The following is a 72,089-nucleotide window of genomic DNA, read 5'->3' on the forward strand; positions in this document are numbered from 1 at the left end:
AGTATTCAAGAGCAGTTGAATCTAGTTAGAATGGTCAATAATGAAGAGGCATGCTAGTCTTTCGTAAGAGTAGAGGAAAATCTAAACAAGAAGTTTTATAATAGGCAAAGTGGAAGAGGTCGTAGTGGAAGATCCAGTGGATGGTCTTATGGAGGAAAAAATGAAGATGAAAAAAAGAAGGAAGAAGTTAGTTGTAGTAAGAATTAGAGGAAAATAATTTCAATCTCTTCAATAATATGAGTAGTAGGGATCAAAGAGGAAGAGAAAGAGGACAAGGACCTAGAAGAGGAGGCTTTTGTAGAATATGTTTTCATTGTAGAGAAGATCATTAGGCTTATGAGTGTCCTTAATACCAAGGAAGGACAAATAAGATATTTGAAGGAAAGACACAAGTTGTACAGGTGGGTAAAGATGCCAAATCATCACATTATGAAGACACTAAAAGAGGAAAGTCCTAGTTAATAGAGGAGTCCTATTGAGTGGTGAGAATGAACCTGACCAGAGGAGGAGCTTGTTTTGCACTAGGTGAAAGTGTGAAAATAAGTATTATGATGTGATTATCAATAGTGGAAGCATTGAAAATTGGTTTCCAAGGAGATAGTAACAAAAGTAATGCTCAAGAGGTAGTATACCCACATCTATACCAGACTGCTTGGGTATAGGATGACCACAAGGTCATGATCAATGAACAATGCCTAGTAAAGTTCAAGATTAGGAGCTTCCATGATATCATATGCCATATGTTGTTGGGTAGGCCATGGCAGCTTGACATGTGTGTTTGGCATGATAGTCATGAGAATACCTACTCCCTAACAAAGGATGGAGTGAGACATAAGATAAAGCCATTGAAGGACATAGAAGAAAAAGTATGTAGTAATGCTAGAATATTTTTAGTTGATGGAAGAAAGCTTATAGGTGGTATGAGGTGATGAGAGAAAATAATGTCCTATTTTCCATCACATTTCATCCTATTCCTAATTCTAACTTTGTTCTATTTTCATATCATTTTACCATTTTAGTTGTAAAAAATTTAATATATAATTTATATTTAATTTAGGTTTGAGATTATATTATGGAAAGCAATTGTTGATTATCTTAATTAATGAGCATTATTCCTTTTGTCTTGAAATATATATTTGCACCATGCATTCTATCACATTTTATATAGGAATCTTATTGGTATTCATTTGGAGTATTATCTATTCCAACATATTGACTAAGGAATTTGTCGAGGAAAATATAATGATAATATTATATTTAATACAATTTTACAAGATAGCAAAATTTAAATATTTTCTATAGTCAATATTGTGTGGCCCTGTTTGAGAAAATGAGAAGAATATGTAATTAATTTTGAGATATGGGTTTGGACCATAATAGGCCCAAATAAGTTCTCTCACGACCAAATCATCAGAAAGTGAATGAGAAAATAATTATGAGTAGTTTGCAAAAGGCCAAAAATATTAGATGTACTATTTTGGCTAGATTTTCAGATTGTTTGTTTGTTATATTATTAGAAAATTAGTTTGCAAATGATTAGTATATTGTTAAGCAATTAGTTTATTGTGCTATAGAAAGAGTGGTCACATATTTTACAATCTTTGTTAAAAATAAAATAATAAGTTTCAGCCATAAAGACTAAACTTCCATGATCAAAATAGAATTGTTTCTTCAATATGTAAAAAGATAAGCCATCACATATTGAAGAGGCAAGGAGGAATGTATGAATAGTAATATTAGAAATATATTATTATGTTGAGCTAACTTAAGAGTTCTTTGAGCATTTTATTCAATCGATTTTTTGGGAGGAAGGATGCCCACTTTCGACTGTCAAATGTATATAAATATAGTTTATATATTTTTGTAAGTTCTACATCTTAATTGTTTACACTCTGAATAATTGCATATTGGTATTTTAGTCGATGTCATAATTATTTATGTTGAGTCTCATTTTAGATTAGTATTTTATTTATTGTTTGTAGGGTGATCCCACAATAGTGGCTGCCACTTTTTGACCAATTTTGACATTGAAATCAATATTTTTGAAAAAATCCTCACATTCGAGTGACTATATCTCTAAAACTATGAATAATTTAAAGATGATGTAAACTAGTGATTTCTAGTACTTTGTTCCTACTTTGTTACCATTTTTTTATTTTAAAAAATTATTTAAGTCAAATTTATCTTCTCCCCCCAAAAGTGGTACACATGAAAAATCAATATTTTTATAGAGTGACAGTCATTTTGACAAGCATAATTTTTTTTTTCTAGAAATGATAATGAGGAAATTCTTTTGGTGTTGGATTTATAACATCAATATCTAGATGATGCATTTGGTTTGATTCAATTTGGTTAATATTATATAGTTTATGAAGTGACATCAATCGTAATTCAAATATATGTTCATTTTGACACGGATAACTTGAACTCAATTTATCATAAATCAAATTTTCTTTTTTGAATAGAAAGCTATCTCAACAACCTATTTCCTAGATAGTTTTCAAAAAAAAATTGAACTAATTTAAAATTTTTTCCAACGTGTCAAAGTCAGTTGATGTTCAATTATTAATGAACCTATAATGAGTTAAACTCATATTTGAAAGTCTTAATGAATATAATATGTATTAAAATTATAGTCGTTGGAAAGCTTGCTCCAAGCAGCACAAATTGGTATTTTTTATTTTACATTAGGAGATCATTTGATCTCAATTTTGGGGGTCAAAACAACCAATTTCAATTATTTTTTAAGAAAACAACCCCAAAATTTTGTAAATTAATTTGTTCATGTGAACATATTAACCATGTTTGCGTAAACATGTGTTCACACAAATGCACAAAGCAAAACAGTCTAGCAACCCTAAATTTAATTTGATGAGTTTGAGCAAACATTAAAAAAAGCTTATGTTTGCGCAAACATGTCAAAAAAAAGATGTTGAGGTCACCTAGGTAGTGAGGACAAAAGTTTGAAAGTGAAGCCAAATTTTATAAAGTTATTTTGAAAGTATTATAAAGTTACTGCAAATTTTTCAAGGCAACAATTTTTTTTTGAATTTTATGTTTTTTTGATGGGAAACAAGAAAGGAAGACAAAAAAAAAAATGCAAGGAAGAGATGTCATGAAGCAGAACAAAGAAATCGTTAGAAAACTTTGGCATGTTATATTCAATTTTAACAAGGTTTGCACACACACACACACACACACACACTTTATTTTTGTAGTCTTGAATTTAATTATATATCAATCTTTTTTTTTATCTAATTTGATTTATTTATAGAATTGTTGCAAGCAATCAAGAAGGTGAAGGTCAAGAAAATGTTGAAGGAGCCTCAACAAAAGTAGATGAGGTGCATATGGGAGAAGGGTCACAATTGCTCCCTATGGAATCTCAAACAATGAATGTTGAAAAAGGTTTAAGATCACTCTCTACAGAGGTTTATGTAATAGAAGTCAGAGAAGGGTCAGAATCTTTCTTTGTAGAATCTCAAACAATGAATGTTGGAGAAGGCTCAAGATCACTCCCTATAGAAATTCTAGTAACAAAAGTCAAAGAAAGGTTGGGATGAGGTGCAGAAATTGTTAGAAAAGCTAAAGTTTCTATTGCATCAAAAGATCGTATAGTCTTATAGAACCATAGGAGGCAGTTAAGCAATGTTGTGAACCCTATGAAGGATGCTGGCTCACTACCAACAATCCCCCTTCCAGTGTCACTCACCATGGCCTGCAGGATTTGAACCTATGACCAAGCTTTGATACCAATTGTTAGAAAGGTTAGAGTTGTCGTTGCACCAAAAGATTGACCTATCAATGCTGGATACAACCAATAGTCTTATAGAACCATAGGAGGTGGTTAAGCCATGTTGTGAACCCTGTGAGGGATGCTAGCTCACTACCAATAAGAACTAGTATGGACGAACTCATAAATATCCCCCAATCTATAAAGAATGAAATTTCTCATAAAATTTTAAATCATTTGCTTAAAATGGATGTGGATAAATTGAGAACACTTACAGCTACTGCTCAACCCAATGTTATGATTGTCTAAGAAAAGGTCAATGAATAAGAAAATAAGAGAAATAATGACTACATTTGATACCATTGAAACACTTGAACAAGCATAGTTGCTTTCATTTTTGCTTATACAAAAGAAGTTGCAAGAGCCATTGAAGTTGTTAGGTGTAGACACAACATCAAAGAAGAGAAGATTTTCTAACATGTAAACTGGTGTGATTGAAAATGTTAAAGAAGGTTTGAGAAACATAGGAAAGCAGTCTCAAACTAAAGATAAGTCCATGGCAAGAAAAGTGATGTTGATGTCTATTGTAAATAAGAATACTACCCAAAATAGACAAATATCTTCAATTTCATCTGAAATAGGTTTTAGTAGGAAAACAATGAGAGAATGTGTTAAGAAAAGATTAATTATGGATGACAATACTATAGAAGGCAATTGGGAAATCATGTGTAGAGCACCTCATTTTGATAGAATTGATGAGGGATTCAAAAATTTATTCATATCATTTTGGATTGATACCACTTGTCCTTCATCAAATAGTAGAGATGTTATTAGGCATAGAATTGCATCTAGTCAATATGAACATCATACAAAACATTGGTTGGACACAACACAACAGGAGTTATATGTGTCATTTTGTAGTGAACATCCTGATGCAAAAATTGGGCAAATGTTGTTTGAAAAATTGAAGCCATACTTTGTGAGGTGAAACAAAGTGTTTGAAACATGTTGTTGTCATCATCATATTGAGTTTGATCTCCATTATCAAGTATTTCAAAAGTTTGTAGAAGACACATATGGTTAAATAAATAGATGGCAAAATAGATGATCCATTTGGTCAAATAAATTGTATCAAAGGATTATGTAAAACATGTGGTGAATTGACTCTATTTCTTTTGTAAAATTAAAATCTTGATGTAACAAAAAAATTGAATTGCAAAAGTTACAAGTATGTGAAGATTGAAACAAAGTTGGGGAAAGAGACAAAAAGGTTGGAATATGTTGAAGAGGAGTTACCTATTATAACATTTGTGGACAGATTTAAGAATTTGATTCAACCTTATATTCATCACGCATTTTTTAGAAAGTGGCAAGCAAAATAGTTTCAAACTTTGAGAGATAATTTCTCACTTGGAACAATTGTATCAATCATTGATTTTGTAGAGAACTATTCCTTTGTTCATTAGAAAGAAATTAAATCAAATTATTTCTTTTCTAAGTAGGTCACTATTATAGTACATGTTTGTTATAGACATGCACAATTATATTTGGATGGTGTTTAGAGTACACTTCAATCATGAGTCATTAAAAAAGAATATCACTTTTATATAAGTGATGATAAAGAACATGACATTCACTATGTAGAACATTGCTTCTATGTTCTTTTCTTATTTGAAAGAAAGAGACATAAATATTAATAAACATTATGTTTGGTCAGATGGATGTGTCACACAATTCAAATCATCTAGACCATTTTATGCATTATGTAGATATCATCGTAATGAGAATATAAAACACATATGAAATTTCTTCGAGAGTGGGCATGGAAAAGGTGAACATGATGGTGTTGGAGCTTGTATCAAATGTTCTATGCAATTGTATCAAATGAATTATTAGGGAGTTCATATAAATGATGTACATGATGTTTTTGAATAGTGTAAGACACATTTTGCATTAGATGAGGGCAGGACATCATCAAGAATGAGTCGATGGGTACCATATAGAGTATTTTGGGAGATAACAAGTATGAATGTGTACATTTGTTTAAATTTTATGCAATTAAGTTTTAAAATTTCATTTTTAAGTTTTATATTGATTCGTTGAAGTTTAATTTAATTTGTCCATATTTTCAATGTAATGAACTTTTAGGTGTTAATAAAAAAAACATGCATGGTTGCAAGAGGATAGAAAAGACATGTTCCTTACATTTGGTCATCAGTATAGATAATCACAATTAGATATTGAAGAAAAGAGAATGCTCATGTTTTTGTGATAGTTGCATTAAAGAAGAGTATCAAGAATGCATCAATCAAACACATAGATATACAGGTGCATGGATTTTGGTACCACTTGATGTTATCGATACATTTGATAAAGATGATGAAAATTTTCATGATATTTCATTGATTTCTCATGATTATAATCATATCTCTAGATTGGTAAAAGTGGGTAGGTATCATAAAAATTAATCTCAACTTGTTATTTAATTATCAATGAACTATCTTATATACTATACATGTATGTATACTTGTTCTATAGGAAATGTCGTTGTAGTGATTGTTGAGCTTGGAAATCATGAAGGTGTCAGTTATTATTTATTGTGATGTACTATAGAAAGGACAAAGTTATATGATCCCAAAGAAAGTGATGAAATGTTGTTCCCCATAGGTATTATAGATACATGTGCACATACATATATGGATTTATATATATCTAGGTAACTTTATATCTATCATATTTTAAAATATTTAATTTTTAGTGCAGGTTCTATTGTGATACAAGACACATATTTCAAGCAAGAAAAAATAGTCCAACATGGAATACACTTTGTTGATTATTAATCTGACAACAAGGTTTTACAATACAACCACCTAGTTGTCGCTATTGGGCTTTGTCTACATCCAATCAAATTTAAGTATGTATGTCACAAGTGGAGACTAGACAATGAAGATCATGAGAAGATATTAGATGTTATAAGTGTACATCATGGTTGAACTAACCTTTGAGATAGTAGATAATTTAACTTAAATCAAATTTTAAGACCTCTAAATGTAGACAATTAGAAGGGATGAATGTTATATTAATTTATTAATATTATCTTAACTAGATCTATTAATTCTTCTTAAGGTTTATTTTATAATAATTTGAATTAATTTAAAGTTATTTGCCTTGATATATCAAATTTTAGGACATTTAAATGTATACATTTTAATAATATTAATTACCATGGATGAAGGTTGTTAAGAATATTATATATTGTAAAAGTTTTTTAAAATAGTCTATTGGCTTACCTACTAGCATATTTTTATCCCCATAAAAATAATATGTATCTTTAGTCCTACTAATTGATTTAACAATTAGAAGGGATGAATGTTATATTAATTTAATAATATTATCTTAAATAGATATTAGTTCTTCATAAGATTTATTTTATAATAATTTGAATTAATTTAAAGTTTTTTACTTTGATAAATCAAATTCCAAAATCTTTAAATGTATACATTTTAATAATAATAATTAGCACGGATGAAGGTTTTTTTAAAATTAAAAGCAGCAAAAAACTAGGGGGCTGGCTCATTGAATAGTTAAACTAGTGAACCACTAGTAGATTACCACCAACCAAAATTACCCCCTACCACTTGTAACACAAAAAAATTGTTCAAAAACGTAGCTAAAAGAGTATCAACATGCATAACATAACTACTGCCTGTACTATAACTAAATAAGCTAAGGAAACATTAAAAAAAAGGTATAACTACCTTAAACCTATAAAATTTCAATAATCAATAGAAATAAAACATAAAAAATTAGAAGGAAAGAGCCCTAAGGCTTCTTGGCATCCTTCCTCTCTAGGAGGATATTAGCCCAGTCTTTTGCAAGGAAGTCAAACAGCATCTTGGAGTCCTCCTTTGGAAAATCACCCTCCTAGTCTTCAAGTAGGTGTAGCATCATAGCAGCAACATGTATCACCTTGATAGTAAATCTAGTCAAGAGACACATTCTTTCCTCCAGTACATGGATTCTTTCCCACATTTCATTTCCAACCATCTTTTGGACCTCCACAGTGACCTCCTACTTGTCACAATGGTAGCCATCTGATGGGGACACGACCCAAGCACAGAATGGACACAACAAGAAAGGAAAAATTGTATTAACTGTGTAAATATGCTATTACATTTAGTACAGAGAAAATAGACTTCAAGACACACCCTAATGGCTTACAACTGTATAAGTCTGGAGATAATTTCTCCTTTTAGAACCTCCTCTCAAACTCCACTTCGAACTGCCTTTTATAATGCCAAAAAAATGTTCTTAAATAGACCTCGAAGGGTTAAGGATTAGAAATACATTCTAGAAAGTGCTAGTAGGCATCCACCGACCAAATAGAAGGCTCTAGAAGTTGCATTAGAAGTCGGCGCAAAATTAGAAGAATCCAAAAATGGTAATCGAACTTTCGAGAGGCATAACTTTTGAATCGTAGCTCCGATTGACGAATTGTTTACAATTCTGAAAATCTCTCGAAGCACTCTATAGCCCTATGGACAAGCTTTGCTTGTCCCCCATTTTTTGGCCCTGTTTGAGGTCATTTAATGCCCCTAACCTGACTTTGAAGCATTCTTAGGATGTCTCTAGAAACCAAAAAATTGTGATAACTTTCAAACCGTGGGGCCTTTTGACCTTATTCTTTTTTCTGGAATGCTCTAAATTACAATTACATTCATCTAGCCAATTTACACTTTCTTGTTCACCAAAATGATGGCTCAATTAGATACTCCTATTTTTTTGGCATTTACACGTATCCTAAAGTGTTCAAATACTCTATCCTAGAACACTGATAGTGGAACTGTGAGAGTTGGAACCTTTATTTGACCCAAATGGGTATCCAGAAATGAAAACACATGAAACAAAAACTAAGTCTAAGTACATTTTTTTGGTTGACATAGGATTCCCCTTATACCTCTGGATGCTCCTGCATCAGACACCCAGGGTAGATTGAAAAGTGACCTTGTCACTTTATGAATGGTAGAGGAAATCCCAAATGGGAAACCTCAGTTGCTGAAATCCAAGTTGAGTCCTCTATTGGCTCTCCTTTCCACTTGACCAAATACTCTTCATACTGCTTATTTCTGGTACTCTTGCCCACACGATGATCTAGAATTTCTTCTATCTCCTCCTTCTTAGAAGCAGGAATTGGACATGGCTCTAACATCGGCTCCTCATCTGCACCATCATCATGATACTCTATTAAGTCTGCAATGTTGAAAATAGGAGAAATGTGAATACCATCTGGAAACTCCACCTCATATGCATTTCCTGAGTCATGTTTCTTCAAAATTTTGCAGGGGCCAAATTTTTTCATTTCCAGCTTGTTGTAAGTACCGGCTAGAAATCTTTCTTTTCGTAAGTGTACCATGACTAGATCCCCTACTTGGAATTTCTTATGTCTTCTCCTTTGATCAGCCCTAGCTTTATACTCTTGATTCATCTTGGTAATGTGTGCCTAAACCTCCCCATGTAGATGCTTGATATGTTCAGCAAATTCTTCAGCTTCAGCACTTGTCCTCTCCCCTTGCTCTATCTTCTTCAATTCTGGTGCAGTCCTTGGGCTACTTCCATATACAATTTAGAATGGTGATTTACCTATACTCCTATTTACAAAGTTATTGTAAGAAAACTCTGCTTGTGGTAGAATCAAATCCCATCCCTTGGGCTTATCCCCAACTAAACATCTCAGCAAATTTTCCAGACTTCTGTTTACCACTTCTGTTTGGCCGTCAGTTTGCGGGTGATGTGTGGAATTGAATTTCAAGTTTGTTCTCAACTTTTTCCACAATGTTCTCCAGAAATATCCCACAAATTTAGTATCTCTATCAAAAACTATACTCCTTGGAAGACCATGTAGTCTTACCACCTCTCTGAAAAACAAGTCTGCAATATGGACATGATCATGAGTTTTGTGGTATGGAATGAAATGTGCCATTTTGGAGAACCTATCAACCACCACAAATAATGATTCATTATCCCTTTGTGTCCTTGGCAATCTAAGAACAAAATCCATACTTATGTCCTCCCATGGCTTTGATGGAACAGGCAATGGCTGATATAGTCCAGTATTGTGACTAAATCCCTTTGCAACTTGACAAATCTGACAACTCTGTACAAACTTCTTCACATCCTATGAAATCTGAGGCCAAAAATAATGTTCTCTAAGAATGGCAATGGTCTTATCTCGATTAAAATGTCCTACCATCCCTCCACTGTGTTTATCCTTAATTAGATTTTCCCTCATGGAACTCCTTGGAATGCATAATTGACTACCCTTGAATAACATACCATCTTGAATCAGATAGTCTAACCACTTAGTTCTGTCTACAGCAATAGGCTCCTTACAAGCTTTCCACACTTTAGTAAAATCAGGATCCTCAGGGTACAGATTCTTAAATTCATCAAACCCAACTACTTCAACCTGCATTACTGTAAGCAACAACTATCTCCTACTTAGTGCATCTGCAACCCTATTAGATTTTCCACTTCTATGCTTCAACACAAATGTATAGCTCTGCAAGAACTCTACCCACTTCATATGCCTCTGATTCAATTTGCCTTGGCTATTTAGGTACTGTAATGCCTAATGATTAGTATACAAAACAAATTCCTTTGGCAATAAATAATGCCTCCATTTCTTTAAGGCTTGAACTATTGCATAGAACTCTTGATCATAAACAGAATACTTCCTTTTTGCATCACTCAATTTTTCACTAAAATATGCAATAGGTTTACCTTCTTGGCTTAATACAGCCCCAATAGCACTACCACTAGAATCACAATCCACCTAGAACACCTTCCTAAAATTTGGAAGTGCCAACATAGGTTGTTCTGCCACCTTCTTCTTCAGCACTTCAAAACTTCTTGCAGCTGTTGTAGTCCATTTGAACTCTTTTCTATCCCCTCTTATTGTGTCAATCAGGGGTGCACATATGCCACTGAAATTCTTAATGAACTTCCTGTTAAAACTAACCAGACCATGAAATGATCTTACCTCAATAGTAGACCTTGGAGTAGGCCATTCCAAAATGGCTTTTACCTTCTCTGGATCCATTTTAAGACCTTCAGGTGATATAACAAACCCCAAGTAGACTAATTCCCTTTTTGCAAAGATACACTTCTTTAGATTAATTAACTGTTTCTCTTCCCTTAACCTTCAAGGACACTACGAATATGCAATAAATGTTCTTCCAAAGTCTTGCTAAAAATTAAAATATCATCCAAATAGACAATAACAAATTTTCTCAAGAACTTCTTAAGTACCTCATTCATAAGCCGCATGAAGGTGCTTGGGGCGTTCGTCAATCCAAAGGGAATGACTAACCACTCATAGAAACCCTCTTTAGTCTTGAAGGCTATTTTCCACTCATCTCCTTCTCGTATCCATATCTGATGATAGCCACTCTTCAGATCTATCTTTGTGAAGTACTGAGCTCCACTTAAGCAGTCCATAAGATCATCCATTCTTGGCAAAGGAAACCGATACTTGATGGTTATCCTATTTATAGCTTGAGAGTCTGTACACATCCTCCACTCTCCATCCTTCTTTGGTGCCAGTACTGCAGGTACTGCACATGAACTTAGGCTCTCTTGAATCAATCCCTTTCCCAATAGCTCCTGCACCTATCTATTTAGCTCCTTTGTTTCAGTAGGAGTCATCCTGTGAGCAGCCTTATTAGGCAAACTAGCTCTTGGAATTAAATCTATCTAATGAGTGATTTTCCTTACCGATGGTAATCCTTCTGGAACATTATCAGAGATGATATCTCCAAATTCACCTAGTAAATCTGAAACTTCAAGTGGTATTTCACTACTACCTTCTTTATCTTTCCTAGGAATCAAAGCATAACACATACGTTGATGTTTCATTCCATCTAAAAACTTCCTTCCATCAACAAGAAAAATCCTAGCACTACTACAAACCTTTTCACCTTCCTTTTTCATGGGCTTCAGTTTGTGGTGAACTCCATCCTTTGTTAGAGAGTATGTGTTTGCATGACCATCATGTATTGCATGCCTATCAAACTGCCACGGTCTACCCAACAATAGATGGAAAACATCCATTGGAATAACATCGCAGAGAACTTCATCATGGTAACTCCCAATTTTGAATTTCACTAAACATTGTTCACTTACCAAGACCTTATGATCATCTTTCACCCAAGCAATCTGATAGGGTTGGGGGTGTTTCTCCCTCTTGAGCTTCATCTTAGAGACCATCTCCTCTGATACCAAGTTATCAGTGCTACCACCATCAATGATCACATCACAACATTTATCTTCACCCTTGCATCTGGTACGGAACAAAATCCTCCTTTGTCCTAGTTCAATCTCACCACTTAGTAGGACTCTTTCATTTACTAAAGCCTCTCCTCTTTCTACATCTTCTGAATGTGATGATTGTGCATCCTCATCCACATGAGCAACCCTAGCTTCACCTTCAGCTCTCCTATCTATCCTTCCTTTTCGTTGAGGGCATTCAAAGGCACGATGACCTTCTTCATTGCAATGGAAATAGGTACCACAGAAACCTCCTCTTCCTTGTCCACATCCTCTACCTCTTCCTCTTTGATTTCCAAAGTCTCTATCTCGGGAGCGATTGAAACCCTTGTTCCTCTGGTTCCTGCTAGTACCCACATCTTCCTTTTTCTTTTGGGTTTCATTTCGGCCTCCAGATGACCTACCACTACCCCTTCCTCCTTGACCACACCCTCTTTGTCTCCCTTCAAACCTCTTATTTAGCTTCTCTTCAACTCATAGAGAAAACCGGTATGCCTCTTCAACGCTAGTCATTCTTACCAGACTTAATTCCTCCTAGATGCTAGGTCGCAACCCACTGATATAATGAGTAGCCTTCTCCTTATTTGCTTCTGCATGCTCTGCTCTAATCAAATGTTGGTAAAACTCTTCTATATATTCCTGGAATGATTTTTTAGCTTGCTTTAACCCATGCATCTTCTTAAACAAATCAAGCTTGTAGTCCACATGAATGAACTGCTTCTTTAGTTTGTCCACCATACGATCCCACCTTGTGATCTTATCCTTTCCTCTTCTATTTCTTTCCAATTGAACCTCTTGCCACCAGATTTTTGCATGTCCTTTTAGTTTGGCTTTTGAAAACTTAACCCTATATGGGTCCCTGATATCCTCATACTCAAAGTATTCTTCCAGTTCATTGATCCAATCGATCAACTCATTTAGTTTCAAATTTCCTGAAAATACACCCACATCAATTGTAGGTCTTTTTCCAAACTTAGTAATGGCCCTAAAAAGAATTTCCTCTGCCTGATTCAGAACTTCCCCATCAAATTCCCCTTCTGGTCCAATTTCTTCTTCTTCATTGTCATCCTCACTTTCGTCGCCTGCGGCAACATTTGTTTCTCTACGGAGTTCCTCCTGCAATGCTTGTACCTGCCTTTGGAGGGCTCTAACCTCCTCAGGATTAATAGCTCCAGCCCTTTCACCATGCTCTCTTCATGGAGGCATCTTCTTAACTCAAACCCACAACCACATAGTCCTAGTGCAAATTGCCTCACAGTCGGCGCTCTGTCTACACACTCAGGAAAACCAGCCCTGATACCACTTGATGGGGACATGACCCAAGCAAAGAATGGACACAATAGGAAAGGGAAAATTGTATTAACTTTGTAAATATGCTATTACATTCAGTACAGAAAAAATAGACTTCAAGACATACCCTAAGGGCTTACAACTGTATAAGTCTGGAGATAATTTCTCCTTTTAGTACCTCCTCTCAAACTCCACTCCGAACTACCTTTTACAATGCCAAAAATGTTCTTAAATAGACCCTGAAGGGTTAAGGATTAGGAATACATTCTAGAAAGTGCTAGTAGGCATCCATCGACCAAATAGAAGGCTCTAGAAGTTGCATTAGAAGTCAACGCAAAATTAGAAGAATCCAGAAATGATAACCGAACTTTCGGGAGGCATAACTTTTGAACTGTAGCTCTAATTGACAAATCGTTTACATTTTCGGAAAGCTCTCGAAGCGCTCTATAGCCCTATGGACGAGCTTCACTCATTCCCCAATTTTTGGCCCTATTTGAGGTCATTTAATGCCCCTAACCTGACTTTGAAGCATTCTTAGGATGTCTCCAAAAACTGAAAAATTGCGATAACTTTCAAACCGTGGGGCCTTTTGACCTGATTCTTTTTTCTGAAATGCTCTAAATTACAATTACATTCATCTAGCCAATTTACACCTTCTTGTTCACCAAAATGATGGCTCAATCACATACTCCTTTTTTTTGGCATTTACACATATCCCAAGGTGTTCAAATACTCTATCCGAGAACACTAATAATGGAACTATGAGAGTTGGAATCTTTATTTGACCCAAATGGGTATCTAGAAATGAAAACACATGAAATAGAAACTAAGTCAAGTACATTTTTTTGGTTGACACAAGATTGCCCTAATACCTCTGGATGCTCCTGCATCACCATCCACCTGCTCCTTAGTGATATCCTGCACAATTGAGGGGTTAGCATTATCTTGAAACAGACCCTAATAGGAGAGGATATCATAATAGGGGAGGGCACCCTATCCATAGTTTTAGGGAAATGGCCCCAAGTTAAGTCCATACATCCCAACCTAATGGTGGAAAAAACATGCATCATTTCTTTCTTCTCTTTAATCCCACCTCCCAAGCCAAACCGCGAGCAATCAAAAACCTCCACTTCCTCATCCTCCATGTTCCACTCACAAAAATTTGAAGCCTTCTCTTTAATCTTTTGTTTAGGATGACCCATGTCCTTTGTATCTGACTTCTCCTCCTAGGAAGCCCTTGATCTTAGTTTCCTTTTAGCATTTGATTTTTCAATCCTCCTAGACCTCCTCCTACCACCCCTCCCCTCATCCTCCAAATCTTCCAGTTCCTTCTCTTTCCCTTTATCCAACTTCTCTTTTTTACCCAAGAGGTTGGGCTTCAACTCAATAGGGGACCCACTAAGTGAAGGTTGTGGGGTAGGGGCTCTAGGGCCTGTGAATCTATAGGGGACCTGTTAGGGACAAGGATTAGGGTGAGTAGGAATATCAATCTCAAGAATCCTAGGGGGGACCAAAGCAAGATGAAATTGATACAACTAAAACATCAACCCTTGATGCAAAATGGTATAATTAACACCCTTTCTCATTTTTTCTTTTACATCAGTAATCATATCTTGTAAATCATGTAACACAGAGAAAGGAATGGAAATTGATTTTTTTAAGTGATCAAAGGCAAGGATTCAAGGAGAATTTCTTGAATTATCAAGAAAAGTGTAGAAGGACAAAATGATAGATAAATTCATTGAATCTAATCAAACCCTTAAATCTACGATGATGTTTAAGTGGAAAAAGATTACATACACCTATTTAAGGAGGCATAAGAGATATTTTGTAAGGTTGGTTCGTTGTTGATTGGCAATTTTGTGGAGAAACTGTGAAGAATAGAGTAGCATAAGAAAAGTGAGAAAATTAGTGAAGTGTGATTGCTTGAAGGGTTTCCAAGCATATTAGAGAAGGAGATGTTAATGAAGTCTAATGAATGAGCCAATAAATGAGTCAAGTGGAGATCTGAATTTACAAAGTGACTTGTATCTTGATAGATTTAACCTAGTTGTTATTTTCTAACCATTGTGGCAATCAAAATCCTTTAATCAAGGTTGACCTAATAGTCATTTTGTAAATCCTTTAATCAAGGTTATACTCTAATGGAATGATCCAAAGTTCTCTAACAAGCCACTCCTAACAAGGAGATTAAATCCATTAATAGGGTCACACCTAATAGTGTGTTTTGGAACCTTTAACAAGGTTGGCTCTTAACTGAGCTCACTTCAAAAGAGTGAAAAGTGGTAGCATGTTACTTGGTGGTTTTTCATAAATTGAGTTTTCACATTAAATCTCAGTGTCATATGTGTGTAAATTTTGTATGTGTGATGTATTTTATTTATTGTTGTTTATTTTCTATTAGTCAACATATACTAAACATCAAGTTAAGGAATGAATGAATATATTAAGTTGGTGATAAGTTGCTATATGAAATGAGTGAGTTTATGAGTTTGTTTAAGTTGTTTGAAATTAGTAAAAGTTAAATTTGTACATCTATACCTAAGGATAACTGATTCACCACGCCCTCGCCCTCGCTCCCCCCCCCCCCCCCCCCCCCCCCGCCCCCTCTTAGTTATTTTATCGTTCTAACAATTGGTATCAAAGATTTGGCACTTGTAAGGAAATTTTAAAGGGACTTAAGCTAAAGATCAAGATGTACAAGAGAGAGGTACCTAAGTTGAATAAGGATAACTTTCCAACTTGGAAACTATTGGAATTTACAAGTGGGAAGAATACTTTTGAGAGGGAGGGTGAATCAAAAGTAACAAACTTGAAGCTATAAATTTTTTAAATGAAATCAATAGATGCATGTAACATATCTAATTAACATGAAAGTAAAGGCATGCATGAAAATAGACAACACAATATTTGATCACCTTGAAACCCTCTAAAATGAGAAGGTAACACTAGGGTGGGGATGACACCCACAACTTATCACTACAACAATATGTAACTTGTCAAGGTTACAAAGTTTGACCATCATCAATGGTCTGCCCTGTGAGAGGCCTACCCTATTAAAGGCTCCAACACCTTGTTAATGGTGTACCTATCTAAAGGATTTATGAACATTCACTTGGAATGTCACCTTGTGAAAGGATTTACAATATGGCTATTAAACCAACCTATCTTCATAGGATTTTCATTCTTCTAATACAATGGCTAAAAAGTATAGTAGAATGTGTTGACCTGATAACTTACAATCTTCAATTTCTGATTTTAGATCGATGTTCAATCCATTCTGATCTGATCCTCATTGATCTAATATGACTCTGTTCGAAGTGTTGATACTTTGTTCTATAAATTAATACTGCAATGTTGTCCTTCTTCTAAGTCATTTCACCCCTTTCACTTTCTTCAAACTTCACTAGTATTCTTTTCTTGCATGCATTCTCTTTTCGCATACTCTCTCTTACATTTGAATTATGGGGTTTCAATCTCCTTAAAAAGGTTTCATGACTTAGGGTTAGGTATAAATCTACGATTGAGATTCATCCAGTTTTCTCACTCAAATATTTCCATTTTTCTTATTAGTTGCATGTTGATTGCATAGGGAATGAAATAGATTTGATCTTATCTTTTAATCCTTCGAGATTCATCATATGTTGGCTCAAAAATGGTTTACATATGAGTTTGTGAGGGCACAAACTCTTATGTTGATTTTGTGTTACTTAACACTTATTGATTACTGATGCTCAACACATATAGGAGTTATGTCTTGCTTGACACATATAGAAATTTTATCTTGTTTTACACCTATAGTTTACTCAGCACATATACTGGCTTGGTATCTATTAGTCACTTGACATCTGAATGACTCAGTAATGTCTATCTATTTGGCATCTGAATAACTTGGCAACTTGATGAATTTTTGGCTCGATACATACTGCAACTTAGCATCAACTAAGAAAATTTATTAAGTGTGTTGACACTCAATTGTCAAAACCAATCTGAGGTTAACGATCTCCCCCTTTGACATGAGTGTCAAAAACACTTTACTATACATGATGAATCTAATCTTTTTGAGTATAATATACATCTGTTTGGCATATATACAAAACTTCAAAAAATTGTTCAAAATTTTGTAAAGATACCTCAAAATTTGTAACTTCCCTTGAGTTGATGTGCACTTGATGTATCCACAACTTCTTGTGCCAATTTGTCTCAAGCTGATTCTAAGACTCTTTATCTCTGCCTTGCCTTTTCTTTCTTTCTTTACCTGCCTTGTACTAACTCCCCTTTCACACATCTTCCCTTGCAAGTATTGTTTAATTTTGGCTTTTCTATTTCTCCCCCAAAATTTATCTCTCCAAAATTTTATCTTCCCCATTTCAACAAAATTCAAGAATATTATCTCACAGTTTTTTGATACTTATGTCAAAGGGATCTATACATTAACTAAGTATTTAGCCAAAAAGGATTTATTTACATCCATTACTATCCTTAGAGTAGCATCCCAATTACCTAGTGCAATTTCTAGTGATTTAAGTTGGATGGCTGAATCTGTTGCAAGGTGAACTAGGCCTTCCAATGTAGAAATATTGGGGTCTTTCTTTAACACATTTTCAACATAGGCTAGTTCTTTTTGCAAAATTTCCATGTGTGGGGTTATGGCAGATTGAATCTATATCAATTTGGCCTTTGTATTTGCCTCATCTATTGTTAACATAGCTAATTCCTTCTATGTGTGAAGTGTAGTTTGAAATACTTCTCACTCTAGGCTAGATCCTTAGGTAGCTGCATGCTTGATATCTTTTAATTCCTCTCCAAGCTCAATATTCGCTAGCTAGTTTCTTGTGTGGAAATTGATGGGTCACACAATTTTGAGTACAATGAGAATATGTTCTCAAGTACTGCTTTTACCTTTTCAATCTTCTTGGCCAGCTCAACTTGTCAAAGTGCTATTTCACTTTATATTCTTTCATTTACCTTTGTTTGAAACTTCTTTTTAGACCATTCGAATAGTTTTGTATTTTTATCAAGGTCTTCATTCTATACCTAGTCCACTATCCTAGATAATTGTTCCATAATGGGCTTATTTTCATCAGGTACTTGCAAGCTAAATGAATCTAGAAAGATGTCCTTTATCTCAATCAAAGCTTGCCTCTATTTATACTCATTTCTGAGTATCTCCTATTTCTTTCTCTTTTCCAGTGTTTCTTGCACTTTATTTATCTACTCAATGTTCATAGTTTCATAGTCATACTTGGGGATGACTATGACTTCATCTAATGTAGGTTCTCCATAGTGAAGTACCCTTATTAGCTTTGTAGAGCTTGAGACTGGTGCTTAAATTTGAAGTGGTATTGCTTCAGTGCTCGGCTTTTGAGATGTTCTAGCTGGAGTCCCTATTGTAGGAAAGTTTATCAATGTTTGTATTGCCTCTTGCTCCTTCTCCTTTGGGGTCTCCTCCTCTATTATTCCTTGATCAATTATTGTGATATATGGGGGTGCATCTTTATTCTTGTGTTGTAGAGACAAAGGTATCCATCTATCCTATTTGATCCTTTACTGGCTCTTTAATGATTGGTACTATGGAGTCAACCTTTATAGATGTGTCTTGTGCATCTTGCTCATGGTGTTGTACACTAGTAGTTTTTGGGATATGAGAAGGTGGTTCTTATGGATTCACCTTATCCCTTGTTATGTCTGCTACAACCTTTTGCAATTTTTCCACACTCACCAAGACTAGATTTGTACACAATTGTGCTTGTAGTGTAGCCTAGTGAAGGATCCTTTTAAGGTCCTCTACAGTCAATGGATCGATGTTCTAACCAGAGTTGTCAGGAACATCTTGTATAGTTATTGTATCTATAGGTGTGGTGGTATCATGTGGAGAGCTCAAGGGTGGTAGTTGTGTGTCTTGCAACACTCCTTTCTTGTTGTTGCTCTTTTGTCCTTGATTGTGCCTTCTCCACTATGTTTTCCCTTGATTCTTTCTCTACTTCCTCCTCCTTATCATTTTTTTCTTCTTCTTCATCATTTCTTCCCTCAAAGGGATCTACCTCTCCTTCTTTCACAATTGTGAGGCTATAGAACTTCCACATTTAGTGGACTTCTTCACAACATCCTCAATCTTATTTTGTAGAATACTAAAGGCTTTGTACTGGGGTGTAAATTTTCTCCCATGCTTCTTATTTGCCTTACTAATTTTCCCTTTAGTGTGTTCAAGCATGACTCGAGCCAATGTTGACTCTCTTATTTCTTTTTACATATTGAGGTAGTAATGGCATTTATTTTCTTTAATAGAATATAACTCCTTAGGCATCGAATTGTCAAGTTCAAGTGGAGTGTTCTTCAACTTGGCCATCATAGTGTAGATTGACTCTTCAACTATGTTCTGTTCTTCTCTAATCAACTTATTAAAATCAATGCTTTTTAATCCAGACAAGTTTGCATTATCTCTAATGTTATCACATATATTTTCCAAATCAAACTTCATGGTGTGATTTACCACTCTGAATTGGCCATTGCCATCAAACTCTGTTCTTTCTTCATCTGATTGTGGAGGTGCAACTTACTTTCTTCTCAACTTCTTCTTGGCTAGACCTTCCTTTTTAGTAGCCTTCCTCTTTTTCTGCTCCTTAGCCTCCTTTGTTGTAGCTCTTGTATTTCCCTTGTAGTAGGTTTTTTTGGGCTTGGCTTAGCTATCTTCTTGCCTTTGGACTAAGGTGCAAGTTGTTTTAGAGCTTTTCTCTTCCTTGGCTTGCTCTTCCTCCTCAACACCTTCTAATCTACATCTTCTTCCATGCCTTGGGTTATGCAAGTAGCCCCTGCCTCCGTCCTTCTTCTTCATCTTCTTCTTCCACTGTCCCTTGACCAAATCTAGCTTTAAGATTTTTCACCAATTTGTCCCTTTTCTTTAGAGTTGAAGCAATTTTTAACTCCATGTCCACCTTGGATTTGACAACATCATAAGTGCCAAAGGGTTGAGCACTTTTATCTACTTCCTCTACAAGTAGAGTTGTTATTGTTGTAGATGCCTCATCAATGTTGATTTCATATCCAAGTGGTCTCAGCCATCTCACCCTTGGTATTGCTACTTGGATGTATGTGAAATCAATGTCAACTAAGAAACATATGTCATTGATGAGCTATTCAACAAGAGAGATAGGTATTCTAAGTCTCTATTTCATTGACTTCTTAAAGTCTTCAAAGTAGCTGGTCATTATAGTTTCAAAATTTTCCCCCATCTACTTTATATATTCATTCACCTAGACTACTATTGACCTGTTTGTTTTCCAGCTTACCTTTCCAAAACAGGGGAATTCATTCTAAACATAGAAGAATGTGCATATCAAAATTACTCCAAATTTGCATTGGGCACCCTTGGACCTTCTTATGGCTCCCAAATTCTCCATAATCTGTTGTAATTGTAGTTCAGCTAGATCATATGTATGATCCTTCTTTACAATTTTGTATCCCACATCAACTACAATACAAGGTACACTGTTGAGTCAACTTGAATGGTAGAATTTATGGGATATGACCCTAACAAAAGATTCTGCAAGAGGATCTTTGATTTTGTTAATTGTCATCCCTCTGTTGTTCTCTATGGCTTCTTTAGAATCACTCCTTAGGGTTTTTGGTTGTTCGAGGGTTGGATACTGAGTTACCCTATTTATAATTCTTTTTGAAAATTTGATCGGTCTACACTCCAAACATAGGCATCCATCATGGATTCTACTTAGCACAATTCTTACCCATTATGTTTTAAATGCTATTAGGAAATCTAGGGCATGGGTTAAGCCCTTCCTCTCTATAATTTGAAATTCTTTCTTCAATACCTTGTTCTCACAAATATTTTCATTTACTTTCCTAATCTCCATGTCACCAATTGCACCTATCTTACAATTATAGCACCTTCTACCATCTTGCACAATCACAACTTTAGGTGGAAAAACAGATAAAGCTCTGATAGGGTCATTTTTATATGCAACTTTAGGAATTGGTTTGAAATCTAGATGTTTAACTTCATTAATGACCAATTGGACCTCAAAAAACTCCTTGTCCTAGGGTTTCCTAGAGCTAGATGCCATTTCTTCAAACTAGGATTTCAAGTCGTAAAAATTGCTTTACTGTGTAGCTTGGCACTAGTGTAAATACCTCAAATTGACAAAATGATGTTGAATCTTGGTTGGAATATTTGTAAAAACATCAATCTCTGCTTGGAAATCATTTTTGCACTCTTATTGCTCTTGCTCTATGTTCACAATGATGAAAAATGATTGAAAACTCAACCTTATACCCTTCATTTCATAGCATTTAATGCTTAGTGCATATGCAGTTGTCCACTCAGCTCCTTATGCAATTCTATTTCACTTAGCTTCCACTAATTTTCTAACACTTGGCATACATTGGAATTCCCCTTACTCAGCTTCAATAAGAATTTTCCTTCACTTGGCACTCACTACTAACTCAACTTTTACTGACTTTGATAGACAACTCGGTATATACTATGATTTTACTTAGCATATGAAGGAAACTTTCCTTACTCGGAAACAATGCAAAAATTTCAAAGATTTAACTTTGCATCTTTATTCATGTTGATCTATCATTTTCAGTACTAGCTTAGTCTTGGAACTGATGTATGATAAAACATTTAAATATTAGTCCCTCATACCTTCTTTGGCTTAGTTGGATAAAGTGTGACCACTTGACCTTTTAGGTGAAGTGATCCCTCCATTGGATGTGCTACTTCCATCTTTTGTTTTCCATATCCTATTCATTTCTCCTCTAACATGCTCAACATCTACCTTACTTTTTCCTTTGTTTGAGTCAAAGTTAGGCACCTTTGTCCTTGTTGGGAAATGCTTGCTAATGTGACCAGTCTTCAAACAACTGAAGCATGTAGTTTGGCTCAACCATCTATTGTAGCTCCCACTAAAATGTGTTCTTATGCAATTTTTAGGGATGTGTCCATACTCTTGACAATAGTGATAGCTATGCCTAGTATTTTAGTCCCAATTATAGTCATCTTCATGACTATTTGTCTTTGTTAGTTGGTTTGGTGTCCACATAGGCTTGGATCTACATTCAAAAGCTTTGCGTCCATATTTCTTGAAATTGTAGCAATGACCTTCAAATCTTGGTGTTCTGATGGTTCTAGTCTTGCAATCATGTACTTGATGACCTTGCTTATTACACTTGTGATAGTGACCCATGCTTTTAGGTTTTTTATGTTGATTGGGATTCTTGCTCCTACACACATTAGAGGTGTGTCTCTTTTTACCACAAAAATGACAAGTGGGTTTTGTGTTCTTACCTTTGTTATTTCTTTCTTTTGTAGTCTTTAATGACTCTCCTTTTTCAATGCTGGTGTATCCTAGTCCTGAAGTGTCATGGATCTTGGTGATTTCAGTAGCTGTTCAAATTGCTTGATAGCTTCATTAGGTTTGTTGAAACTCTCTACAATTTCTTTCTCTCTTCTCAAGTCATTTTGTAGTTGTTCATTCTACATCTTTAGTGTGGAGATCTCAATGTCCTTGACATTTAGTTCATGATGGGCATTCATCATTTGGCTTAGGGTGTCTAGCTGCATGTTAGAAACTCTTGTGAGCTCAATTGACTTTTCCTCTAGTCTATTGCCAAGGTTTCTCTTGTCATCTTCTATCATAGCTTTATCTTCTATTCAATTACTTCACAAAGCATCATGGCTTGTGATTCCTGTTCCATCTTGAGAGTTTTGATCTCTTCTACTTGAGCTCTATTCTTTTCCATTAGGTCTATAATTGCTACATCAAACTGCTTGGAATCTCCATTAGCAAACACTTTTGAGGTGTCAATCTCCTTGTACTATGTATCATTCTCAGCTATGGTGATTTCTTTTCTTCTCTTTAGAGATTTACTCAATTCTTTCATAGCTTCTTCTAGAGAATGTAGAATGAGATGTATTTCAATCTCTCGGTTCTCTATAATCTTCACAAGCTTGTAGACCTCTATTTCTAGATCTTTTCTTCAAGCTATAAGGCTTCTCCTTGTAAGAACTTAGCTCTGATACCAATTGTTGGAATTTACAAGTGGAAAGAATACTTCTGGGGGGGGTAGGTGGTGAATTAGAAGTAACAAACTTGAAGCTATAAAACTTTTAAACTAAATCAATACATGCATGTAACATATTTGATTAACATGAAACAAAAAATGCATGTATGAAAATAGACAACAGAATAATTGATCACCCAGAAACCCTCCAAAATGAGAAGGTAATTGGGGTGGGGATGACACCCACAACTTATCACTACAATAATATGTAACTTGTCAAGGTTACCAAGTTTGACCATCATCAATGGTCTACCCTGTGAGAGGCCTGCCCTGTTAAAGGCTCCAACACCCTATTAATGGTGTACCTATCTAAAGGATTTACAAACATTCACTTGGAATGTCACCCTGTGAAAGGATTTACAATATGGCTGTTAAACCAACCTATCTTCATAGGATTTTCATTCATATAATACAATGGCTAGAAAGTATAGTAGAATGTGTTGACCTAATAGCTTACAATCTTCAATTTCTGATTTTAGATCAATGTTCAATCCATTCTAATATGATCCTCATTGATCTGATATGACTCTATTCGAAGTGCTAACACTTTGTTCTATAAACTGATACTACAATGATGTCCTTCTTCTAAGTCATTTCACCCCTTTCACTTTCTTCAAACTTTGCTAGTATTCTTTACTTGCATGCATTATATTTTCACATACTCTCTCTTACATTTGAATTATGGGGTTTCAACCTCCTTAAAAGGTTTCATGACTTAGGGTTAGGTATGAATCTATGGTTGAGATTCATCCATCTTTTTTGCTCAAATCTTTCCATTTCTCTGATTGGTTGCATGTTGATTATACAGGGAATGAAATAGATTTTATCTTATCTTTTAATCCTTCGAGATTCATCATATGTTGGCTCAAAAATGGTTTACATCTGTGTTTGTGAGGTCAAAAACTCTTATGTTGATTCTGTGTTACTTGGCACTTACTAATTATTGATGCTCAACACCTGTAGGAGTTCTATCTTACTCAAAACCTATAAAATAATTTCTTGCTCAACACCTATAGTTTACTTACACATATACTGGGTCAGCATCTATTAGTAACTTAGCATCTGAATAACTCGATACTATCTATCTACTCGACATCTAAATAACTCGACACTTGATGAATTTCTAGCTTGGCACATACTATAACTTGGCATCAACTAATAAAATTTCTTAAGTATGTTGACACTCAATTATCAAAACCAATATGAGACCAACAGAAACAACTAATAAAAGTAACTGAAACAACTAATAAAAGTTTATCTTTCTAGAGTTGGAGATTATGCATTGTATTACTTAGAAAATGAATACATTGAAGCTCTTGAGTTATGCTAAGTTTGATGATGTGAAGGAGTGCACTTCTGCAAAGAAAATGTGGGTCAAGTTGGCACAAATCCACATAGGAGAAAAAATGTATTGAGAGCTAAAGATGAAAGTTTGAGAGGTAAATTTGATGACATAAGAATAAAAGAAGGATAAACTATTGCATAGTATTGTGGCTGAATCAAGGAGCTTGTGAATACTATTTGAGGAGTTAGAGATATTATATCTGATGATACTATGATAAGTAAGGTATTGAATACTTTACTTCTTAGCTATGCGGTCAAAGTATCTACAATTCAAGAATTGAGATGTACACCTAGGAATGATCTGACCTTGGAAAGTTTAATTGGTAGACTCACAACATTTGAATTGTAAAATTTTGAGAACTATAGACCATCTAATGTTGAATGTGAATTCAAGTCTCAACTAACCCTAGATCGATCCAAGTGAAAGAAAAAAGAAAACATGTAGAAAGTGATAGTAAATTAGATGATGATCTTTATAATCTTGAAGTATTGCTGGCAAGAAGGTTACCAAGAGGAAAAAGTGCATACAAAGGTAGACTCATTAGCTATTTTACATGTAACAAAGTTGGTCATATTGTTGTAAGATGTCCTGACAAAGATGAGAAGGAAGAAAGGAAGGACAAAAAATACCAAAGATAGACAATAGAGATAACTGAGGTAATAAAGACTACAAAGGAAAAGGTAAGAAATCTTGTTACATTGCTTAGGAAGATGGTGGTGATAGTGATTTTGATGAAAATGGTGAAGAAGCTGTCTATGTTTTAATGAAAGCTAAATCTGATGAAGATGAGAAAATTGCATTGATTTTACGTTTTAATAAGAATCACAGATGGATAATTGATAGTGATTGTTTACATCATATGAATGGTGATTCAAGTAAGTTTGAAATGCTAGAACATTATAATGGAAGTGGTGTTAAGTTTGGAACTAATGTACCTTTTTATGTGAATGTTAAAGGATCAATTATATTGAATGATAAGATCATACATGATAAGACATATTGGATTAATGGTTTAAATATAACTTTCTGAGTGTGGCATAGTTGAATAGTTTAGGCTACAAAGTTGAATTCCAAAATAGGAAGGTATATATTTATGATGATACTGGTGAATTAATTGGAAGTGGTGATTAAACAAGAGGTAACTTGTTCCATCTAAACCTATCTAAAGATACTTGTCTATTCGTACAATTGCAAGATGTCTATTTATGGCATAAGAGGTCATGTCTGGTTAAATTTGATGATTTCGTAAGCATTAGTAAGATGAAAAGAGTAAGAAGATTACAAAGATTGAGAAACTTGATAAGGTGATGTGCAAACAATGTCAAATGGAAAAAATTACAAAGTCTAGTTTCAATAGCACAACCTATTGTTATGATGATATTTTGGAATTGGTTCATACTAATTTATGAGGTCCTATTCAACTACAAAGATATTATGGAGACAAATACTTTATTCTATTTGTTGACAATTTCTCTAGAATGATGACTAAGATGTTTGTTAAAGAAAAATATGAGGCATTTCAAATGTTTAAGTAGTATTTTGATAGAGTTGAAAAGGAAAGAGGAAAGAGTCTGAAGTGCTTGGGATTAAATAGAGGAGGTTAATTCATATTGGATGAGTTCAACATATTATGCAATAACAAAGGAATTAAGAGACAAGTGAGTGCACCAAGAACTCCACCATAGAATGGGATAGCTAAAAGGAGGAATAGATCAATCATGGACTTTGCAAGGACGCTAATGATCAAGAAGAATGTTTCACAAAGTATTGGACAGAAGTTTTAAGTACTACACCCTATACTCTAACTTGGATTCAAGTTAAGAAAGATACAAACAAAACACCTTTTGAACTTTGGTATGGCTATGCATCTAATGTTAATTAGTTCAAAGTCTTTGCAAGAAGGTGATACATATTGAAATATGCAAGGAAAGGAAAATATTATGCAAAGAGTGATGAAGGTATATTCCTAGAATATTCTACTAAAAGAAATGCATATAAGTGTTTGCGTTCTAACAGTCACTAACTAAATTATAGAAAGTGAGAATGTTAGAGTTGATGAATTTGTAGAAAAGAGTGAAAAGGAATGTAAAAAAGAACCTAAATATAATAAAAACTTTTTCTACATTTGAAGGAAAAACCAATACATTATTTGAACTAGAGAAAGATATTGTTGAGCATCAACAACTAGGCACTATAGAAGTTCAATAGAAATGCTCTACCAAGCATCAAGCTATAGGAGTCGAGTCACAAATATAAGAAGATGAACATCAGAGAGAGGAAACTAAACACCAAATGAACCATGTTGAGTTACAACTAGAGATAACTAAAGGAGATGAACAAGAAGAATTAAGTGAAATACACGAAGAGGAAAGAAGACTTGAACCCATGTTAGAAAAATATGTAAGGAGGAACCATACACCTAACCAAATCATTGGAAGTAAAGCTTTAGGAGTCATGGAAAGAAGTAAATTAAAGAATGATACATGTTTTTATGTGAGGTTAAACCTAAATCAATTAAAGATGCACTAGAACATGAAGATTTGATTAAGGAAATGAATGAGGATATTGATCAAATAGAGAAGAAAAAGACATGAAAATTTGTACTAAGGCCAAAGGATAAGAAGATGATTAGAATCAAGTGGGTATTCAGAAATAAATTGAATGAGAAAGGTAAAGTCATAAGGAAAAAAGAAAAACTAATTTTTAAGAAATATGCACAAGAGGAAGGAATTGGCTATAGAGAGACATTTGCCCCAATTGCAAGGTTGGAAGGAGTGAGAATTTTTCTTGCATATGCTACTTACAAAAGTTTCAAGGTATACCAAATGGATGTTAAATTTGCATTTTTGAATGGAATCTTAGAAGAAGTTTACATTGATCAACCTAAAGGATTTGTTGACCCTAGCAAGAAGAATATTGTATGAAAACTACAAAAAGCATTATATGATTTGAAACAAGCCCCTAGACCATACCAGTATGAAAGGTTAACCAATTATTTGGTGAAATTGATTTTTTAAGAACTAATGACAATAGCAATCTATACTTGAAAAGTGAATATGAGCACAAGATATTGTTCGTTGATTTTTTTTTTTTGATGATATCATATTTAGAGAACATGATTTGTTGTGTAAATCATTTTCTAATGAGATGAAATAATTTGAGATGTCAATATTTGGAGAGATCAAGTTCTTTGTTGGTTTGCAAGTTTATTAGATGAAGAAGGGTATTTACATTACACAATCAAAGTATATCAAGGAGATTTTGAAGACCTTTGGAATAAAAAAATTCAAGACTAGTTAGAAAACTTATGGTTACTGGTCATAAACTTTCAAAAAGTGATGATTATTGTGAAGTGAATCAAACAATGTATAGGTCAATGATTGAAAAATTGCAATATGTTATACATAATAGATCTAACATTGTGTTAGTAGTTGATATTATTACTAGATTTTTTGCTAATCCTAGAGAAAATCACATGATGGATGTGAAAAGGATACTGAGATATCTAAAAGGAATGTAATACTATGCATTATGGTACAAAAAGAGTGACAACTTTGAGCTAAAAGTTTACATAGATGTTGATTGGGTAGGAAACATTGATGACAGAAAGAGTACAAGTGGAGACACTTATTTTCTAGGTAGGAGACTAATTTCATGGATAAGCAAGAAGTAAACTTGTATTTCTCAATCCATAGAAGAGGATGAATATCTTGCTACATTAGTTAATTATTCTAATATTGTGTGCATCAAGCAATTATTGAAAGGTATGAAGGAAGAGATTGCTGAACTTGTTGTGATATACTATGATAACACAAGTGCTATAAATATATGAAAGAATCTCGTGATGCACACAAAGACCAATCACATTACAATAAAGTATCATTACTTCAGAGAGTTGGTACAAGACAAAAAAGTGAGACTGGAGTATGTGAACATGAAGGAGAAAATAGTTGATATATTCACTAAGAAATTACCTAAGGATGCTTTTGAGTATCTAACAGGTAAGTTAGGGGTCATTCCCCTATCTGAAGAAAGATAAGAAGTGATGTACCATTACATCAAATGTTATGATCAAAATATCTTACACATTGATGCAGAAGGTCACACTTTAGGAGCTTCCTAAAGATTGTGAAAAGATGGATAGAAGCATGAGCATATGAGACTGCAAGGAGTCAATTCAAACATGAAAGATAAAGTGACTATTGCAATATCAGTTGGACAGTAACATATACAGGATGTTGTGCATATGAATGGATGATGTCTTTAGCATTATTATTAAAGAGGGAGAAAGTGTTCAAGTTGCCATACAAGCTATATATTAAGAGGGATTTATGACATTTACCATCCATCCAATGATAATGGGAGAAGATGAATCACACGAAGAGATATGAGAAAAGAAGTCAATACAAAATGTGTTAGCATTGAAGAATATACAATTGGTATCATAGATGAGAATTAGAATGAAACTAAGGATATTAATGAAGATTTGTATCAAATCACAAAGGGAGATGATAATGATAAATCAAGTAAAGTATTTTGCATTTTCTTAGTGACTAGAGGTGTTACCATCTATGCCAAAGAGGGAGATTGTTGAAAACTATAACTGGAGTAATTTTTATGTTGTTATTGATATCAAACCTACTAGAGCTTGATATTTACTAATAGTGTAGGGTGCCATATTAGTTAATTGATGAAGAGGATTTGAAAAGTGAGATAACTAGATAAACTAGTGAAGTTGTTGAGTGAAGAGGAGCAAGTATGTTGGAATTAAAATGGGCACTTGATTAGTTAGTCTTTGAGAAGATAATGTGTTATTTATTAATCAATATATGAATTATAGAAAATTTGATAAATACACAAGTAAGACCTAGTGAACTTTAAATTGTAAATGAAGGAGTTAAAGTAGAAGATTAAGTATCTTAAAAGATAGTCGAGTAAATAATATTAGTTGACTATTAGTTATGGCCAAGAAAAATGAAGAAGGAAATGTAGTAGTGACTATTGTCACTTAGGTTTGCACCCTTGTCCAGAGCCTATGCATGAGGACAACCTAGTGAAACATGGAAACAACCTCCAAGTTCTGGGACTTGAATTGTGAGGTTGAGTCTCCGGAGAAGGTCGGCTTCCTCTTACTATCAGGATGCACCTAACTACTCTTAGAGAGGAAAAGGGAGAAGGAGAACATGAAGGAAAATCTACCTAATTTAATCTAAAGAGGTGATGCACCAAAATAGAGTGTTCAGACCAATCTCTGCCCATATATGCACTATTGAACTAGAATGAAACTAAGGATATACACATTTAGACTTATTTTAATCTAATAATCACATGCAGATCAGAAGATCGAGATGAATGTCACAAGGAAAGAGAGATTCACTTATATTATCATTCATAGGCCAAGGAGATACAATCATGTAGATCATAGATCTCTACAAAACACCAGTAAGAGGCAAAGAGTTCTTGCACTTCCATACCAATGGCTGAAAGAGATAAGGCAGAGAATCATGTAGTTCAGCTTGCAGAGCAATAACAAAGAAAACAAAGAAAGGTCGACCTGGACAAAATTTACAAAAATTGCTTTTATAGTTCAAGCATAACTGAGATGTCCTCCAACTGTAATTACTCCACAACTACTACATTAAGTCTTGCAGATAACAATCATGAGAAAAATCTGATTTGGATACAAATCTAGACGCAATGATATCTGATCCTCTGTGTCAAATAATGCTTTGAGAAGATAGAAACAATGCCATTAATTGTCCTGATCAGATAGATGGATCAACTGGGGGTGGTGGAGTGCTCTTCCTTGTCTCACATTCACTTCTAGTGGTTGGAATCGATCATGAAGATTAGATTTGTGTAAAACCTCAATTTCTTATCATTCTTTGGTGCATGAATCAGAAAAGTCAACAAATCAACCTATCTTGGCACCGGGAAGAGCCACGTGGTCCAACAATCTTTTATCTTTTCGCCACCCTACAAAGTCTCCTCGAGTTGACCATCTCTTTTCATTACTAACTGCGCCACCTTGCAACCCTGAACGCGACAGTCACCTTAACTATCAACTGCTAACCATTACTGCCTCCAACTATACCCACTGGGACACGTGTCACTTAGGTGCTATGTTGCTATGCATATCCTCTGAGCAATTTCCCATAGCAAGATAGTGCCCAGCGTTGATTTTCCTTAGATCTGATGATCGTGAAGACTTTTCGTATTACTACGCTTTGCCTTTAAATTTTCGGGCCCATCAAACACTATGAGCACACCTGGCACAACCTGGCATCCTCACTTGGTGAGACCTAGCCCCACTGATCCACGTGGCACAATGGTGCTATATCGCTATGGGTAACACCCTCGCAGCTTTCCATAGCGAGATAGCACCTACCATCGATGTTCCTTTGATCTGACGATGATTAACAAAATTTTACAATCTGCACACCGAGTTTTCTGAGTGGACCAATGAAATATCGCCATTGTACTATGACCCACCTGAAAATTGCCACCAAGGATGAGTCATAACACTACTTTGGAAAAGGGTGAGCCCATGATGTCATTTGTGCCACGCATCGCCGAGGCGCTATGTCGCTATGGATAAAATCCTCGTAGCTTTCCATAGTGAGATAGCGCCCACTGTTGATCCTCTAAGATCTGATGGTGGGCAAGATGGGTCCGATCTACCAGTGTACTAACCAATAAGAACTGGCCACGTGCCAACCTGTCTGACAAATCCTCACTTGCAACCCACCAAGGGAAGTAGGGCCCACATCTATAGTCATACCTTAGCCAATGACAGAATTGACCACTGCCAACATGAACCAAATCACATCACTAATATCAGATGGGGCATACTTGGGACCCACCCACCTTCTGACGTCGCCGCAAGATCACTTTCTATCTGGGCGCTATATTGCTAACGGCGAGAAGCATGGATTTTTCGATGGCACCATAGCACCCACGGTGGATCTAGCAAAATTCAGCACCAGAGAAATAACAAGGAAAGGGAGGACCCACCTGACACGCAGCCAAAAGGAGTTACGTCGCTATGGAAAAATGATGCATGACTTCCCATGGCAAGATAGCACCAACCATAGATCTGGGGAAGATCTGATGGTGCGGAAAGTTACAGGCTAGCGGAAGGAAAAAGTGAAATACATTAAAGTTTTAATCATTTAATTTTTTGGTATTTCTTAGGCATTAAAATAACATTAAACCTGGGAACTAGCCATTGGATGGGGTTTGTATTTGAATTCAAATTTTGGCAGGGGCGCAAAAATAAGCAACATTTCTGGCGACTCATAGGGGATGCGAGCCTGCTACGCATATGACCAATGGCCTGAAGCATCCATTGGGCTATAAAGTCGTAAAAAATATGTAGATTCTAAGAACTATGAAACCCTAACCTTACCTCTGAGAGGAAAAATCTTGAAACCCCTGTCTCTGCAACTGGAACCAAAGACCAAAACTTCTTTCTGTATCCTTCAAAACTTTGAGAAAATTGGCTATCTCACGGAGACAATCTTGTGCTCGTGCACTTCTTGGAAAAGCAGGAAACAAACTAGAAATGAAACTATACTAACTATGTACATGGAATCTCAAACCCTCAGAAACATGGCTTGAGATAGATCCCATTGACTGGGATAGGTAGAATCTCACCACCAGGCCTGCTTAACTGAAAAGCATTGGCCTGCTTACAACTTTCAATCAGATAGGGACCACTCCATAATGCATCAAACTTTGAGTGTCTTCCTGGTTTTTCCCTATCTGCATCCCATTTTAAAATCAAGTCCTCTTCTTTGAAGGTTTTGAGCCTGGATTTCCTATCAAAGCTCTTCTTTACCTGTCATTGATGTGTTTCTAGGGTCTGCATGGCTTTGTTTCTCTTCTCTTCCAGCTCCATCAGCTCTGCCATTCTTACTGTCATGGCATGATCTTCAATCAACTCCAGCTGATGAGCTAGCTCTAGGGATGGGAACTCTAATGAAATTGGAAGCCTTGCCTCTCTGACATAAACTAACACAAATGGTGAATTCCCTATTGACCTTTTAGGCATTATTCTGTCAACCCATAGGGCAGTCTTCAGTTTTTTATGCCAACATCTCTGGTTATTTTCTATTGTCCTTTTCATGATCCTGATCAAGTTCTTGTTCGAGGACTCAGCCAAACCATTACCTTGAGGATAGTAATTTGAGGATGTACTCAAATAGATATTATGGTCCACTGCCCATTCACAAATCTGAGCTCCAATAAAAGACTTTGCATTATCTGAAATAATGGTCGAAGGGGCACCAAACCTAGTCACAATTCCATCAAGGAACTCCACAACTAAAAATTCGGTGGCATCCTTCAATGCAATTGCCTCTGTCCATCTAGTGAAGTAATCTGTAGCAGCTAGAATCCACTTGTGACCAAAATTGGAAGAAGGATTGATAGGGCCTATGAAATCCAATCCCCATTGAGAAAAAGGTTGATCCACCTAGATAGGATGAAGGGGAAGAGCTACAAGTCTTTGTTTGCTAGAGAAGAAGGCACATTTTTCACACTTCCTTACATACCTATGACAGTTATGGAACAAAGATGGCCAGTAATAACTAGCCCTCATGATCTTCATTGCAGTTGTCCTTGCTGAGAAGTGTCCACCATCAGGGCCATCATGAAGTTCTTTGATTATTCTTTCAGCTTGGTCTATATCAATACATCTCAATAAGGTTCCATTAAAATCTTTTCTAAAAAGGATGCCATCAATTATGACATAAGGGATTGATTGGAATCTATACTGTCTCCTTTTAGCTTTGTCTAACCCTTGAGGGTATCCATTTCCTAGCAAGAAATTCTTCATATCATCCATCCAACTCCTTGGGTCACCATTTCTCACCTCTTGTTGCTCTGTCAGTATCATAGCAGCCTCCTCATTAGGTTCCTGAGATGATAACATCTGCTTACACAACCCCCTCCCTCTTACCAGCTTGGTAATCTAAATGTCAACATCATATTCCATTACCTTTGTAATCCAACCAGCTCTTTTCTCACTAACATCTTTGTTCAAAAGGAAATCCCTCACACTGGCATGGGGTACTAACAAATGAATCTTATTATGAGACAAGAGGTGTCTAAATCTCTTTAAAGCTCTGATGACTGCAAGGGCTTGCTTCTCTACATAGCTGTACTTATCTTCATATTCCTTAAGCCCTTCACTAAAGAAAGCTATGGGTTGCTCATCACCTTTATCATTTCTTTAAGTGAAGACAACAGAAATTTTTGACTCACCACCTAGGGTATAAAGAATGAAATCCTTCTCAAAATTTGGATTCATGAGAGTAGGGGCTGAGGCAATGGCTGTCTTGATCTCTTCAAAACTTTCCTTCCCTTCCTTGGTCCATGCAAAGACCATACTTTTCTTGAACATAGTTGTAAGAGGTTTCACCATGGTAGCAAGATTAGGGATAAATCTCCACACAAAATTTATCCTACCAAGGAAACTTTGCAACCCTTTCTTGTGTTTAGGAAGAGGAAGGGCAAGTATTACTTTTGTTCTCTTTGGATCAATGGTTAAGCCATCCTTAGATACAATATGTCCTAATAATTTTCCTTGGTTAGTAGCAAAGACACACTTTCTTGGGTTAAGGGAAACCCCAAACTCTTTGCATCTTAAGAATACCTGTCTTAGATGATCAAAATGATCTTATACATTCTTAGAATACACAGTGATATCATCAAGGTAAACTAAGACAAACTTGTCAATCAAATTCTTGAAGGCCATCTCCATTGCCTTCTAAAATGTAGCACCTGCATTGGTTAGCCCAAATGGCATCTTACAATAAGCATAGGTACCCCATTTAGTGGTAAATGCAGTCTTGTACCTATCAGACTCTTTAACCAACACTTGATTATAGCCAAAAAATCCATCAAGAAATGAAAATTTGTTTGAACCACTGACCTTGGACAAAATCTGCTCCATAGAAGGGACAGGATGGTGATCTTTAAGGGAAGCTTGGTTAAGGTCCCTAAAGTCCACACACAATCTAATTTCTCCACTCTTCTTCCTAACAGGGACAAGGTTTGCTACCCATGATGAGTGTTTGATGGGAAAAATTATGTTGGCCTCAATCAACTTGGATAGCTCTTTTCTCATTAGTGGTTCAATCTTGGGATTCACTGGCCTCTGTTTTTGTCTTACTGGTTTTACATCATTAATTAAATCTATGATATGTTGAAACAACCTTGGGTCAAAGCTCTTTAAGTCATCATATGTCCAAGAAAATATATCATTAAATTCTTGACATAGATGAATAAAATTTTCTTGTTCAATATCAGAACATACCTTACCCATGTTTAAGGATTTTCCATCAACAACCATGACTGGAGTGTAGTCACTTTAATCAGCAACTAAGTTCATGGCTCTACCTCTTGCTTGATCATCAGGATTAAAAACACTCTCTAAGGTAATGAGACCCTTAGGCAATTTGTTAGAACTGAGATGAATGATCTTATCACCATACTGATCCTGCAGTCTTGACTGATTTCTCTCTGAAAATTTTGCCTCATTCTGCAACAAGCTCACAATTTTCTCATCAAACTCAAACACTTGCCAATGAGTGTTGTTATCGGGGATAGCAGGCCTTACTACCACTCTGATATGTTGCTTCTTCTCCTCCTTAAGATTTCTTGGCACATCATAAGATGCACCTATTGCTGCAAGTCTATCAGCATGTCTATTTTCTTTTCTAGGAATGCTTTGAATATTAAATGCATTAAAACCCTCAAGCAAATCTCATACCCTATTTTTATAAGACTTGAGCAAACCATTCTTGGTGATATTCTGATTTCTCACTTGATTAAACACCAACTCACTATCCCCATACACCCTTAAGGCTTGGATTCCTCTTTTTTGAGCAAGTAGGAGACCTTGAATCAAGGATTCATACTCGGCTACATTATTAGTGCAACCAAATTGGAGCCTAAAGGAGAAGTAGTACCTTACTTGTGCAAGAGAAATCAACATCGCACCAGCTCCTAATCCATTTTTATTCCTTGATCCATCAAAGTACATACTCCATATATAGTACGTATTGAGAAATGTCTCACGGGTCTTTGACATAGGGTCAAATTGATATGTGTTAGCCCACTCATCCAAGAAAAATTCAGGTATCTCTGCTAGGGAAGTGATGGGCTCATTCACTATGTCATTCTCATCCATCTCTAGGATAGGGCAATTCATGTTGATGGAATTAGGGGTGTAAGATTTAGTATGATGGAGGGCTTGAGGCTCTGCTCTGATTGAAGCATTGGCTCCATATCTCGTCTTGAATTTTTAGTTTTAGCATAAGGTGTTGGAAGGAGATTGTTGAAATGAAGAAGATTGATGAAACCTATCATGGAACAATCATCATTTTGTCACTAATGTCAAACCTACTACTTTTTGGTGAGATAATTGCTTACTTTGGTTTGAATTCTATCATTTTATTGATTGATGAATAGGATTTGAGAAGAAAGGATAACAAGAGAACCTAGAGAAAGGTTGAGTTATATGGTCTACAAAAGGAGCACTAAGACCAAGAAAGACATTGATGATATAGTGTATTATTTATCTACTTAAGGCTATAATGAAAGGATACTTAAGAAAATAGTTGAAGAAGGCTAAGTTTAGAAATGTGTCTACCAAGCTTGACCAAGTAAACAATAGAAGCCGAGCAAGTTAGTGTAGGTCGAGCAGTAAGTTTAGTATGTGTCCAACAAAGTAAAATATTAGTATGTGTCGAGCATCAGAAGATGGAAATAGCAACTAAGTAAAGACTTAGTGTATGCTTGGCAACCCAGTCTTGGCCGAGCATCAAAAGATAGTTTTTACTGAGCAAACAACTTGTTACTGTTGAGTGCTAGTAAAATGAGTCAAATCAAAGATTTGACAAATCTGAGTCAACAAAGTTGATTTCTTGAATTGTGTGAAGCATATGGAAGATAACTATAATGAGCTAATGACATGGAATTCAAGATAAAATGTTGTGAGATGAATTCAAAGAGGATTGTAAAGGAATTTTCTAGAGGGAATAAAATGGAAAGATGGTAAGATTTAATGAATTTGACCTAGCCATAAAATGGACGATTCTGGTTAAGTGGAAGACCTAAATTCTCGATAGAAGGAGATAGCAAGCCAGAAGCAAATTGTCATTTGTGTAAACTTGAGTAAGACAAGAAGTCTAGTGTGTTGTTTCATATGGTGGCTAAATGAAAGAGTTTGCAGTTGGCATACTAAGAAAGAAGTTTTAAGGAGATGAAGGCTTGAATGGTGAACAAGCTATTAGAGACAAAGAGGATGAATTCCATGTAGAATGGAGGATTAAACATGGGATCTATAATCTGCAAATGAGTTATTTTATTATCAAATCAAGTCCTATTGTTACTCTCTAACAATTGTATCAATCTAGATAAATTCTTTAGACTAAGGCTGACCTAACAATCATTAGTAAATCTTTTAATAGGGTGACATTCTAATGGAATTTTCTAAATTCATCTCACAAGCTCACTCCTAATGGGGCGATTGAAATCCTTTAACTAGGTCACATTTAATAGTGTGCACTATAACCTTTAATGGGGTTGACTCCTCACAAGGCTCACTTCAAAAGAGTGAAAATTGGTAGCATGTTACTATTTTTTTTTCCAAATTGGGTTTCCAAGTAAAATTCTTGTGTCAAAATGTGTGATTAATTTTTTGGTATTGCATGTTTATATTTCTACAAAGTTATTTTGACCTAGGAAAATAATATGTGAATGTTTAAGATATTGAATGATCAATGCACGCACAAGCATAAGTTGAAGTATTGAAAAAATTTATTTGTACATTTGGATCCTGGATAACTGATTCACAACCCCCCCTCTCAGTTATTTTAACTATTCCAATAATTCGTATTAGAGCACCAAGTTCTTGTGAAGGAAAAAGTTTGAAGGTAGTTAAAGCTAAAGATCAAGATGTACAGAAAGGAGGTGCCTAAGTTAAACAAGGAAAAATTTTCTACATGGAAAAGTTTGACGAAGCTACATCTAGAAGGTCTTGGAGATTATGTACATTGAACTATCACCACTAAGCATGTTGATCCAACTGGATCCCCAACTATTGAAGAATTGAAATAGAAGAAGGAACACAATTAGACAATGTTGGAGATTGCATCTGCCCTAAGCTATTCAAAGTTTGATGACATTAAAAGATGTGACTCTTCTAAATAGATGTGGGATGCCTTATAAAAGATCTTTGGAGGAGACAAGAATGTACTGAGAGCCAAAGTTGAAAGTCCTAAAGGAAAATTTGATGAAATGAGAATGCAAGAAGGTGAGACTATAGTCCAGTATTGCACAAGGATCAAAGATTTTGTTAATGTAATTTGAGGATCTAATGGACAAATTGAAGATGAGACTATGATTAGAAAAGTATTGAGAACCTTGTTTCCTATCTATACTATTAGAGTCTCTATAATATAACAACTAAGGTGTACTTATAGTAGTAATCTTACCCTTGATGGACTAGTTGACAAGCTTACTACTTTTGAACTTTCTAATTTTCATAATTTCATATCTAAGAATGTTGAATACGCTTTCAAATCTAAGATGACACTAAAAGAACCTAAAGATAAGAAAAATAAAAAGGTCAAACCTATTGCTAGTGACAATAATACATATGATGAAGAGCTAGAAGAATTAGAATCACTATTAGCTAGGAAATTTCATAGAGGCAAAGGAAACTACAAAGGTAAGTTACCCATCATATATTTATTTGTCATGAGGTTGAGAATATTGTAGCAAGATGTCCTAAAAAGTGAAACAATAAGAATAAAGACAAATATAGAGGTAGAAAAGATGACAATGAAAAAGGCTACAATGAAAAAGGAAAGAAGGCTTGTTACATTTTTGAAGAAGAATCCAACAATGATGAAGTTGTCTATGTTTCTATGAAAGATGATTTTGACAAAGATAAGGGAACTATATTGATATCCTATATGAACAAAAGTGACGAATGGATCATTGACAATAGATGTTCACATCACGTGATTGGAGACAAAGTAAGTTCATTACCCTTGAGTATTACAATGGTAATAGTGTTAGATTTGGTAATAATGCACCCTATCTGATAAAAGGAAAATGATCAATAAGATTGATAGACAAGATCATGTATGACAATGCTTACTATGTGGAGGACTTAGCTACAACATGTTGAGTGTGTCACAATTGAATAGTTCAAAATGCAAAGTTAAATTTGATAATAGGAAGGAAAATATATATGACACTAATAGAAAATTAATTGGAAGTGGAGATCAGACTAGAGGTAATCTATTTTATCTTGACACGAATGATGCTACTTGTCTTGTGTTACACTTTAATGATGTGTGGCTATGGCACAAAAGGTTATGTCATGTAAATCTTGACAATTTGGTTGGTATCAATAAGATGAAAAGATTCAAAGATTTGCCAATAAGGTATTTGGAAGCAAGTGTTACATTCTTAAGGACAATAGAAATGGAAAAATTGATGCTAAAAGTGAAGAAGGTATATTCCTAGGTTATTCTAGAAGAAGTAAAGCTTATAAGTGTTTAAATACTAACACTAACAAAGTTGTGGAAAGTGAAAATGTAAAATTTGATGAAAAGTGCATGAAGATGAAAAAAAGAAGGAACCTAAAAATTACATAACCTTTGTGTACTATTATGAAGACATGCCTGACAATGTTGATAATTCTACAAACCAAGTTGCTAATCAACAAGAATTAGTGACCGTTGAGTCACATAAATTGGATGTTGAGTTGCATTCAGGAGTCAAGTTACAATCAGAAGTCGTAGTACATTTTGATACTGAGATCAGTTTACATGAAAGGAATACTAATTTACCTAATAGAGAAGTGCATAGTGGATTTGAAATTGACTTCATGAAAGACCCAATGTAGAAAGGAGAACAAAACCAAGGTTGTCAAAGTATGTTAGAAGACATCACCCTTTTGAACAAATTATTGGAGATAAAGAAGGTAGACCAATGATAAGAAATAGATTGAGAAATGACACATGTTTTTTAAGCATGCATGAACCTATGTTAGTGAAGGATACATTAGAAAATGAAGACTACAATGAAGCCATGAAAGAAGAAATTGATCAGATTGTGAAGAACAAAACTTAGACACTAGTACCTAGACCAAAGAACAAGAATGTTATTGGAACCAAGTTGGTGTACAAAAAAAAAAGATGAGAATGGTGAAGTCACAAGGAATAAGGAAATATGAGTTTGAAAAGGATATGCACAAGAAGAGGGAATTGACTATAGAGAGAAATTTACCCCAATTACAAGAGTGGGAGGAGTAAGAACTCTACTTACACATAATTTGAAGTTTATCAAATGGATGTTAAGTCAATATTTCTTAATGTTATACTAGAAGAGGAGGTTTACATAGAATAATCTGAAGGATTTGTTTATCTAAACAATAAGAACATGGTGTGTAGACTACACAAAGATTTATATGGTTTGAAGCAAGCTCCCAGATAATGGTATGAAAGACTACATAACTATCTTGTGAAGATTAGTTTTGAGAAGACTGATGACAACAACAATCTATACTTGAAGATAGAAGGAGGTAAAAGAATCTTACTAGCTGTAATATTTGTTGATGATATCATATTTGGAGGACAAAAATACATTATGTAAGACATTTGCAAATGAAATGATGAAAGAGTTTGAGATGTCTATGTTTCAAGAAATAAAGTTCTTTGTTGGATTGCAAGTACATTAAATAAAATATGGTATTTACATCACTCAGTCCAAGTATGCAAAGGAAATATTGAAACCCTTTGGTATGGAAGATTCAAAACCAATTAGTACTCCTATGGTGACAAGGCACAAACTATACAAAACTAATGATTCTACTGAAGTAAATCAAACATTGTATAGGTCTATGAGTGGAAAATTGAAATATGTAGTTCATAGCAAACTTGATATTGCTCTAGTTGTTGGGATTATTACAAGGTTTTTTGCAAATCCTAAAGAGAATCATTTAATAATTGTCAAAAGCATTATGAGATACTTGAAAGGGACAAAAGATTATGGTCTATACTAGAAGAAAAATAAAAAGTTTGAATTGAGAGCCTACATAGATGTTGATTGGGTAGGAAACATTGATGATAGAAAGAGTACAAGTGGTGAAGCATTTTTCTTAGGAAAAAGGTTGGTTACTTGGACCAGCAAGAAACACAATTGTGTTTCATAGTCTACTGTTGAAGCTAAATATTTGGCTACTGCAGTAAATTGCACAAATGTGGTATGAATTAAATAGGTAATCAAAGGAATGAAGGAAGAAATTACTGAACCTATGGTACTCTACTGTGACAATACAAGTTCTATAAACACATCTAAGAATCTTATGATGCACACAAAGACAAAACACATTGCAATCAAGTATCATTACTTGAGAGAGATGGTTCAAGACAAGCAAGTGAGAATAGAATATGTCAACACAAAAGAACAAATAGCTGATATATTCACAAAGGCTTTACCTAAGGATGCACATGAATATCTTAGAGGTAAGCCAGGGGTGATACTATTAACCAAAAATACCTTTCTGCCAAAAAAATGAATTTAAATGCCAAAGCCCACCCAACGGTCACTCACACATTTGAATATTAAATACCAATGGAAATATGAAATAACCAAATTTAAAAAACTTAGTATATTTCTATATTAATCTACTTGTTTATTTCTTCAAGGCCCCAACTTTCCCTACCATCAGATCTTCCTAGATCTACATTTGTCGCTTTATCGCTTTATGAAATTGCAAGGGTTTTATGGAAAGAGACAGTGACATTGTGATGCGTGAACCTTGTGATGTCATTCCCCTTGGTGGGATGCAAAAGTAAAGACTTGTTAGACCAGGTGGATCAATGTTAGACAATTGGCGAAAGGTAGCATTCTCATTGGTCAAGTTCTAACATGAATTGATGTATTTTTTGGGAATGTTAGATAGATTAAGATCCATGGTTGTCACTTTATTGCTTTATAGAAAAGAGAGGTAGTTAATTCATACGATAAGGCAAGAAGTTGACATGTGTACATGGAGGGCCCAGTTTGGAAGGTGATAACAAAGTTTGGATGCTAAACTTATGGATGAACACATGTAGTTTATCACTAAACTTTGGCATCACTAAACTACATGTGTTCATCCATAAGCTTTCCATACCATTTATCCTCATGCACCTATACCATGGCCAATGAAAGAAAATTGGATGCCAAAACTAAAGTTAATAAAGCAAGATATCCACAAAAATACAAGGATCAACATGTCCCTTCTAAAATACATGTTCAAGAAAAGAATAATATGATCCAAAACAAAGAAAAAATACAAGGGCCGCAAAGGCTCAAAATCAAAAATTCAAGAATCATGTGGATTCCAAAGCAACAAATCTAAAAGAAATGTTCAAAATGGCATCCAATTTCACTAATCCAAAGGCTTCCTTCATTCATAAATCCTCCAAACTTCCATTTTCCAAATTCAATTTGGGACCTTATGTACCAAAATCGACCATCCTAAATCCATCATCTCCTTCATCCATTTTGGGTCCCTATATCCCAAAATTCAAACTTTCTCCTACATATCCTCCAAAATTTCCTCATTTCCATCACCCTTCAAGGTGTGTATCAATGACGATCTTTCCACCTCCTTCATCCACTCATTCACAAGTCTTCCAACCTAGAATCTGTCAACCATGTCTTCCTCCCAACAATTCCACCCCCTTAATCCAAACTTTTTCATAAGTCATTGTCCTCCATATCCCAACACATTTCATCCTTCTTTTTGCTATCCTACTAACATCTATGAGAAAATAGTAAACATTCCTTGAAAAAAAATAAAAATAAAGGGATACCATCCATGTATCTAGATGCTTGAGTCCTCCCTTTTTTTCCTATCATGTAGCCAATGTCTTCCAATTACACTTATCCATCCATTCACGTTTCTCTTCCACTTGTACTCTACACTGGGGAAAAGCTCCATCCATAATGCAATGCCTTATATATATCTTCCACATTTGCATCTAATGTTCATCATCCTTTTCCAACTTTGATCTTGACTATCATTTTCTTTTCATCCATCCATATGCACCTACCATATCTCTTTCTCATTATCCACACATTATCCTACATACACCCACCATCCTTTAACATATTTGATCTTGACATCATATCCATATCTTACATGTATCCCTCATCCTTGTTAGATTCATTCATTCCATCCTCCATCAATAGTCCTATATAATCCCATCCTCCTTTCATATGTCCTTAATCTTTATTATCCCATGCATTTCCTCCATTTCATATTCATACGCCCCCCCCCCCCCCTCCCCCCTCTTATGTCCTGTATTCATATCTCTTCCACTTTTGTACCTTTTCTTGTGGTTGAAACTAGATGAACCAAAACTAGCCCCAAAAAAGTAATAATATCCATGTATGCTCTGGAAAAAATTCCTGAACCTCCATTTCCTTCATGCATATCCTAAGTTGTCATATCAACTTTCTCCATCACAATAAAGCTCATGTAAAGAACTGTGAACTGAATGACTACTTGGTCAGGAGGTACTTTAGTTGATTTTATTTTTGTGTATTAGTGGTTGTTTCCTCAAATTTTTCTGTATCATTAATACCTTTGTGATGCTTGAATGACTTAAATTGACTACATGTGACATTTTTAGTATGACCTATTGTCCTAATTCTTTAGAACATCTATGTTAATTTCTAAGTTATGGTTATGTGTTTCTCACTAGGGGCAATGGGTTAGAAAACTTTCTTCCAAGATCCTTGAAAATACTTTGGGTATGCCCAAACCTCTCCAATGTGAATATGTCATTCACTCCATCATAGCTATGAAATTTACTTCTATGTCCTAAAGTCTCTATTGTGTTTGATTCTAGTCCACACAAAGGAACCTAGCCATCTATGCTACTATAGCACCTGATCCATAAGCCCTTTTGCAAAATCAAACTAGGGTGTGCTCTCCCATACGAACACAACTAAATCCTTCAATATCATGTAGTTAGGGTGCATTAGATTCATTATTCATATTTTTGGGGCAAGTGATCATTGTCCCCTTAATTCATGTCTATCCCAAAAGTCATGCAGAAGCTTCTTTTTAGCCTTTTAACCTTCATTTCATTCCAATGCCTTTGTCAAAAAAATCGGCCAAAAATTTTCCTTTCAATCTATTTTCTCAATGGGGCACCCTCCTCCCTCATCGTTGCTATGGCATGACTCCTAGGACTCCTCTCCTCTTTGGGGTAACCTATATTTTATTTTCTTTCATGAAATGTCATCCTGATACTACATCAAAGAGGAGCAAAATGTAGACATTTAAAATCGTCCCAAGCACTATATTAATTAATTTAATATTTCCCTTGACACTATAATTATCTATTTATTAATTAATAATTTTTTTCATACTCTTCTACTTATTTAAATAAATTTATTTAATTAAATATGTTCACTTTCCTAAAGCATTTAATTTAATGTAAATGCATCCCCTCTAATGTGTTAATTATATTTAATGCATAGTTCTCCATAAATCCCCTTTTAAATAAATTCTAATTCCCTCAACTTTATTAAATGCTCTAAATCCATGACTAAATTAAATAACATCTAATTTAATCATAATCCCACCTAAAACCTATCCTACCACCAATCACTCTCATCCTCCTAAGCTTACCCACTAGTTAATCTCACTTTATTATCCTAAACCTCTTTTAATCACCTCTTTAGCAACTAAGTGGTTGCTCACATGTGTGATAAGTATAAGGCTCAAGAAGCCTCTTTCATTAAATTCTTCAAAAAGGACTCTTACATCCTTGTCCCCCACTCCCTTCCCCAAGGTTGTTCACACATATGTGAGCAAATCTTGAGTCACTCAAATCATAAAGGTTATTTTTTACTTTTGCATGGCTTTTTCTTTAGCCCATGTGTCTCCCTTGTGGCACCTATGTGGATGCCAGATAGATACCACCTTCCCAAGGTTTCCCTTAAGCCTATAAATAAATCCCTTGTCTCAAGACTTTTCCATCTCTTTCATATGCATTATTATCATCCTAGTTCGTGCTTAGAGCTTTCCAGTGATTTTAGAAATTTTAGTACTAACCCTTTGGTAGTTGTTTACTTCTTACATTGCTTTGCATATTGATGGTAGAGTTTCACTCTTAGAGTGATTTCTTGAATCCATCTCCATTTCCTAGAATGCTTTTAAGAATGGCTTCTTCCATAGCCTCCTCTTGAAGTATTCCTCACTCATATAGAATAGATTCATTCATATTTTCATCATCTTGGCATTAATAATAGTTGTGTTTGAGGAGAGCACATCCACATCCCTCAATCTTGAGAACACCATCAAGGTCTCATTTGGGTGCTCTTGTTGAGTTTCTCTGAGATTGTGTGGGACTCTTTTCTATTGGTTTCATGAGTATAGTGAAACTCAAGTTAATTAGTAGTTATTTTGATTTCAATCTTTATATATGCACATGCTATTAATATTTTCTTGTTTACTCATGCACCTAATAGATTAGGTTTTTCATGTATACAAGCAAGTACATTTTTCTCAGTCGCTACTAAATATTTGATAATTAGTATCCTACTTGTTATAAACTCCATATGCTCATCCTTTACTAGATAACTTGGTCACAGTGTTGACCTTGTAATCTTGCCTCGTAAATGACTAAGTGTTTGGACACTAATCGACAACATAGGCTTAGAGATCAAAAATCCAAACTTTGTCATGTATAAAATAATCATTTCTCTTAAAAATGAGTACTCCCCCTGAGACCATAGTTTTGATTCTATAAAATCTAATATCTAATCTTTGATCTGCACATTGCTTCTCATTGTCTTATTCCTTATATCCCCTTCTTTCTTTTTTTCATATCCCCTTTTTTTTTGTCATTGATGGAACTTGGGGCTATTGGGGCGAATTGATACTTATCAAAGAATTATTGATGACTTGCCACAATATTGACATGGCCTTTATTCCATCTCTCCTCTCTAGCTTGGCAGCTAGATCAATGAATCCTACTATACATGAAAATTGTGCCTCTTTCTTCAAAATGTGTTTGGCAATAGAGACTACCTTCTGAATAGTCTCTATATGTGGTAATAATGATAGCCTAATTAGGAGAAATGGCAACTGGGAGCAGATAGGGAAGAGGATGGGGAAGTGCACCTTTTCAAAATTTGAATCCTGTCTTGGGTGGGATTCCTTAAGGAGGAGGGAATCAAAAGCTTGGAATGCAAGAGGGCTTTACAGAGTGTTAGGTGATAGTAGATAATGGAGATGCAATAGAGAATGAAGATGGGGACTCATGTGACATGAATAGAGCTCTGGACAAGCCTATTGCACCACCCAAGGTGGATAGGTTTGGGGTATTTCTGACAAAATGGTCTTCTCTTTTTGGGGTTAAGCCTACTAGTAAGTCTTCCTTTCCTCCACTTAAAATTCTATCTAGCTTGGATAAGGGTTCTTGTGTGATTTCTATTCCAAATGAGTTGATAGATCATAGCATTGCTTCAATGGCTTCTATCTTGGTGGAAAATTTTATTGGGCCAAGGCCAAACATAGATATTGTAAGATCCTTCACTTAGAAGAAATGGAACCTTAAAGGATAGGTCATTGTTATGGCAATGGTGAAAGGCTCACTATATTTTGATTTCTCTTGTATTGAGGACTTGTCAAACATCTTATGTAAAGGGCCTTGAAGCATAGGTCGCTCGACCTTGGTTCTCCAGAAGTGGTCTTCAAAGATAGATTTGAAAGATTAGTTTTTTGTGCAAGCACCTATTTGGGTTAGACTTCCAGAATTGCCACTAGAGTTCTAGAATGAGTATGTCTTCATGGGGGTGGAAAATTCCTTTAGAGAGCTTTTGTCTATAGACTTGATTATGGCTTCATGAAAGAGACTATTGTATTCAAGGATTTGTATTTGGGTAAGGGAAGGGGTTGATATGTTGGAAGTAGTGAGCTTTCACTGAAAACTTGGGACACATACTTAGAAGTTGGATTATGAAAGTGTTCCTTTTGCCTATTTTCACTACTTGAAATCTGGGCATAAGGTGAATCAGTGTCCTAAGGCTAAAGTTGGAAAGAAAAGTATTCCTATTCTTTCTAAAACTGGTAAGGAGAAAAAGATCTAGAAAAGAAAGGATATAAAGGAAGGCTAGAAGCCCCAAGAGATTCTAGAGGAGGTCCTAGTGGCTCCTTCTAGAGGAGAAATCCAAGCAGTGCAAAATGACACAAAGGTTGATGAGATAGTGAAAAAGGTCATGTCTAGACCAAAGATTTCTAAGGTGGTAGATTCAACGGTCTTGGTGGCTCTTTCCAAAGGAGAAATCCAATCAGTCTAGAATGACGCAAAGGTTGAGATAGTGGAAAAGGTCATGCCTAGACCAAACATTTTTGAGGTGGTCAATTCAGTCTTTATAGGGGTAGACCTTGTCAGAGTAGAAGACAAGGCAGAGGATAAGGTTTTTCCTGGACCTAGCAAGGTGGTTGATCTAGTCATAAACCTTGGTTTCCTTGGAGTCAAGGAGGTCAATTCTCTAGATAAGGTGGCTATATTGGAGAATAGAATGGAGAACGATGGTCTTTTGAAGAGTAAGGGGGAGCAAGTGTTGAGCATTGAAGGGGTATTAGAAAGGGAGAACCAAGAGGTAGTAGAGGGAGGTCCTCCTTCTTTTAGAAAGGACAACTTTATTTCTTGCAATTTGGAAGAGATATTTGAGAAGGACATTTCCTTATCTCCAGTTAACATTGTAAGGGCTGATGATTGTTTGAAGGAGAACTTAGGAAAACCCAAAAAGAAAAATAGCCAGGAGCCCTCCTCGGCTTCTCCAACACAGACCAGGAGTCGAGGTAGAGAAAATGTTGGAGGGAGGTCAAGATCAATAGGAAGGAGGACTATTAGCCAAGTCATTCAAGATGAGGCCAAAAGGAGTTTGGCAAATGGGAGCCAAAGAACTATTTTGGAATGTACTTCTAATTTGAAATGAAGATAATTTCTTGGAATATAAGGGGCCCCAATGGGGTCCATAAGTAGAAAATTATAAGGAATGTGATTAGAGATCAAAGACCTGATATTTTGATGATTCAAGAGACAAAAATGAAGGATATTCTGGGTAAGATGTCCTTTAGTAGCAATATGGTAGGTGAGGCAATGGACTCTGAAGGTGCGTCAGGAGGTTTGCTTACTCTTTTTAATAATAAATAGTTCAAATTTACTACTTTATTTAGTTATGGTAATATTCTCTTTTGTAAAGTGTTTCATCTTCACTCCAATGAAAATTGGTTCCTTTGGAATGTCTATGCTCCTAACTCTAAAAGGGAAAGGAAGAATTATTGGACTAAGATTTGCAATATGGTCTAGACCCCTAATTTGAATAAAGGTATTATTATAGGAGACTTCAATACTCCTCTTATGGATGAGGAGAAATTGGGAGGTTTGGCTCCAAATTGGGAAAGTAAGATGGACCTCTCTAATTTCATTAATAACTTGGCTTTGTTGGATGTGGATCTATCAAGTGGATCTTACACTTGCTCCAACAAAAGAGTTGGAAGTGATTGCATCCAGGTTCAGTTGGATAGAGCTCTAATTTCTCCAGACTGGCTAAATTCTTTCTCTTGTAGGTTGTCCCTACTTCCAAGAGTTGGTTTGGATCACTCCCCTATATGACTCTCAATTGTCTCTCTTGAACCTAAGAGGAACTTCACTTTTTAGTTTGAAAAGATGTGGACCTCCCATCTAGATTTATTGCATAAGATATACTATTGGTGGGGAATGGAAGTAGAAGGAACAACTATGTTTATAGTTTCCAAGAAGTTGAGTAATGTGAAATGAATGATTAAAGTATGGAATAAGACTGACTTTAGCCATATCGTTTAGGACAAAGAGGAGCTGTCTATCAAGCTCACTTCTATCCAGGACACCATTCAATAAGATGGGTATAGTTATTTGAATAGGAATGTCAAGATGTCCATTTTGACTCATTTGCATAATATTATTAGCAAAGAGGAGAAGTTTTGGAAGCAAAGATCTAGAATCAATTGGCTTAAAGAGGCTGATCAGAATACCAAGTTTTTTCATATCTCTACTCTTAAGCATAGAGAAAATAATAGAATATTAGGCATAAAAAGGGGGCAAGATCTTTTGATAGGAGACAATGATATTGTTGCTGAGGTTGTTTCTTATTTCTCATCTCTTTTTTCCTAGGATCCTTTGTTATCGAAGGTGGATTAGAATGAAATCATCTCTTGTCTCCCACAAATTATTCAACCCCATCATAACAAGATGTTGAGGGTGATCCCAAAAGCATAGGAAGTTAAAGAAGCTTTGTTCTCTTTGCCTACTAAAAAATCCCCTAGACCTAATGGTTTTTCAAATTTATTGGGAGGTGGTTATGGAAGATGTGGTGAAGGCTATCTAAGAATTTTTCAGAGCAGGAAGCATTCTTAAGGAGATCAATTCTACTTTCTTCGTCCTCATCCCTAAAGTCCTTGGGGTAGATTCTTTGGATAAATTTAGACCTATTAGTCTTTGTAACTCATTTTACAAGATTATCTCAAAGGTGTTAACCTCAAGAATCCTCAAAATTCTCCCTTTCATTATATCAAAGCAAAAAATGGGCTTTGTCCCTAGAAGGAAGATATTGGATTCTATCATGATGGTTCATGAAGAGATTCATTCCATGGAGGCAGAAAAAAGAGAAGGTATGCTTCTTAAGTTGGATCTTTCCAAAGCCTATGACCGGCTGGATTGGACTTTCCTAGGTTTGGTGCTTCAAGCTTTTGGATTTGATCATAAAGTTTGTAAGCTTATTTCTACTTCCTCCCTTGCAATCTCGATGGGGCTCCCTCAAATTTTTTTAAACCTTTGAGAGGGTTAAGATAGGGGGATCCTATTTCTCCTACTTTGTTCATTATTATGACTGAATGTATTGGAAGATTGATTGAGAGGAAAAAACAAGATGGGAGACTTAAAGGGATCAAACCATCTTTGAGGAGTGCTTCTTTTTCCCATCAGCTATTTTTCAATGATACTATTATGGGAGGGGAGGCTTTTGTTAAGGAGGCTAAAGTGATGAAGGAAATTTTGGATTTGTATATCAAAGGATCAGGATAGATTATTAATTGGGAGAAAAGCTCTCACTTCTTCATTAATACTCCAAAGGATAGACAAAGGAAAATAGCTAGAATTCTTGGGTGTGGAGTGGGAAAGATCCCTTCTACTTATCTTGGTCTCCCTATGGGTTCAAAGCCCCTTGATTCCTTCTAGAATGGGATTCTTGAAAGTTTTAGGAAGAATCTGGTGGGGTGGTAAGGGGCTTCTCTTACTCAAGCAGGAAAATGTCTTTTAGTAAAATCCACTCTTTAGAATCTCCTGATGTATGCCCTAACTCTTTTTGGGATCCTGGTAAAGTTTGCAAAAAAAATGAAAAAGATCCAAAGAGATTTTCTCTAGTTTGGCCTTGAGGGTTGGAATAGATATCCCCTTGTGGAGTGGGATAATGTCTATCTTTCAAAGTGCTAAGGGGGCCTAGGAATTAGGAAATTAAAGCATCTTAATAAGGCTCTACTAGCTAAACAAATATGGCACATTTTTAGTAGCACAAGGGAATGGAGAGATATTTTTGTTAATAAGTATATCAGAAGACCTTCTATTCAGTTCCTACTCAATAATGAAGACATCTTGAATGGATTGGTCATTTGGAATGGAATCCTTAAGGCAAGGGATTTGGCCAAAGCTAAGATTAAGTGGAAAGTGGGTAATGGAGAAGACATCCTATTCTGGTACAATAATTGGTTGATTCAAGGCCACCTTATAAATAATCCTATATTTGAAAACTAGTCAAATTTTTGTATTAGGTAATTTGGTTTGAAAGTTTTAGATTATAGAACTAACTAGGGTTGGAGAGACCTATCTCTCATTTTGGATGACCTCAAGCTAGTTATGATAATGTTGAACTCTTTGATTCTTAATAACAAGAGGGATAAGGTTATTTCGGGAGACAACCCAAATGGTTGTCACTCGGTTGCATCGAGATATAACTCTCTTTGGAGCTTGAATGAGAAGCCCCACTAGGCTAAAGCATGGATACCTGGTCTTACTCCAAAGATCAATATTTTTTTCTAGCTGGCTTTGCAAGAAAAAATACTCACCCAGGATAATTTAATTAAAAGAGGACATTATATGCCTAATAGATGTATTTTATGTAAAAATCAGATGGAAATGACAAATCATTTGTTTATCCATTGTTATTCTAGGGAGGTCTGGGATAGCTTAACTAAGAATCTTGGGTAAGTTGGTGCAAGCTAGGCAATGTGCTAGATTTCTTTTTCCAACAGAATAGTATGCTTAAAGGAACTGATTTGTAGGATTTAAGTACCTAGTCTTTCCCTCATTTCTGTTGGGGAGTATGGAAGGAAAGAAACAATCAAATCTTCAGAGAAAGATAGGAACCTACTTTCATTCTGACGAACAAGATATATAGAGGCATGAAGGAAAATTATCAATTAAGAAAGAGGGGAGATTTTGAAAGTAGTGGTAAGAAGGAGAAAGACAAGGATAGGAGGGCTAAAAGGTAGGAGGTGAAATGGTTGCTCCCTCTAGAGGGATGGCATAAAGCAAAAATTGATGGTGCGGCCAAAGGAAACCCTAGACCTTTTAGTTGTAGAGGTATCATTAGAAATAGCTATGCTGGAGGAGTAGCATCTTTTTCTCATCCATTGGGATATCAAACAAACCATTATGCAGAAGCCAGTGTTGCATGCCATATGGTGAAATTAGCTTTGGACATGGGAGTTAAAAAATTATAGTTGGAGGGGGATTCATATAACATCATAAGGTGTATTAAAGGGGTCACTCAACCATCATAGTCAGTTGCAAATATTATTGATAAGACATGTTCCCTTCTTGATAATTTTGAAAGTGTGCACATTACCCATGAATATAGGGAGGCAAACTCCATGGTGGACTACTTTTCCAACAAAGCAGTCAGGCAAGAAAAGTGGATGATTTGGAATTCTAGCAAAAATATTCTAGAAGAGGTGAAAAGCCTAATTGAACTAAACAAAATCCAAGGTGGTACGGTGGACATCTATCTATCATAATGGTATTTAAAGAGAGTTGGGGTTTCAGTAATTATAATAATGGCGTATACGAAAAATGCAGTCAGATGAGGTTATCAGTGTCACCTCAACACATTTCTTGGGTTGATTTCTCTCTTTCTTTACCATTTTGGGGGTAAAGATAGACATTTTGGCGATTATCATAAAAGTGGCCATCACAGTTTCCAGAGGTTGGAGAAGGGATATCAGAAGTCTAGGTTTATGAGAATTGTGAGCATTGAGAACTCAGAGATGGTGGGTGAAAGAATAAGGAAGGAACCTATTGGTGAAGCAGAAAAATGGAAGCACTAGACGAAATTCTAGGAAAAGCTAGAGAAGGATGGTATAGCCAACTACATTTCAAAACTTCATAGTTTTGACCCTATGGTCACTAACAGTATGGTGGATTCATGGAAGGATGGACGGGTGAAAGTGGATGGGGTTTCGTTTTAGGTCACTGAGGAAATCATTTCTCGGTAACTAAAATTCTAGCAGAGGGGATGAAGTTTTTAGGGACAAGAAGATAACAAATGTTGTGAAGGAATTTGGGAAGAATACAAAGAAGAGAAATGAACTGGTAAAGTGTGAAACTATGAAATGGATTCTATCAAGAAGCTATGAAGGTATGTTTTACGGGCCATTATAGAGTATATTTCTTTGGACACTAGATTTGATAGAGTAAGAACACATCACTTCGTTTTACTCAATCACTTTCACTGTGGTGTCAAGATTTTGTTCCCTTTCTATTTATATAGTTCAATGTGTAAGAGAATTTCTAGGCATAAGAAGAAACCCTCAGTGAATCTAGCCCTACATGAGGGGTTATTGCTTCTAATTTATGAGCATTTCAAGGCTCGGACCATAAGAAAAACCCCCTACAATGTCCAAATGCTTTTGTAGATATAGGAAACTCTAGTTTCTCATTTGATTTAGAGGATGTACAAAGTATTAGTTCAAAGGGTGAAGGGAACATTACACCTATGAAAAAGGCTAAGAATTCTGACAAGAAGTCACCTTTATTAGTAACAACCCCGAGTAGGAAGAGACCTAGAGGTCATTTGTCAAAATCTTCTGGATAGGTAGATGAAGAGTATAATGAGGAAGGGGATGATATAAAAACTGATGAAGAGGGTGAAGAGGAGGTGGAAACTAAGTCAGTGGAGCTGGTGGCTAAGAAATAGAGGAGGTCAAAAGAGAAGGATGTTGAGAGGATTGTGGATTCTGGGTTACGGCTTCCTACTATTCTTCTTTCCCCTATTCATCCTTAGGAACTAGACATGGAGAAGAAAAATGGTGAGGGAGGAGAGGTGGTCATTAAGGATAGGCGCATGGCCTAGAGAAACTTTAATGTAAGAACTTCCAAAATGGGTATAGTAAGAGAGGTAATGAAGCCGCAAATTTTAGAAGAAAAATAGGATCAACTCTAGTTAGAGGATCTCATTAATCTAGCAATGGTAGCTATAATGGATAATGCAAGGGAGACTGGTATGAATTTGCTTAATAATGCTAAGAACAACATGATTGATAATTTCAGGTCGATCAAATGGCTTTACCATGAGTTGGAGGAGTTCAGAGAAAAAATAGGCCACCTAGAATAGAAAAGGAAGACACCAAATGTGGGAATTTCAATGATCAAGGAGATCATCTTAGTTTGGCTAAGAAGAGAATCCACAATTTGAAAAATTACAACCATAATCTAGCAAATCAGATGCTTACCATTCTAACCTCTATCAATGATAATATCTCATCTCTTACTAGAATGCTGAAAAGAAGGGGTCTTCTGGATGAAAGTGAGGAGAAGGATAGAGAAAGAGCCAAGATGGAAGAGGAAGTGACTACTAACATTACCTTCAGCAGCATGGAATGGGACAGTCAGAAGAAGTAGGACCAAGTGGCTAAGGAGATTAACAAAGCCATGAAGCAACAAAAATGATGCAGGAGCTAGAGAGAAAGATAGAGGATTAACAATGGTTTTTCTTTTCTTGTCTTTTGGAATGAATGATTGCTATAGTTATTTTTTTCTAGTAGGTTTGTTAGTCTATTGTACTAGCCATTAGGTTAGCCTTCATTGTCTAGTTGGGCTTTATTTGCTTATTATTAACCTTGTCTTTTTGTCTGTCTATTGAATTGGCCCTTTGGTTGGCCTTCTTTAACTGGCTAGGCTCTTACTGCTTATTATCAGCCTTATGATGTGTTTTAACTCTTGGGTTTCAAGATCCCTGTTATAAAAAACTATAGCTTAATCAACGTCAACTTTTGCCTAATCTCTGTATCTTTAGTCATGAGCTTGGCTAACCTCTTATGATTGAATGTCAAGTTGGTATATGAAGATGAGCTTTCTTGCCCAATATAATGACATTTTCTCTTATTTTTTCATGCAATATCTCTAATGAGCACATAGTATCTATTTTAAAGAAATCAATATCACAAAATTTCAAATATAAAGAATTGATAGTTTGTAAAGTTATTTCTACCTATGTGATTGATGTAGAAAGCTCAACTTATCTATGTACAAGTTCCTGTGGGACTTTCTTTAACACTTTATGTTTCATTCTTCTTTTAGAACATTTTAGTAATTTTTCATTTGTCTCAATGTCTTTCCTTTGAATATTATAACCTAAATATACAAGCTGATCCAAAATTGTATGTTGATTATTCAAATCTTTGATTCCAAATGTATCTACAAAAAATATTTTTGATAGTATGTAGTACATGCATTTCTTCTTCTCTCTTCTTAATTTTTTTTGTGTTTCTTTATGGCTCAACAAGATTTGTAGTTCTTGCATATGCTCTAGTGTAATATTATTCAAATCATAAACAGGTAACACAATTACCTCATCAAGGCTTACTAACTCATCATCTTCCTCAACTAAATGAGTCACATCCTGATATCTTGAAGCTATATCACTTGGTAGTGATAATTTTAACTATTTCTCCTTTTCACTTGATCTCATTGGTGGTTGATGCACTTGTCTAGAAATCACTATAGGTGTTACAATTGTTTGTTCTATAGCCTTGGCACTCAACATCTAAATAAGATCTTGAGTAGCCTCTTTCTCTTTCTATTTTACTTTTTAGTCTATCAATTTAGTGCATGAGTCTTCTTCAAAATTTGCCTCCTTTGTCAAAATAGGCATACAAGTTAATGGTGTATATACAATTAAAGCCTTACCAAGTCGCTTGGCACTTTTATCATCTATAACTAATCTCATAGTAATATCATCAATCTTCTTATATTCAACCTTTGGATATTCTGTTATCTATAACAAAATTGGGTTAGTACAAAGCTTTCTAGAATAATTTATTAAGCCTTGAATCTCCTCTTCTATTACTATATTTGGATTAGGTGGAGGGGTGTTAGTGTCATCTTCTATTCTGATAGACTATTTCTATTCACATTGACTAACAAGTTGTTGAATCTTCTTGATCATCTTAGCCACTTCTTGTTTGTATTCATCTTCAAATTCTATCATGTATTGGCCTTCCCTCACTTCTACAGATGGAGTAAGCAATCCAAATGCTTCTTTCCATATCCGAATACTATCTTTCTCAACATCATGAGCTTTATTTTTCAAAACCTTATATGTCATGTCTCTTGGCATAAACTTCTTGACAAAAATCTTTTAAGAGCTCTAGACATATGAGTCTTGCCCAGATCTGGCATAGCTTGTGCCAGTGTTGTCTCTCTTATTTGTTTCTTAGTAGATAATTCCCATTGCCACTTTGTATCCACTTAATTATATAATCCCACTAGAAATCTAGTTCACAATTCCAGTAGTGTGCATCTAAATTTGATCATCATATCAATCATGTCACTTTCAAGTTTATCTAGATCAATATTATTCAAAGAATCATACTAAATATTTTTGAATCCCATAATACTTTTAGATTCTATCAATTTTGCACATACCTAATCCATAGTCACTGGAGGGATTCTCTTCACTATTTTAAGTCTATTGGGTTCATCAGACTCCGTCTTTTCATCATCTTCCTTCTCCTCTTATACTACAATCAGTTTTGTCTTCAACTTTCCTTGTACTTTAGTTAGTTTTATCTTCTTGGATGGACATCTTGTTAACTGCTCGATAGGGGGTTATGCTGATCTCTCCCTAGTGATGATCACCTTTCCCTTTGGCTTCAAAGGTGTCACATTTCTTGCGTATCTTTCTTTAGGCTAGCCTTTACCTTAGGCTCAATCACAACAACCTTTTTTCTATTTGGTGACCTTTAGCTTCACAATAGAAAGTTATTTCCCTTTTCCTTCCTTGGCCTCTATGGGCTATCTTTTCCCAACTCCTTTTTCATTATCTCTAGCCTCAACAATCTTTCTCTTTCTTTGCTTCCCTTCTTTGTATGTGTCAATGATGCAAGGATGGGCAGATTCAAGAGGAATTAATCCATCTCAAACCAATGAGCATCCCTTACTTAGAGTAACACAAGAAGAAACATACAAATTAAAAAAATAATAGAGAAATAAAACCTAGATTCCACGCAACCATATGATATAATTAGAAAATGAATCCAAACATGCCCAGTTGTGAGGCCTTTTGTGTTGCGGCCATATATAGGGAAATATGAAATCAAGTCCAAACTTGCATACTATCTTATCCTTTAGTACCTTCATATGATCTATTATCATCTCCTAATCACATAATGATTTCCTACATTAGTCCAAGATCCTTATATAGCCAACTAAGCCACAAGTGGACTAGTCAGGTATTTAATTACATTATAGGTCCTACTTGGAAGAGTAAACAAAAACCATAAAAAAATATGGATAGAAATTTAATACCGAGTCATATTTAGGTCCACACATGATATAGGAACATGGCCTTGTCTTAAAAAGATCCCATTTCCTCATATTAAATAGTACAAGATGAAAACTCCACACATTACTGTGAAAAATGTCTAAAAATTGATGTCCGAAAAAAAAAAAAAATCTCCTAGCTCCGATTGAATTAGAACTTTTTCTTTGAACTAAAGGTATTAATTTAGGTTCCCTACAACCCCATAATTGCACAAAGCATTATTAATTAAAGATAAGTGTGCGTACATCTTGAAAGTCATATCTAGAAACCCATAATGAAAACTGGCAAAAAATTGATGCGTTAGAAAAATTTCCATATCTCCCAAACCATGATGAATTAGGAATTTCTCCTTTAACCATAGATATTTATCTAGGCCCTCTTCAATCCATGAAATTTTTAGCCTAAATCATGGTGCATAATTAGTTAAAGCACTCGCAATAGGCACATAGAATACAAAACATATAGCTCCAATAGCAATGCTACTTTACAAACAACAGATTGGTAAAGAAATGTTTTTGGTTAATGAAAGATTTCTCCAAGACCCAAGATGCTCCTACATCAGACACCTAGGGTTAATAAAGAACTAATATCCACATCAAGCACTAATCATATTTTGACTCGAATCAGAAAGATCCAACTTAACTTGTGTAATCCAAGAACTATCTTCAACTGGCTTATCTTTCCACTGAACTAGATATTCCAAATAATATTTTCCTCTAGTGCTTTTTCTTATCCTAGTATCCAAAACTCTTTCAATGCCATCAGCTTGCTTCTTAGGATAATCTAGCTTATCAATTTCTTCATGATCTGATTCATGGTACTCATATATGTCTGCAATGTTGAATATAGGTGAAATATCCATATCTTCTGGTAGTTCAATCTCAAAAACATTACCACTTTCAAACTTCTTCAAAATTTTACAAGGCCCAAACTTCTTCATTTCCAAGTTGTAAGTTCCAATTGGAAATTGGTTCTTCTTTAAGTAAACTTTTACTTCATCACCAACTTCAAAAGATTTATGTCTTCTTTTCTTATCCATTCTTTCCTTATATACTAGATTACTATTATTCAAGTTATCTTTGACTTCTTGATGTACTTTCTTTAGAAAATTAACGAATTCTTTAGCCTCAACACTTCTATTTGTTTCCATGCTCAAGTATCTCAATTTTGTAGTTCCCTTAGGATGAAATCTAGTAATGATCTCAAATGGTGTTTTCTTAGTACTTCTATTCATAGAATTACTATATGCAAACTCTACTTGTGCCAAAACCAAATCCCAATTAGAAGGTGTATCCCCAACCAAACATGCTTCTATTCACAACTTTAGTTCATCCATCTATCTAAGGGTGAAATGTAGAATTAAACTTCAACTATGTATTCAGCTTCTTCCAAAGTGTCTTCCAAAAATAACTAGTAAACTTAGTATATCTATCTAAAACAATAGATTTAGGCAAACCATGCAATCTTACCACTTCTTTGAAGAATAATTTAGCAACATGTAATGCATTAGATGTTTTCTTAGAAGGTATGAAATGAGCCATCTTTGAAAATCTATCAACCACAACAAATATAGAATCATTACCACTTGAAGTTCTAGGTAAATCAAGAAGAAAGTCCATACTAATATCTTCCTAAGGCTTATTAGGTATAGGCAAAGGTGAATGAAATCCCACATTCTAACTAGTTTCTTTTCTTGTTTGCAAATTCAGTAACTTCTTTCCATTCTCTATACATCTTTATAAATCTATGGCCAAAATTATCACTCTGAAATTATTTTTATTATCCTATCAATCCCAAAATATCCATCAAGTCCACCACTATGTTTCTCCTTCATTATCTTTTCTCTCATATACCCTCTAGGTATACATAATTGGATCCCTTTAAATAACATGTCTTCCTAAATGAAATAATCAACCCACTTATCACTCAATATTTATTCTTTACAAGCTTTCTAAGGTTCTACAAAATCAAGATCAGTCTCATATAAATTCTTCAAATCATCAAAACCAAGTACCTCAACTCTCATCTCTATCAGTAAATTTCTTCTTTGGCATAATGCATCAACAACTTTATTCAACTGTCCACCTTTATGTTTCAATGAAAAGGAAAAACTCTACAAAAACTCAACCCACTTCAAATGTCTTTGATTCAACTTATGTTGACTTCCCAAATACTACAGGGCTTTATGGTCAGTATACAACACAAAATCTTTAGGCATCAAATAATGTCTCCATTTCTTCAATGCTTGAACAATAGCATAGAATTCTTGATCATAAACTGAATATTTTCTTTTAGTATCATTCAACTTCTCACTAAAGAAAGCCACAAGTCTTTCTTCTTGAATCAAAACAACTCCAATTGCACTTACACTAGCATCGCATTCAACTTGAAATTTTTTACTAAAATCAAGCAAAGCAAGTGTAGGCAATTCTGAAATCTTTTGTTTCAATGTTTCAAAACTTCTTTTTTCTCCATGTGTCCATTTGAAATCATTTTTATCTCCTCTCATAGTTTTAGTCATAGCATTACAAATAGAACTGAAATTTCTGATAAAAAACTTGCCAATCCATGAAATGATCTTACCTCTCCAATATTCTCTAGTGTAGGCCAATCAAGAATAACTCTCATCTTTTTAGGATCCATCTTCAATCCATTAGCTGAAATTACAAAATCAAGGTATAGAATTTCTTCCTTCATGAATGAACATTTCTTCAAATTAATAAGCAAATTGTCTTCCTTCAATTTCTACAATACTTGTCTAATATTTTGAAAATGTTCTTCCTTACTCTTACTGAATATCAAAATGTCATCAAGGTATACAATCACAAATTTACTCAAAAAATTCTTCAAAACCTCATTCATCAATCTCATGAAAGTACTAGGTGCATTAGTCAAACCAAAAGGCATAACCAACCATTCATACAATTCCTCATTAGTATTAAAAATAGTTTTCCATTCATCTCCTTCTTTGATTCTAACCTGGTGATAACCACTTTTCAAATCAATCTTTGTAAAATAATTTTCTCCACTCAAACTATCCATTATGTCATCCATCTTAGGCAATGAAAATTTGTACTTGATTGTTATCTTGTTTATAGCTTTGGAATTAGTGCACATTATCCATTCTCCATTCTTTTTAGGTCCTAACAAAGTAGGTACTGCACAAGGACTCAAAATTTCTCTGATCAAACCTCTCTCCAACAATTCTTGCACTTGTCTATTCAACTCAATCTTTTCATCAAGTGTCAATCTATGTGATGCTTTGTTAGGAAAACTAGCTCCATGTATCAAATCCATACAATGACTTATACTTCTCATAGGATGCAAAATATTAGGTACATTATTAGAAATGATGTCATGAAATTCAGTCAACAAAGATTCAATCTCAAGTGCATGTTCATATTCATCTTGTTCCTCAATCTTTCTAGGAATCAAAGCATAACAAACATTATATTCTTTCATTTCCTTTACAAAATTTTTACACTCTACCAAACATACTTTAACTATACTATAGTGACTTTCATCAAACTTTTCCACCAAAGGCAATGATATTTATTTCTTTCATTCCACCCAAATAGTATACTGATTCAATCTACCATCATGCAAAGCTTTTCTATCATGCTGCCAAGGTCTACCCAAAAGAATATGACAACAATTCATAGGCATAATATCACACAAGACTTCATCATGATAATTCCCAATTTTAAATTTCACAAGGCATTGTTCACTTACAAGTAAGTTATGCTCCTTTTGGATCCAAGCAACATGGTAAGGCTTAGGATGTCTCAATCTCTACAATTGCAATTTGTTAACCAACTCTTCGGATGCCAAATTATCTAAACTTTCACTATCAGTGATTACTTTGCAACATTTTCTAGCAATATTACATCTTGTTTTGAACAAACTTCTTCTCAAAATAGGGACCTCATTAACTTGTTCATTCCACAAAATCCTTCTTAACTTCAGGTACTCACCATTTTCAGATTCATTAGATATTTCAACAACTTCTTCACAAGCTAAAGTATTTATGCTATTACCTCCAATCTAGAGGTAGTACATTCAAAGGCCCTATGTCCTTTTCCACATTTATAACAAGTACCTCTAAATCAAGCTTTCTCATCTCTTTTTCCACTATTATTATTCCTAGAGTAACTAGTATAGCTACCTCTAGAGTAATTACCTCTTTTAGCAAGTTCATCTTTCCATCCTTTATCTTGCATTGTTCCATTAGATCTGCTACTTTCTCCATAGGTTGTACCTCTGCTTCTTTGAAATCTACCACATCTTCCTCTCTGCCTTTGATCATGTCTCCTTGACAACCTTTATTTAGCTTTCAAAGAAAATTGATATGCCTCTTCCATGCTATCCATCTTAACATAGCTGATCCCATCTTGAATTAATGCTCTCGGGCCTACACTAGAGAAACTTCCAAATTTGAGACAATTGAAACAAACTATTTCTCCATTTAGCCATTTCTTGTAAATTCCTCTGAAATGTGTTTTGATGCGATTCTCTGAAATGTGTCCATATTCTCCACAATAGTAATAACTCTACCATGTATTATAATCCCAATTTTTGGAATTACCTTTCCTTGATGTATGCGTTTGTTTATCAGGTAACTAGTTTGACTTTGTCTTGAACTTGCACTCGTGAGCTCTATGTCCATACTTTTGAAAATTTAGCAATAATCTTAGAATTTGAATACGTTTCCAGTTGGATCATTTTTCTTTGATATGTATTCATGTGCTTGATTTCCCACTTTGTTACAATTAAAATAATTATCACTTGGTTTAAGTTTAGATGTTTGTTTACCATATCTGCTTTTGCAAATGTTGGTTGTGTGACAAATTTTCCCACAGTGATAACATGTAGGTTTTCCTTTGGATTTTGCATTACTTTGTTCTCCACTTTTGGATAATTATCCTTCTTTAGTAGATGAAGAGTTCTTGTTGTATCCAAGTCCAGAGGCATCTTTTTGTTGTAGGTGACTTCAAAATTTATTCAAAGTGTTTGATGGATTCATTTGGTTTGTTTAATCTTTCCATGAGTTCATTTTAATGCCTTAACTCACTTTTTTATTGGTCATTATTTTGCCTTAGATTTGTGATCTCTAAATCTTTTCTATTTTCCTCCTAATTTGTAATTAACAATTGATTTAATATATTCAACTGGTTATTTGTAAAGTTTTTTACTTCTAATGATCTCTCTTCGAGTCTACTAGCCATCTATTTTTTTTCTTCTTCAACCATGAGCTTGTCTTCTATTGCTTTCTTCTTTTGTTTGATTGCTTCATTTAGTGTAACTGATTGAATTTCGTGTTTTGTCTAGAGATCTTTTGCTTCTTTTGCTTGAGCACTATTCTTCTCTAGCAATTTTTTCAATACTTCATCATTAGTACTAGTCTTTCCACTGTCAAGAAGTCCTTCTATGTCAACTTCTTTGTATTGAGTGTCATTTTGTTGAATAGCTATTTTTCTTCTTCTTTTTAGGGTTTTCCTTAACTCCTCTTTTGTTGCTTCTAATTGTTGCAATACGAACTAGATTTCAATCATCTAATTCTCAATTATTTTTTCCATCTTATATACTTCCATATTCATGATCTAATCCTCTAAAGTTGTTAGGCTTTCGAATAAGAGAACTGAGCTCTAATACTAATTGTTGAAAATGTATATGGTAAACAAATTATTAAGAGGGGGAGTGAATCAGGATCTTAGACTTTTGACTTCAAAATCAATTTCATAAATTCATACCTAATTCATCTCATATAATAGATCTACCATTAAACTATAATGTTGATACATAAATGAAATACAATACATGCATAAAGATTTCAACACATAACGCAATGATTTGGTTACCAAGAAACACTTCAAGATGAAGGTAAAACTAGGGTGGGAATGAAACCCACAAATCTTCATTGTTGCAACAATAAAGTTAACTTGTTAGGATTACAATGTTTGACCATAAAATATGATCTACCTTGTGAGGGGTCTATTGGCAATATGGCTAGTTATATGTATTGATGGTTGTCATTTATGTCAACATGTATTAAACATTTCATTTATGATTTAGAGATAGAAAATTTTCTAAGTGTTAGATAGTTTGCTACAGCACATAGAATAGATGTAATGTGTATGGATGACTCATTGAGAGTTAGCTTACATGAATTAAAGGGAAACTCTATGAAAATGTCATGATGACATGTACCAATGCATAGGTATGTATAGATAGTATAACGTGAGTTATGATTGAAATACCAGTGTGGGTATTCAATAGAACAGAACAGAGCATAGTAGAGAATTGGATTTTACAATTTGAGAAATTATTTTGGTTACGAAATAATTACTAAATCATGATGAGCCAACTATGTGGATATTATTCCATAAGTTATTTTATATTATTTCAAGTGTGTAAAGACATAAAGGCCAACTAAGAAAAGAATTATGAAGATGCAAGGTATAAGTAAAGATCTTATCTTATGAAGATAAGAGTGTTGTGCAAGTGAAAGTAGTGTGTGATATATGATGTACTATGTGAGATTTGTGATTGATGATATGTGAACTACATTTGATATATGATTAGAAAGAGTGAAATACAAAAAATAGAAAGTATTGTATGAATACCTATTCTTGTGAAGAACTGAATTGTATAATTGCATGTTAGGGCAATGGGTTCTTCTTGCATACATTGTATTTGTTCTACCAACTCCTAACAAGGTCAAGGCTTCTAACAAGCCTAGTCTCCTAACAGTGACTTGAGACGCTATGTGTACTTCATAGACTCCTAACAAGGTCAATATCCTTAACAAGATCCTATTGTTTAATGAATCATCTAGTGGGTATCATCCCCATCTGGCTTTTCCCTTAGCCAAGGTTTCCCTAGTTAACAAATAATAGTGTTATGAGTTTTATGTGTACTTAGTTATATTTACTATTGAGCATTGTTGGTTTACTTTTATATGCAAGTTATAAAAGTAATTAATAATATTTAGTTGTGGGGAAACGTTTGTAGAATACTTATTATTCCCCCCCACCCCCCCCAATCTATTATTCCCCCCCACCCCCCCCCCCCGCCCCCCCCAATCTATTTCTAACCACTAGTATCAGAAAACAATTACTCAGAAGAATTATAATAGCTTGAGTAAGATCCCTAAAGATATGGAACAATTGAAGAAAAACCTTTAAGAAGCTCTTGAGCAGATTGACCTTCTTACTAAAGAAAGATATAACCTAAAACATAGATATGAAGATGCAAAATTTTTCATTCTTAAACTAAAAGACAAGATTGATGATTTGAAATTTGGCGTGGAATCAATTGCACAGACTAGTGACAATGATGAAGTAGGAAATCTCCAGAAAGAAAATGAGATTTTGAAACATGAACTAAAATTTGTTGAACTTATGTTGAGTCTTAAGAAAAATGGTGGCAATTTTTAGAGTAATAAATTATTTTCTTATTAATTAAATCATATTGATTTAACTATTAAGTCACTTATTATCTCTAGTTTACTCAAGCTAAACTTTAGGCATATTAATTCTTTTATTAATTATTATCATGCAACCTAGGTTAGATTTCTGTTAGGGTTTTGATCTCCTTTTATAAGGATTTATCTCTTTGTAATTTATTGATTTTCTTTTGATAATAGAAATCTCTTTTTTGCTCATCAAGAATGTCTCATCTATGGATCTAGGAATTCTAGCCTCCATAACTTTTCCTTCTCTCTTTCTATGATAGGTGTTTGCATGTAGGTGATTCATGGGAGCTATGGAGTTGATCTTCCATCAACTTCAACCTAAAGTATCAGAGCTCCAAATCTTCATGCCTATGTTCTGTTCTTGAGAGATTTGACAGTAGTTTTTATATCATTGGATTTTACATGATTTTTGTATTGAATCTGGGGGTCATTTATTTTTGGTGCACTTTGATACCAAACGGACATCAATGTTGTGCTTAGAGCACCCAAAAACCCCTATTTTCGTATAGAACTTGTCAAATTTGGACATAGCTGGAATTTGAGACACAAAAAATTGCTCCCAGATTGGGCACATTTCCTAAGGCGATGATTTTTTTATTTTTGGGATGTTTCCCAAAGAAAAATTTTCAAATATTTGGCATGTAAATCAATATTTTTTGTTTTGAAAATTGAGATTTTTTGGCATGTTTCTTGAGGCAACAATTTTCTACATTTTGGCATGTAAATCAAGAATTTTCAAAAATCATAATTTTTGCCACACAAATCAAGATTTTTTGGGTACCCAAATCAAGACAATTTTGGTACGAAATTGACATGCTTCCTGAGATACTTTTTGATACTAGTGGGCATGCTTTTCAAGGCTTTCTAGTACGAATCCCCCAAGGAAGCAATTTTCTTTTCTTTTCTAACACTTTTTTACATACATGTGGTTTCTTGGCCATAAGTTACTTTTTTGGACTCCATTTTTTGCAAATGAGATATCGTTAGAAAGTTGATTCTAAGCCCATTTTGATGGTGCAATTTATTTGGATTTTTGATGCTATTTAGTGGCCTATTTTGTCTATCAAAGTCAAAAGTTCTATTTTGCACTCTGAGAGACATATTTTGAGACATTCTATTTTCCATATTCTACTTTAGGCACATCCCATTCAGTTTTTTGTTTTTCTGCATTCTGATGGGTATCTTGGTTGTTTCAAGCCTGGGGATCAATTTTGTTGTTTCAAATGATTCTTCATGGGTTGCATGATGCAGGAGCATCCAGAGGTATAAGGGCAATCTTGTGTCACCCAAAAAAAAATTGTACTTAGACTTAGTTTCTGTTTCATGTCTTTTCATTTTTGGATACCCATTTCGGTCAAATAAAGGTTCCAACTCTCACAGTTCCACTATCAGTGTGTTTGAAAATCCTGAAAAAATAGGAGCATGTAATTTGGCCATCATTTTGGTGACCTAGAAGGTGTGAATTGGCCAAATGAATATAATTGTGATTTAGAGCATTCCAGAAAAAGAATCAGGTCAAAAGGCCCCACGGTTTGAAAGTTATTGCAGTTTTTCGAGTTTTGGAGACCCTCTAAGAATGCTTCGAAGTCAGGTTAGTGGCATTAAATGACCTCAAAAAGGGCCTAAAAATGGGGGACGAGTGAGGCTTGTCCATAGGGCTATAGAGCGCTTCGAGAGCTTTCCGAAAATGTAAACGGTTCGTCAATCGGAGCTACAGTTCAAAAGTTATGCCCCCCGGAAGTTCGGTTACCGTTTCTGGATTCTTCTAGATTTGCACCGACTTCTAACGCAGCTTTCGAAACCTTCTATTTGGTCGGTGGATGCCTACTAGCACTTTCTAGAATGTACTCTTAGTCCTTAACCCTCCGAGGTCTATTTAAGAAGATTTCTGGCATTGTAAAAGGCAATTCGGAGTGGAGTTTGAGAGGAGGTACTAAAAGGAGAAATTATCTCCAGATTTATGCTATTGTAAGCCCTTAGGGCATATTTTGAAGTTTATTTTCTCTGCACTATTTGTACTAGCTTATTTTTTCAGTTAATACAGTTTTCCCTTTCTGTTGGTTCCATTCTGTTCTTGGGTCTTGTCCCCATCATTGCACTATCTATTGTACTAGCCTTATGTCTCTTATGATCTATTTAGACATCATTTGTATACTTTTTTAAAAAAATACATTGAGATAAAGTGTCACTCTATTGCATTTCAGGATCTTGCACATCTTTTTGTTTTGTTGTACTCGCACTACATTTTAAATTTTCTTGGGGGGTTTCATGTTGGCCATTTTCATCATCTTCCTTTGTCAAGTGAGTGTTCCTTCCATAACATTAGTCTCATTATGTGTTGATGACACATGTCATTATAGGTGTTTGTACTTCTTTTGAATTATTGATGTTCCTGATTCTTCTTTATATATGAGATATTGCATTCAATTTTAGTATTCATGTCTTACCTCTCAGCATTATAGGAGGTTTATTTTAGTTATATTAATTTCTTGGTTTGATAGAGTGAGCTATGTATTTAGTATTTGATCCTATGTACTAGGTGATTGTAGTGGCTAGATACCTATGCATTTTGTTGAGATGGATCATTTACCATATAAACTTTCTTTCATTTCTATTTTTGAGGCCTTGAAGATACCTTCCATCTTCGATTGATCATCTATTCAGACTTACTCTAATCTACTTAGTTATGTTCTATATAGTGGAGGTTCTTCATATCAACAGTTTGGCAATGTTTGCAGCTTCATGCTTCAGTGGTGTTCTTCATGATCATCCTTTTGTTCCTATCTTTTGGAACATTCTTTCCATCTCTTTTTGAAGTAGGGTTTTTCCTATGTGGTTTTCTCTATTTCTCCTCTTTATAGAGATTTGATTGTGCTTGGGTACCTCACCAAAGCTTGTTGTTGGGACTCAAATTTTCTTTCAGTAGTAGTTTCTATGTTTTTAGCTACTCCCTAAGTTTATCTTAAGAGGTGTGTTAGAGTACTAAAGTATTTTCCTATTAATTAAATCATATTTATTTAATTATTAAGTCACTTATTATCTCTAGTTTACTTAAGTTAAAATTTAAGCATATAATAATTAATTCTTTTATTAATTATTATCATGCAACCTAGGTTAGATTCTTGTTAGGGTTTTGATATCATTTTATAATGATTGATCTTTTTGTAATTTATTGATTTATTTTTTATAATAGAAATATCTTGTTTGCTCATCTAGAATGTCTCATCTATGTATTTAGGAATTCTAGCCTCCATAGCTTTTTCTTTTCTCTTTCTGTGACAGGTGTTTACATGCAGGTGAATCTTGGGAGCTATGGAGTTGATCTTTCATTAACTTCAATAACAATAATGAACCTAGACTAAAAACTGAGAATGCATACCTTAGATCTCGGTTAACTTACATTTGAACTAGAGACGATCAAGATTGAATATTTAGAATTAGAAAAGTACAATATCATTGTGAAAGGAGAATTGAAACAAGCTAAGCAATAGTTAGATAAAATTTATTTCATTAGTGAGAAGATAGATTAGCATATATTTCACCAAAGACCTTCTTACAACTAGATGGGACTTGGATATTTGATTAGAGGGAAATCAGCAAAGAAAAATGAAATCAAAAGGGAACTAGATAGGGAACTAGATCCAGTTATTGAATCCCCTAAGGAATTTGATCTGAGTAAGGTAGAATCAAGTACATCTACTGAAGTGTCAAAGGAAGTAGAATTAATTTATTTGTCAGCAAAACATGATGAACCTAGAAAAATAGAGCAAGTTGATAAACCTAAGCAAGATGGACCACCCAAGAAAGTAAGACATGAGTTCAAAGGTAGATGTTTCATATGTAATGAGGTTGGGCACATGAAAAGAGATTGCACAAGTAAGCCTTTTAAAAGCATTACTAATTTCTATTTTTATAATTGTCATGATTATGGATATAAGGCAGTAGAATGGAAGAAACCTAAGTTTGATGGTAATAATGCAAATAGTAGAATGTTTAGGAATACTAACCCTATAGATAATGAAAGAGTAAAATCGCAAAATAGATACAATGATGGAGAGAAATCTAATGGAGAGAAGAGCTAGTTCATGTGTTCCAAGTATAACAATAATGGACACATTGCAAGGAATTGTAGAGCACGTAAGAACCAAAATGGAACTAATCAAAGAAGATATGCACTTGTATGTCTGTTATGTAATAACTTTAGACACACAACGAGATTTTGCAGAATGGATAAAAGGAACTTTAACAAGAATCATAATAAAAGAAGTAATAACAACAAAAATGACAGGAGGAATAATAATGGTAGTGACAACAGTCAAAAGGAAGCCATTAACGAACATGTTCATGAATTCAAAGAAGCATTTGTGATAGCTAAAGATCTAGAAAGCTCTTATATAGTTTTGGAGGAACAATATTTCAATGCACCTGATAAGACACTAAAGTCACGGATTGTTTGTGACTAATCGTACCTGAATTAAGCAGTTTCAGTAGAGGCAGTGCATCATTTGGCCAAAACTGATATTAGAGAGAGAGTTGGAAGTTGCACAGTTAACAAGAGGTTAAGGACATGGAGAGAAGGCTATGGTCAAGTGCACAAGTCTTGATATGATCGCAGTGACTAAGAATTGAGAAAATCAAACTTACTAGTAAACAAAGATAGTATTTTAATTTGTAGTAGGTACGCATTTAATGTGCAGTGTGATTTGAAATGATTTAAGGATCACAAGAAAGATTGTGTGTGCCATTTTTCATGTAAAGTGTCTTGAGTGATTTGACAATGAATTGAAGTGCGAAGTGAAGGTTGTGAAGCACAAAGTTGTAGAGCCCTAAATCACAATTTTAAGGTATTTTGTGAAGTTTGAATCTAGTTATTTAGTATTTATCATTGCAATTCAATGGGAAGTTAGAATGTCTATGATGTGAGTGATAGACCATGATATGTTTTCAAGAAGCAGCTATTTGTTTCGCCATTGGATGACCCAATGGGAGCATTTTTGCAAGTGCCAAAAAATGTGTTACATGTTGAGGATATTAGAAGCTATATTCACTGCAAGATAGAAAGTATTGGTGATGATGATATTCATTAGGATTTAGAAAAATGTGTAACAATGACTTGTCCTTGAAGTCTGAGCATGCACACCTAGATGGATTAAATCTAATGAGGTATATGTTCAGTACAAAAATTGACAATCACAACTAGACCCAAATTATTCTAAGTAGGGTACATGATGATATGTTGTGGTTAGGTGATGCGCAGATTGTCATTGACAATGACCTAATTCATAGGGTCATGGGATTAAGTAATGAAGGTTGTAATCCTATTAATGAGAAGAATATCAAGAAGATGGTTGAGACGAACCTAAACACAAGGTTTGACGGAAGAAACATGAAGGTAGACTCCATTCAAGACAAAGGAGTAAAGCTACTAAGCAAGATATTAGGGTAAAAATTCAACCATGGATCAAGGGTTAACTCAGTACTAGCTAGATTCTTATATGTGGCTTATGCAATGGCAGTACAAGGAAGAAAAGTTAATTTGTGTGAAATTATCAGATTACAATTGTTGGATGACATTGCAAAGTTGAAGAAAATAAAGAGTGGAGATTTTAGATTTGAGTCCCTACTTACTCATCTATTCTTTTATGCTAAAAAGAAGTTTCCTAGAATGACAAATTGAGATAGCAATGAGGGTGCAATGAAGATGTTAACTCAATGCTACAGATCAAAGTTGGTGGATGTGAGAGATAATGACATAGTTAGGATGATGAAAATTTTTTAGGCTAAGATGAAACAAAGGTATAGAATACCTCCCTCCATGGTGGAGAAATACAAGGATCAATTATGCTTCATGGTGGAAATTGATAACACCTATATGGAAGTTATGGTACCAAGGGTTAAGTTTATTGACCCCATGGGATATGAGATGAGTGCAGAGCTCATAGAAGGGTATGCGCAGATCATACTCCAATCAGAGAAGGACACATAGTGCCCTAGATGGGGAACTTATGAGGGGAAAATGAGAATAGTTCACTCTGAACTACACAAAAAAGAGAGAAAGAAGAAAGTAGAGAAATTTATTGATTTCATCCTTAAGGAATCAAGAATGACAAGATAAGAATTCAATGAGATAAAAGGCATTGCAATAGAAATGAAAGCTAGTGGACAGACTAAAGTTATTGCAGCAACTCCTATTATTGTTGCAGGACCTTTAGAAGGTGTGATAGTAGCACAACCATGTGCTCAAGCCTCTATTACACCTTATGCAGTAGTTGAGTAAGTGCAACCTATAAAGACAAGGAGCGAGCAACCTAGGAAGTAGCAAGAGGTGGAAGAACCTACTGCATAGTGAAAATCAGAAAGATTAGTGAAGGTGAAGCAAGAACTTGCATCTTCACCAAAGAAAAGGGTTGAGAAGACCACTAGTGGTCCCTGAAAGAGTAGGAAAATGATGCAAGTAAGTGATTCAGAGATTTCTAAGGATGAAGTTGAAGAACGATCGATAGTGCAAGATGTGCAAGAAGGAAGAACTACAGCTGGAAAGAAAACATGGAAACCAAAGGTAGAAAACCTGAATATGTAAATTATTAATGATGACAATTTTGTAAAGATGAATAAGTATTATAGCTTATATAGTAATATGGATAGAAAGCAGTTACAGAATTCATGTGTAAGAAATGTGATTTTGAGGTATAAGAAGTTTGAAAACATTCAGAATCAGATACTAGAAGATCTGTATAATAAGCTTATATATAGGAAAATGAGGGTATTGGAAGAAGATCTAAATATGAGGATATTTATGATTAATAAAATGTATGAGGTTGAATCTAAGGAGAACTTGGACATAATTTTGAAAGGTATGGAGCCCTTGCTAAGGAACATAAAAAGAATAATTCTTCTGATGGGAGGCAATTATGAGGAGGTAAGGACAGAAACAAAGGAACCAATTGTACAGTACATGACTATAGTGCCTAAGGTGAGTGCATAGTCAAAGTTTGATAGACTAGTCTATTTACAAGAAAGTACACTTTCCAGTGAAAAGGAAGAAGCCAAGGAGACAAAACAAGCACTTTCACCATCACCTATTGTTATGGGTACTCAATCCATGCAAGTGGATCGTACACACATAACTGTAGATGCAAAAGAAAACCTATTTGAAGCTTATGGCTAAGCTATTGTTGGTGATGTTATAGCTTACTCCAGTTTAGATGATGATGGTGAAGAAGAGAAGAAGAAGAAAGAAAGAAAAAGAGAGGTTAGTATAGGAAATAAAGATAGAAGAAGAAAAGAAAAAGGAAGAAGAAAAGAGAATTAAAGAAGAAAGGAAGAAATTTTAAGATGCAAGGAAAGAAGCAAAAAATTGGAACAAGAGGAAGAGAGTTGAGACAGAGAAGAAGGTAGAACAAAAAGGCGGTACTCTTATAGTCACTCCAGTAGTAGTAGCAGTAGCAATAATGGTATTAGTGCCATCAGATGGTGAAGATCAACAAGGATTGATGAGCTCACTGAGCAAGTTGTTTGAGAAGAATAAATCAGTAAAGTCTTTGGAGAAGACATTAACTAAAGCCTTGGACAGAATGTAGAAGATAGTTATCACAACTGTAGCAAATCAAGACTAGTAGTTAAAGGCCAAAGAGTTGGTGAAGATCTTCGATGAATATTTCATGACTCTAGCAAAAGTAACTTCAGTTCAACCACATGCAAAGCATGATGCATCATTGTTTGATACGGTATGCACCAATGTGAGAAATAATTTGAAAGCACTTGATGAAAGCATCAAGGAACTGAGAAATCACAATGATGAAGGGAAGAGATTGTATGGACAGTGCACGTTGTCATACAAGTACTTGACTAATTTTGAGAACCAAATTAAGGGAAAGTTGAGTGAA

Source organism: Cupressus sempervirens, chromosome 1, assembly GCF_028749045.1.
Source record: "Cupressus sempervirens isolate cs-2001-9-10 chromosome 1, ASM2874904v1, whole genome shotgun sequence".
NCBI classification, from domain to species: Eukaryota; Viridiplantae; Streptophyta; class Pinopsida; order Cupressales; family Cupressaceae; genus Cupressus; species Cupressus sempervirens.